Below are 72,089 nucleotides of genomic sequence, written 5' to 3' on the forward strand. Positions count from 1 at the left end.
TAAAGACAAATCATAAGTGTGGTTAGTGCAAATATGCTCTCAATTGTTAGTACTGATTGGATGTGTGGAAAGGCCTTTTTCTGGGCTGATGTCTCTGACAAATACCGTTGCATGACCCTTAGCCTCTGAGACAATTGTCGTTGTGCAGAACATTTCGAAGTTTGGAACTCAGTTAGGACAACTATTTACAAAAAAATCTTGTTCATACTGGACCGGTGAAAAAGGTTTATGTGTGCACGAATGTGTGTGCGTGTGTGTGTGCGTGTGTGTGTGTGTGTGTGTGTGTGTGTGTGTGTGTGTGTGCGCGTGTGTGTGTGTGTGTGTGTGTGTGTGTGTGTGTGTGCGTGCGTGCGTGCGTGCGTGCGTGTGTGTGTGTGCACATGTGTGTGTATATATGCGTGTGTGTGTGTGTTTGTGTGTTTGTGTGTGTGCGTGTGTGTGTGTGTGTGTGTGTGTGTGTGTGTGTGTGTGTGTGTGTGTGTGTGTGTGTGTGATAAAGAGAGAGAGAGAGAAGCGGATGCACATTAGACAATGAGAGAGAATACCTGTTGGAGAATTACTGATATGGATTGAGAGAGAGAGAGAGAGAGAAGCGGATGTACATGAGTCAAAGAGAGAGAATACCTATTGTAGAATTACTAATGGAGTTTGATAACATGGAGCGAAAGTTGGGACATGAAGATTCGTTTGCGAAATCATGGGATAACGAGAGAAGCATACAGATTCAAGGGCAAACAGATATCTAGGACAAACTGTGGGTGGAAGCTTACGCGGGAAAGACAGAGACATTGAGATAGATGAACAACAGTTGCTGAACGTACATAAATGAAGAAGACATACAGAACCATCGAACTTGCCCACTCGGATAAAAATGCCCCAATCAAAGTGATTCCAAATGCCTATATTTCGCCGACATCTTTCTAATCCTGACAACGTTCCGTCTATTCGTATTTACTATTGGAATAGCATGTACCTCAATCAACCCTGACATTAGGTCACATGATGACATTTGTTCAGGATAGCAGGCTACAATTTAGATTGGATTGGAGAATATGCTGAAATTGAGATGCCACTAAGAAAAATAATGAAAGAAACAGGACACACAGGAATGATAAATCTTTTACAATGGAATGAGGAGGCAGAAACAGCTTTAACACCATTAAGCATGAATTACAGTTATCTCCAGCCCTAGCCTTTCCTATTTCCGAGAAGAATTTTCATCTATATATATCCAATAGGCAGGAAGGCTGTGCCGCCGCAGTACTAATGCAGGAAATGTGGATAAGGAAAGCAAAACCGCAAATAGCATACTACAATAGAAAATTGGATGAGGTGGCTTAGGGATACCCGCCCTGCAACCAGGCACTGGCTACATTACACTATGTGTATGAAAAAAGCATCTGTGGCCGTGGACATCCCTTAATCCTGTGCACAAACCATAAGAAAACAGAGCTGGTGGACAAGGGAAAGTGTGTGCTGACACCAGCCAGGATAGCAGAAGTTCAAATGTATTGACATTTCCAGATATATCTATGCAGCAGGTGTAACAATGCTGATAATTTCCCGTTTGGTTATGAGGGAGAACCCCACGATTGTGTAAGAGAACAATGGTATTTGCTAAATTACGAGAGGATTTACAGTCACAACCCCTGGATGATGAAGACAAGAAGGTCTTGTTTATCGTCGGCTCTTGTTATAGGGTTCACAGTGGAAATGACTGCCGGGTTTGCAGTGGTAGATCAGGATCAGTCGGACTTTAATGTAATCAAATTAGGAGCTTTCCTGCAAGGTTGCTCAACGAAATTGGCAGAAACTAAATCTCTGACAGCAGCATGAGAAATGATGGAAGGTGGAAATGTTTGTGGCGGCCGTGTTTGTAAATGTTTGTAAATGTTTGTGGCGGCTTTGCGGGCGCACCGGGCGGCAACGCGAACTGCAGAACCAGAATACGGACACTGCATACTCCCCTAATGGACCGCACGTGAGAGATTCCGAATGGCGAGGAGCGGCATGTTGAGCTATTGAGTTTCCCGCCGGAAGGCGCGGGGCACTTAACAAGGCTAAATTTAAACCTGCCGATCCCATGGATCAGCTGCAATCTCATCGTGAGGTCTCGCCTTGTCCCGCGGAGCCCGGGACATGCAGTATATAAAAGAAGCCTGTGAACCATGAATAAACCAGTCTTCAGTTCACTAGACAGGCGTGTGTTTTTTTTTGTATTACTTTTCAGTAGCTCTATCGTAGTAGCCGCTGAAGTTTGATATTTACACAGATTAAGCACATGCCCGTTGGTTACCGTGTTTGTTGTTTGGGACAGTGCGGGTTCAAGAAAAGTAACGGAAACCACACTCAGCAGTCTCAAAAAATTTCAGATTTGATGAAAGTTTTAACGAATCTAGAGTACTGGCCGTCATTAAATGCCAAGCACATAAGAAAGGAAATGACATGATAACAAAGGGATTTCAGGCTGCAGCAAAGCAGACAGGAAAGTTCCATTTGAGTTAGCTGTTATTGCATTTCAGGTAAGCCTGGATCTAGAACCCACAAAGGAGAACACAATCGTAATTCAGGAATGATAGTGACATTTTTGACAAATGAAGTAATTCCAAGATTTGGTTAACCTACATAGATCAGATCGGACACCGCCTCCAAAAGGTAGTTAAACTGGTATTACAAACTCCGAGAATAAAACAGAGGTTTGGATATGTGTATCATCCCCAGTCACACTGCATGGTGGAAAGAATTAATGGGACTCTGACAGCTAAATTGAACAAGATCTGTGTGATCACTAGGCTCAATTGGATCGACGCATTACCACTGGCATTGATGAGTTAACGAATGCTGAATAATCATTTGACACCGCAAGAAATGCTTACTGATAGACCGAAATGGACGGTATCGTATAAAGGGCCAAGCTCGGAGCAGCTGGACATGGAACTCAAACAGTACATGCAACAGCTAATTATGATACATAAGTCTATCCATACACAGGTACATAAGTCTATCCATACACAGGTAAAAACAAAAGGAGCTGATCCTGACCAGCTGGAAGGACCTATTAAACCTGGAGGTCAGGTTTGTGTACGGGCTTTCCGCAGGAAGTGGAATGAGCCGAGAAGGGAAGGGCCATTCACGGTAATCAAGGCGTCACCTACTGCTGGCCAAGTACTTGGATGAGCTACATGTTACCATCTCAATTACGAGTGCAACTTGATACTGAGCCTGAGTTAAGTGAGACAGAAGAAGGGACGACAGAGGAAGAACAGGAGGATCTGACAAGTGATACCTCCCCGCAAGTGTTCAATTAAGTAGTTAGTGAGGTTTCAGACACATCGATGGACCTGTCGAAGTCAGTCCTTCTCATACTAGTGGGGGCGAATGTGGTTTGGGGACAACCAATGACGCACCCCACAATGAAAACATACCTCCCCATACATGTGCAGATTTGGAAACCATCAATTTGGCAGACATGGCCTGGTAATATGCCACAGAAATCGAAAGAAATAATCCGGGAGGCAAGGAGCATCGTCCCTTATTCATTGCCGTGGTCGCACGCCCGTATCAACCATTGATTTAAGTGGGCAAACTTTACCACAAAGGCAATGTCTCGACAGAACTGTTATTACTTTTCAAATGTAACACCAGTACAATATATAGTGCCCATCCCATATAATGACTCAACATGCACTGCATGCCACTTTAAAAGATTGGCACAATGTGGGGGGCGTGGGGGGATGTAGGGAAAAATCTACATGTATGATGCAGGCCTCTCCCAGGACTGTCTGCACACTCGCAACAAGGCGCAACAATAATACACCGTGTTCAACTACCCGTAAAAAATAAGATTAAGCCGCTCTAGGGCCTGCAGCTAGTCATGAATTAAAAATGTAAATGCTTCACACAGGATGGTAAAATATCAGTAAAGATTTTTAGCGGCAATTAAATAGACTTCGCGATTCGAGTAGGAGGACATTGCTGGAGCTCAGTTTTAAATGACCAAATATCACTCTTGCAGATACTTGGTAGTCGTGTGGTTTGGAGGGAGGACTGAGATTGACGCTCCCTATAAGATGGTGAGGTACCGTTCATGCATGATGATTCTCCTGGAGACAATGGTGTCCCCAGAAATGCAATTAGATACCTGACCCCAACAAACTATGACAAGGAGAAAAGGAGGATAGTATGTTATAGTCATAGGACAACCATACATATCCCAACTCATTTTAAAGCATGGAACGAGATTGCAGGTGGATTTGAGTCAATGCTTTTATGGGTAATGCCTGGTAAAATACAGAATTGATCAATCCTATATTTACTACAACCAGCAAAAGTTTATTCATTATACTAATGATGCTCTATCTGCTTTTGTAGAACAGTTGGATGCGACTAGTAAAATGACATGGCAGAATAGACAGGCCTTAGATTGATGTCAGGAGGAAAAATGGGGATTATGCGTGTTGTTTGGAGAACATTACTGCATTTATGTACCTAATGAAATGAATCCGGAGAGATAATTTACGAAGGAAATGAACAAATTAAAAAATTTAACAAAAGAAGTGAAACCAAATGCAATATTTATACATTAGTTTGTTAATTGGTTAGAAGCCTGGATATGTGGTTGGAGAGCATGGTTTACCAAGATTTTGTTGACTTCTGGCATTGTCATGCTATTCTGTGTACTTTTATAGTGTTGTTCTCTTCTCTTTTAAAAGTCCCTTCTAATGTGAGCAGCAATGTATTCACAAAGCTCCCAGAAGGGCTGAAGAAATTTTCCCAGCCTCAGACATGACGAGACAATTTTTGGGTCAGTGTCCTGGGGGTAGGGGTGGGGAGAGAGTGAGAGAGAGAGAGAGAGAGAGAGAGAGAGAGAGAGAGAGAGAGAGAGAGAGAGAGAGAGAGAGAGAGAGAGGGGGGGGAAAGAATAACTTGAAGACTGAGCATGAAACTGCAAATAAACCAGTTTTATGGATAGCTACTGTAGTTTAATCTGACCTTTTATGTGTACATTTCTTTGTGTTCTCTCTCTATGTGAGACCATTTATTTCTCTAAGTAGGGTATAGGGAATATATGGAAATATAAATGCATGGAATAATTTCTTCTGCACGTTTTATAAATTACGTTTTGCTTACTATATATACATTTACGTTTTATTACAATTTACATTTACTTTGTATTGCTTCAAGTATCTTTTTGTATAACTATACTTTTAAACTTTTACTATGTAACCTACTGCAAAGAATCTAACTGCAACCATCTGTGTCCAAATAGCAACCCTGATTTACCGATAAAATATAAGGGTGTCGAGAACAGTGGCTTTGCCACTGAACCTGACAAGACGGATGAGACGCCGATGTGCGGGGGGGGGGGGGGGGAAAGAGAGAGAATAATTATGGCATAAAATGTTGAAGCACGTGAAATTGAGGTATGATTATTTAAGTTAATAAGTAATACTAAGCAATAATGTTGGCTGATTGAGAATAAATGTGTACCAAACATACGGGATATCATGGAATGAACAAGCAAGGTCAGAATTTAATATAAAATAAAGGAAGCATGCTACATTCAGTGAGTAATCAGTAACTTGTTCTCTGATTTCTTCAGCTTTTATTTGGAAATAGAGGTTTAAACTTCTTGAAGAATTCTCCATGTTGCCTGAATCATTTTTGGACCTCAGAAAACCACGACACTTAAGATTTTATTTTCATGGTGGATTGATATAATTAATATATAATAATTCATTGAATTTAAAATTAATCTCCTTGGCTGGGATTAAGAGTGACTGCGAACGAGATTTGAACATAACATTTTCAAATGAAGATTGGTAATGTACTCTCAGCTTGATTAATGTTTCCTTTTTTTGCAACAAATTGCGTTTATTGTCACGGATTCATACATATTCGCAGTTAGCAGAAAATGCGAGAGAAAGAGGCCAAGTGAGGAGGGAGAGTGAGAAAGTAAACGAGCGAGAGAGAGAGTGATAGAGTTTGTGAGAGAGTAATAGGAGATAGGGAGTCATAGTTTGTGATACTGGTCAGCGTTTACTACCCTTATATTCGTTTATTGTCATCAAATTGACAATATGCCGGTGTGTGTGTGTGTGTGTGTGTGTGTGTGTGTGTGTGTGTGTGTGTGTGTGTGTGTGTGTGTGTGTGTGTGTGTGTGTGTGTGTGTGTGTGAGTTTGTGTGTGTGTGTGTGTGTGTGTGTGTGTGTCTGTGTCTGTGTGTGTGGTAGAGAGAGAGAGAGAGAGAGAGAGACAGAGACAGAGACAGAGACAGAGACAGAGACAGAGAAACAGAGAGAGAGAGCAGTTAAACGGGGGAATGTCCGAGTTGTCATTTGTAATCTTTCATCTATTGCAGACCAACCAATCCTGTGCTTGGATGCTTCTTTCATATCATAATTAAACGAAACACCCCTTTTCCGACCTTACACTATGTAATTAGCTGTTAAATTAGATAGTTCTGAGAGCAATCTGTTGTATACAGAAAAAGTTCAATGTCGCTCATGAATCATTTTCGCCTTCTGCAGAATAAACTTGATCAGAATGGTTTGTAGATTGTAATGGTTCTTATCTGCATATGTAAAATTGATTTGAATTGTTTGAGGATCGATTTGAAAAGATTCAATTTCACAGTCGTAAACTGAAATTACGACTGGAAGGGCGTAACTCTGAACTGAAGTCATTCGCCAGCATATTTACCGAACGGCCTTCTCTGGTCTGTCCAAAATCCGGATACATTTCGAGAAATGTTCGTCTAAGGCATTCCAATGTGAGGTAGAAAAGCGACCTGGTAATTGCACAATATTTTCTCTCGCTAACACCAACAGAATTATATCATTATTGATCAAGCTTCCGAGGTCATTGTCTTCGATTCTGTGATATATCTATGTGAGATTAAGTCTATGATGGCGCGGAGATATTGCGTGCTGTTGAAAGAAACATTCTCATATATGCAGAGAGACAAACACCGGAACATAGCAGGATCGTCCTTTTAGGTCCATTCACCCTGTAGAGTAAATTTTAGATATCTCAATTTTACCACGTAACGAAGTCAAGCATTACCCGTAGAACCTACCAGAACATACGTTTGATGACATCTTGGCAATGGGGCTTATTCTTGTTCCAGAAATCTCCAGATTCTAGCCCCCTTCACCATGCGGAAAACGCCATCTCCCGGTTTATGACCACTCAACATGTGGTTTCGTATATTCGTTATTGTCTTTGTATGAAAGATCCCGTTGGCCATGTCATCTTAGTCTTGAGAACGCAAAAATAAAGTGCATCTACTATGAAATTACACATGGTCTTCGGTTCAAAATATTCAGCGAAGGAGGATATCAAGGATTTATTCCTTCAGCCCTTGACGTATCTCCGTTTGAGGTGACGAATAATGGGAAGACTGGAGCTTTTCCTTGACCCAAAGAGCATAAGTGGGAAGTGCAGTCTATCTGAAAATGAACGCCGTCTTTTCTCCTCATAATTGGTTCACTTCAACAGGGCATTGTGTTCGCACTATTAACACCTGCAGCGATTAAAAGAACAAATATGTTCTAAGAACATTGGAAATGCGTTGCAATATATTGCATGAGAAAGAAAGCAACATTTTTATTGTCTTCAGAATGTGGCATCGGAAGATAGCCGATTTATGAATTTACTGGTGGATGGCACTGTTCCTTTGAGCAAAGAGCGAACAGTCGGTATATTTGTAAAGACTATTGATTGCTTCTAATGAAATAGCTGACTTCAAGAATATTGTTCAAATGCAGCTTCGTGCCATATCCGGAATATCAGATTATTGGATGATTCTAGCGAGAGGCCAAGGAGGACACTGCCACGGTCTCCTTTGTCACCTTGTGAATTCTCTATTATTCGACGTCAAATACAGCACCAGGTGGAATAATCTCTAAGCCTCTTTAAGGAACTGGTTGAGATTTAATCCCAATGTAGAGCAAGGAAGGGAAGGAAAATTATATACGTGTTTCTGGTTATATTCCCCATTTCTATCAATTTATACGATGTTCACGAATGTTTCTGAATTTATGGGGTTATTTGAAAGTCGCTTCATCGGCCTTGGAAGCGAAATAAAACGCAGTCTTGCAGCAAATGCAAAGTCATTTTGTTCAATATGAGGTTCTAATAAAAAAAACATAATAGAAACGGATAGTCAGGATCATGTTAAATACCAAAGACTGACATTTTGTGCCCTGCATACATGCAGTCCACGATATATATTTTAGAAAACGAATGGCCGTGAACATGAATCATATTTACCCGCATTTGAATGGTGACCTTTAATAGCATGAGTTAACAATGAGGAACTAGATAGACTTAATACATCAGCCGGCAGAGAAATGGAGACATATGATCAGTCAAGAATTCGGGCATGTAGATGCAATGAAAGCTTTCTTACGAGGTCAAATTATTAGTTATGCTTCTAAAATAAAGAAAGAGAGAATCAGAGAGATTGAAGATTTAGAGAAAAAGATAACTGCTATTGAAAAACAATTTCAAAAAAATGCTGCCGAAACGCAAAAGAATCAGTTAACTAATTTAAAATTTAAATATAATGAATTACAAACATATCGGTTTGAATGTTTAATGAATCGAACTAAACATAAGTTTTATGAATGGGGTGAGAAAGCTCATAAAGTTCTCTCATGGCAGTTAAAAAAGGAACAATTATCTAGGATTATACCAGCAATTATCAAGATATCGGGCATTACTTTTAGACAAAAAAAAATTAATGAGGAATTTTGTAATTTTTATAAAAAGTTATATACTTCAGAATGTAAAGATGTAACTGAAGATGCAATAGATTCTTTTTTGAAAAACATTAAATTGCCACAACTGAATCAAGAAGATAGACAAGAGTTGGATAAATCTTTTCCAGAAAATGAAATTGAAATGGCGATAAGAGATATACCAAATGGAAAGGCACCTGGTGAAGATGGGTTTTCTATAGAGTTTTATAAAACTTTGTATGTTGATATATCTCTTATTTATAAGGATGTAATACAGCAAATTTATAAAACTTTTCAATTTCCTGATCTTGTTCAAATGCAATAATCACAGTTATACCAAAAAAAGATAAAGTTCCTCTACAGGTTTCTTCTTATCGACCAATATCGTTGTTAAATGTGGATTATAAAATTGTAGCTAAAGTTATGGCTAATAGATTAGCTCAATATTTACCTAAAATAATACATAAAGACCAAACAGGATTTATAAAAAATAGATATGCGTCTGATAATATTTTGCATTTAATAATTTTGATAAACAAATCTAAATTTCAAATGAATAGTGGTTTCGTTCGATGCAGGAAAGGCTTTTGATAGAGTGGAATGGAAGTTTTTATTTAAAGTACTTGAGAAATTTTGTTTTGCTTCCTCGTTTATTGGATTGATAAAGGCTTTATATAATAGTCCGATGGCTAGAGTTGCTACCAATGGGCAGATTTCAGAATCTTTTGATTTAACAAGGTCTACTAGACAAGGATGTCCACTGTCACCTGCTTTATTTGCTATAGTTATTGAACCTTTGGCACAATTAATACGTCAAAATGAAAATGTTAAGGGTATGAGAGTTTTGAATGAGGAATATAAGATTAATTTATTTGCTGATGATGATGATATTTGATGGATCCTGGTATCTCTTTACCAGCAATTCAAGAATCTTTAGAAAATTATGGTGAATTATCTGGTTATAAGGTAAATTGGGCTAAAATTGAAATTTTGTCAATTTGTAGAGATGATTATTAAATATATTAAAATATTATAAATTTGAAGTGGACTAAACAAATTAAATATTTAGGAATTAATGTTAATACAGAATATCAAGATTTATATTCAATTAATTATCTTCCTTTAATAAAAAAAGATTAAATTAGACTTGCTTAGGTGGAAGGATTTACCTTTAGGTTTATTGGGGAGGATAAATACTATGAAAATGAATATTTTTCCTTGGATACAATATTTGTTTCAATCAATTCCTTATTTTTTTTTAAAAAAAAAGTTTTTTTAAGGATTTATATAAAGCAGTTAGAGACTTTTTATGGAAGGGAAAATTTCTGAGGGTAGCAATGAGAAAGTTGATGTGGGATTTTCAATTTGGAGGTTTGAGATTACCGAATTTTTATCATTATTATGAGACAGCTCAATTTAAATTTCTTAGTGCATTATTGAATATGGCGGATCCACCTAGTTGGGCAAAGATAAAAATGGCAGTTATTTTAGAAAAATTTCCACATGAGTTTTTGTTTCGATGGAATAAAAAATTATTACGAACTTATGATGTACCAATATTGAAACATTTATTGAATTTATGGACATGTAATCTTAATAAATTGGGGCTTAAAAATAAATGGTCTGGGCGATTGCCATTATATAATAATCAACTTGTTCCTTTTACAGTCTCCAATATTACTTTGAAACAATGGAAAAGGAAAGGAATAAAAAAAATTATCAGATTTTTTTAAGGATGTTTTTGTTCTTTTAAGGAGTTACAAAGGAAAATTGGTATTAGTGGAAATTTTGTATTTGTGTATTATCAGTTAAGATCATTTGTGAAACAGATATGTGGCCGACATATGATTTTATTGCCTGAAACTAGTTTTGAGAAATATGTACTTTCCATACCAAAAAAGGGGAAAAGATCTGATTTGTACTGTATTTTACAAGAAAATGAAAGAAAGACAGATTGGGATAAAGATAAGTTGAAATGGGAAAAAAGATTTAGGTTCTATAATAGCTGAAGAAGCCTGGTTGGAAATTTGTCAAAATAGTATTCGATAATTGATTAATCCTAGATTAGCGATGATTAATTATAATTTTATACATCGATTATATTTAACATCAGAGAAATTAAAAAAAATTGGTCTTAGTAAGTCAGATTGTTGTTTTCGTTGTGAGCAGACGGCCAATACTTTTTTACATACAGTTTGGTTTTGTGATCGATTGCAACAGTTTTGGAAAGGTATTCAATCTATATTTAATAGTTTATATAATATCTATTTGTATTAGATCCTGATATATTTTTATTAGGGAATATGCAATCATTAATTAACAGGCTTAAATGATTATCAGATTTCTTTTATCTATTTAGCCTTAGCAGTGGCCAAGAAATGTATAGTGCTTACTTGGAAAGACAGAAATATACTAACCTTAGATAGGTGGTAGTTAGAGATGAAGATTTGTTTAATTATGGAAAAGATATCTTTTTCAATTCAAGATAAGTGTCTTTTTATAAGCTGAAGTGGACTCCATTTGTTAAGTACATGCAATTAAGTTTGACTTAAATATGTTTTATGTGTGATATTTTAGATTTGAAAACTTCTTTTATAAGTATTTTTACTTGTTATTGTTTTTTGTTTGTGAGTGTTTTTTTAATATATAATATTATTAACTTTATTAATTATTCACTTTATTTTTGGGGAAGGGTGTTTTTTTTATATATATATATAGATTTTTTTAGTGGCTGTATATATGGGGGTGGGGGGGTTAGAATCATTTAAGTTAGGTCATTAATGCTGTGTTGTAATAATTATTTATTTTTATTTTTCTTTAAATGTAATTTTTTGTTTTATTCATGTGATAAAATCTTTAAATAAAGTTAAAAAAAAAAGAATTCTGGCATGTAAGCAGTATCGTTAATTTATCCTCCAAAAATCGTGAAACAACAATCCCGGTGCTGTTAAGTGAGTAATTTGTTGTGATGTGTGCAACTTGGGGAAAATCAATGAGATATCATAATTCTTATTTGAAAACAGTTGGAACTTATGTTCCAGATTGGAGGAGAATGTAGGTTTACTTTCCAGTCTCCCCCACAATATCCATCAGTACCGGAGCCCAACAGGACTGTGTTGTTATGTACCTTTACACCTATGACTGTGTGGCTCGGTGCGACAATAGCACCATCTACAAATTTGGTGGGTTGTATATAGGAAGGGGATGAGTCAGCATGCAGGATGAAATTGAAAACGTGGCTGAATAGTGCACCAACAACAACCTCGTAACATAACACTCGATTATGATAAATTCAATCAGGGAAACATTTAGGGATTCGTACTTTTACAACTTATTTATTTTCTTTATTCAATCTCTGAATGGCACAGCGAGTTTGTTTACATTAATTACCAGTTTAAACTTTAATTTTTATTATATTTAAATTTGAGCATACAGCAATGCAACAGGCCATTTTGGGTCACGAGTCAATGCCGAAATATTAAAATCCCTTACGTCTTGAACGGTGGGAGGAAACTGTAGCACCTAGAGAAAACACATGTAGATATGTGGAGAACCTACAAACTCTTTACAGACAGCGCGGGATTCAAACAGTGGTCCGGTCCCGATTGCTGGTACTGTAAAGACGTTGAGCTAACCACTAGAGTTACAGTATACAGATATTATGCACTATCTATTAATGGTAAATCTGGCGTGCCCATAGGAAAAGAAAACGAATCTCAGGGTTGTATGATATCTGAAACATCTGAAATTTAAAATACGATTTATTTGTGACGAATGTAAAATACAATTGCATATTTTAGATGAATTCGAAGAATGACTTTCTTGTCGACTTACAATCTGCTACACCATGTCGCATGAAAGTGGTATGTGAGGGGACAAGGAAGATTGAGAATAACTAGTCTGACCCAATTATTACTGAAATATTTTGCTTTGTGTAAAATTGACATTGCCCAATTTCCTTTGGAGTTATGAAACCGTGCACATAACGACTCAATAAGGAACGATTAAAGCAGTTTTCCACTTTTGCTTTCGATCCACATACCACCTTCAAAAATCCCTAACTAATCACAGAACTCCTATGGCATAAGGAATACTTAAGTCGTATGTGAGTGGAAATAAAAAAGGTTGAGAACCACTGAGCTAGCTGAAGAATTTGTGGAGACATTGGGATTGTTGTTCCAGGAATTTATGTAGTTCGGCATGCTTCCGGTGGACTGGAAGATAACGAATGCCAGTCCACTATTTAACAAGGGTGAGCAGCAGCAGAAAGGAAAATGATAAACCTGTGAGCCTGACTTCGGTGATTGAGATGTTGTTGGAGATGATTGACAAGGATGAGATTAAGGAGGACCTGGACATGCATGAAAAATTGTGCAAAGTTAACATGGTTTCCTTAAATGAATATAATTACTGAGAAATATATTGTAAATTTTGAAGTTATCACAAGGAGGATTGAATGGGGTATTGCAGTGGATGTTGTGCATTTGGAGGCTTAAATGGTCTCCGGCAAGGTGTCATATATAAGGCTGATAAACAAGATGAGATCCTATAGAAATCTTTCTTTTTTCTCTGGCTTGGCTTCGCGGATGAAGATTGATGGAGGGGGTAAAAGTCCACGTCAGCTGCAGGCTCGTTTGTGGCTGACAAGTCCGATGCGGGACAGGCAGACACGGTTGCAGCGGTTGCAGGGGAAAATTGGTTGGTTGGGGTTGGGTTTTGGGTTTTTCCTCCTTTGCCTTTTGTCAGTGAGGTGGGCTCTGCGGTCTTCTTCAAAGGAGGTTGCTGCCCGCCAAACTGTGAGGCGCCAAGATGCACGGTTTGAGGCGATATCAGCCCACTGGCGGTGGTCAATGTGGCAGGCACCAAGAGATTTCCTTAGGCAGTCCTTGTACATTTTCTTTGGTGCACCTCTGTCACGGTGGCCAGTGGAGAGCTCGCCATATAACACAATCTTGGGAAGGCGATGGTCCTCCATTCTGGAGACGTGACCCACCCAGCGCAGCTGGATCTTCAGCAGCGTGGACTCGATGCTGTCGACCTCTGCAAACTCGAGTACTTCGACGTTAGAGATGAAAGCGCTCCAATGGATGTTGAGGATGGAGCGGAGACAATGCTGGTGGAAGTGTTCTAGGAGCCGTAGGTGATGCCGGTAGAGGACCCATGATTCGGAGCCGAACAGGAGTGTGGGTATGACAACGGCTCTGTTTACGCTTATCTTTGTGAGGTTTTTCAGTTGGTTGTTTTTCCAGACTCTTTTGTGTAGTCCTCCAAAGGCAGTATTTGCCTTGGCGAGTCTGTTGTCTATCTCATTGTCGATCCTTGCATCTGATGAAATGCTGCAGCCGAGATAGGTAAACTGGTTGACCGTTTTGAGTTTTGTGTGCCCGATGGAGATGTAGGGGTCTGGTAGTCATGGTGGGGAGCTGGCTGATGGAGGACCTCAGTTTTCTTCAGGCTGACTTCCAGGCCAAACATTTTGGCAGTTTCCGCAAAGCAGGACATCAAGCGCTGAAGAGCTGGCTCTGAATGGGCAACTAAAGCGGCATCGTCTGCAAAGAGTAGTTCACGGACAAGTTTCTCTTGTGTCTTGGTGTGAGCTTGCAGGCACCTCAGATTGAAGAGACTGCCATCCGTGTGGTACCGGTTGTAAACAGCGTCTTCATTGTTGGGGTCTTTCATGGCTTGGTACAGCATCATGCTGAAGAAGATTGAAAAGAGGGTTGGTGCGAGAACACAGCCTTACTTCACGCCATTGTTAATGGAGAAGGGTTCAGTGAGCTCATTGCTGTATCTGACCCGACCTTGTTGGTTTTCGTGCAGTTGGATAATCATGTTGAGGAACTTTGGGGGACATCCGATGCGCTCTCGTATTTAATCGAATTAAAGACACCTTTCCTGCTCACGGTGTCGAAGACTTTGGTGAGGTCAACAAAGGTGATGTAGAGTCCTTTGGTTTGTTCTCTGCACTTTTCTTGGAGCTGTCTGAGGGCAAAGACCATGTCAGTAGTTCCTCTGTTTGCATGAAAGCCGCACTGTGATTCTGGGAGAATATTCTCGGCGACACTAGGTATTATTCTATGTAGTAGAATCCTAGCGAAGATTTTTCCTGCAATGGAGAGCAGCGTGATTCCCCTGTAGTTTGAGCAGTCTGATTTCTCGCCTTTGTTTATGTAGAGGGTGATGATGGTGGCATCACGAAGGTCCTGAGGCAGTTTTCCTTGGTCCCAACAAAGCTTGAAAAACTCATGCAGTTTGGCATGCAGAGTTTTGCCGCCAAAATACAGAAAGGATATTAGCATGGGTTGAGAATTGGCATGTCGGCAGGAAGTCCAATGTAGGCATAAGTTCTGGATGGCCACTGGCTACCAGAGGCGTTCTGCAGGGGTCAGTATTCGGTACACTTCTGTTCCATTTATATGTAAAGGATTTTGATGATGGAATATTTTGCTTTATATTTAAAGTTTCAGGTATCATAGGCTTCATCTCACATAGATGACAGTGGACGTGATGCGAGGATTTTGAAAGGCTCCAGATAGACAGACTGACTAGGAGAATGTGCACATATATGGTAAATCAAACACAATATTCGTAAAGTAGGGACATGGAGTTTGGTTGACGAAATGGATGAGCACACTATTATTTAGATGGGGAGAAAATTCACAATCTTGAGGTATAACCCAGCTGGAGGCCTCGTGCAGTATATCCCACATTTGGACTGCAGGATAAATGAATGGTGATAAATGCAAAAGCAGCTGTGACATTAATTTCCAGATGGACATCTTGCAAGAGCAGAGATGCAGGCAGATAAACACAGGATTATGGTGATCAGTACTGGGTAATTACCTGACATTGAATGGATGAATTTAAGTTTAATGCTGCCTTTTTTTATGTTAACGACGGATACTTATTGGAGTAAAAGATCCTTGCAATATTTCCTTTCGACTTAACTGAAGACACATGAGTCTCATAAAAAATCTCTTGCTGCATAAATGACCTCAGTGCACGAAATAAAACGTGTTTATTTTCACATCCTGTATTCCGTTCAGTTTTCTTTATCATTTAAGCCAAACACGAAAGTACCAGAGAAAATAGCACTTTTTTCTCCCCACCCTGTGAAACTAACCTGCCTCAGATGCATGCTATTCTATGCTAACTGTTTCCCCGCATAAACAGATTAGTAGACAATCGTTGTGTGTACTTCATATCTTCGCAGATGAATTCAATCTAAATCCATATTTTCTCAAAACTGAGACATCCTTTAAAATGAGACAGCAAGACAAACGGACTCACACTGAATAATGCGATGAACACTGATTCCATGCTCTATTTATATGATGAGAAAATGGAAACGTTACCATGATTCGTCATTTCTGCATAAAACAAATAAGAAACGAAAAACAGGCTATTCCAGTGAGGAATCGAAACAATTCAGACGCTGGTATTTTTGATGCAGAAATAGTAATGGGCGAAACTCAGCAAGTACGGCAGAATCCATAGACAGAAATGGTCATCAAACGTTTCATTTCAGAACCCTTTACCCTGACTCGATTATTGGTTCCGTCTAGAAATGTTGATTGTGCATTTCATTCCACTGAGTCCCTTCACCTGTGACTGTTAAAAAACAGAGTACACATGAATCCGTGAAGCAAAGGAGTAGAAAGGAGGAATTGAATCTGCTCCGCTATTTGTCATATCATGGTTGATCATGGATGTCATTTCCATTGTCAGCCCCAATTTGTGGATTAGAATATTTGGATGACGTCATTCTTGATTATTATAACAATGAAATATACGAAGCGGATGGACAGGGGTCATATTAACTTCTTTGAAGCTATGTTTACAAATCCAAATCCGAAAAGGTATGTATATTTCTCATCCTTCACTTGGTTCCAAGTTTAACAACAAGGTAAATACTGCCTTTGTCATTCACTCACTGGAACACAGCCACAAATTAACACACTGACGATTTTCCTGTTCTGAGGAATGTAGGTACTTCCAGCCTCAGCCCAACTGAAAATCTATGAAATAGAAAGAAACACGCTATGAGTGTATTGGTTAAATTGAGGAACAAATGAGACATACGTAGATTGGAAGAAATGCTTAACAAGAATTCATTGGGTTTGGTGTGATTGGAGAGGGAGAGAGCTTTGTGCTGAGCGGATGAGAAACTGCCAGGAATATCCTACTCACCGGACTTTACAGCATGGTGGACGTTCGGATCTGTGCTCGCGTTTCCAATGGTTTGAACTGGGCTGGAGTTATGGTGACCTTGGAAGGGACTTTCATCAGCATCCCTTGCGCTCAATGTCAGGGTGCATTCGATTAAAGACAATTTTTGAATCACGTCGATTTTCTCAAATTCACCCTCGGTGAAACGCAATTGTGTCAGCTGTCTTCTTATTTGCTTTTTATACCAGTCACTTTTTACACTGGAAATTTGATAGCATTTCCAATATTGCACGTTTTTGTCTGCTGCAGCGAAGGATATTTAATCAGTGAAGAACATGCATGAATGCAATATTTTAAAAGGAAAGACATTGAAAAAATGATCATGTATACAGCTCTTTTCCGAATGATGTTGGAAAGTCTAAGTGGCATACACAGGGTAATTTAGAACAGAATATCTGTAGTCAAGTGGAAATCGTATCACTCTATGATTATCAATAACTTCTTGAAACTTAAATTCTATAAGATGAAAAAGGAAAAAGTTCGATATTCATGGAAGTCATAAACATGAAATCGACTTTCCTCTATTCTGCCACTTTATTTTTGAGCGTCAATTAATTTATTTTTAAAAAATCTTAGACTAATATCAGGGATAGTGGCAGTTCTGACAAATTTGCGCAGTGGGATGATATTTTCAATTCATGATTTCCTCGGAATATTTCAGGACATTGTCGATGGGACGCCGTTTCTCAGACTCTGTGACCACAGTGACTGAAGGAGGCGATGCGAGGTTGAACTGTAACTATACAGTGACAAGTGAAAGTGTTCCTGGATTAATATAGTACCTATGTATCCTCGATGATCACAGGACCTTTTGCAGGTTAGAACGCAAACTGATGGCGAAGGGAAGAAAATTCCCGGAGAAAGTTTTTCAGCGGACCTAGATATTTTGAAGGGAATGATTCCACTAACCATATATGAAACGCAGCTGGGAGATGTGTCCATGTTTTATTATGCTCTCAATTCTTCATTGGAACAGAACTGAGTTGACACTATTCATAAAGTAGCAGATCATCTCGTTGTGCATCAACACATGAACGGCTCTTTTGAAAATGATTTGCTGTTCCTTTCATGTCAGAAACCGAATGGATGACTTGGGATGATTATCCAATTTTACCCGACTGAGAAAATCACCTTTATCAGATTACAGATTCAGTTTACTGCCATGTAATAAAACAGCAAAGGAATATCATTCGAAACTGTCTTTAGTCTGTCAAATGTTAAACCAACATTAGGTCATTAACATTAGCATTCCCGGCACCCTGACATTGAGCGCAAGGGATGCTAATGAAAGTCCCTTCCAAGGTCACCATAACTCCAGCCCAGTTCAAACCATTGGAAACGCGAGCACAGATCCAAACGTCCACCATGAGGAGAATGCCTTCAGCGCCCTCGACGTTTCTAGATTCCTCCTTGCCCTCAGCGTCACCTTAAATCCTCGTTCAGATACCAGGTTTCCCTAAGTCATTCTCCAGCAGCCCCCAGCACGTATGAGTCATTTCACCCCAAGTCGCCAGTAGACTTCAGTTTGTTTGTATTCATTGCCCGAAAGTCTCCATCTCCACCTGCATATTTTCTTCAGGTGCAGAGGGCATCACTGATCTGTCAACCCTGCTTCTCAATCTGAAAAGGAATATTCTCCCTCTTATTGCTTCCCTGCGCCATTCCGCTGCAATCCGTTATCTGAAAAGCTCTTGTGTTCGCTGTCGACAACAGCCGCCGTGTCCTAAGACCCCGACTCCATGGTTGCAAGATTTTAAAATATAACACAATCAAAGCATTTATCAGGCTCTTTAAACCATTCATGGAAACACCGCAGTCGATCTGGGTGGTATGACACCGTGCGCGATTGCTGTGACTTTGTACCCGCGAGTCTGCCCCAGTGGTAGCACTGTCATTACACAAACCCCGGAAGTGCCATCTGTACTTGTATATCCGCACCCATTGATACTTGAGGGGCTAATTCCAAATCTCAGAGGTGCGTTTAAATAATGGGAATGATCTCCATCATTGCTTCCCCCCTTTTCTCATCCGAAGTAATATCCTGGTTCCGAACCCTTGACATTTGGAACAATTTCATTATAATTAAACCAATTACAGTATTGGTAAAATACGACTCAATATTTTGAAAATTCATTCTACCAGTCTTGTATATGTCCGCTATTTTTTTTTGCCTTTGAAATTTACATCCCCATTTCACCTGTTGAATTGACTGAAACTGCAACCTTATCTTGCAGTGCATGACGCCGCAAAGATTTGTGACGAATGATTGCTTGTAATGGCACCGGAAGGATGTGCATTTCACTCCTTATTACATCATCATTTGACGCACACAGTGTGGACTGCGAGTGAATTTTTCAGGGAAGAGCTTTGCTTCTCCTGTCAAAGTTGCTGGAGTCCCATCCCACTTCGAAAACAAATTCCTGTTCACAAACCGTGCACTCCTTACACTCTGAATTCTAGATCTTAGATAGCATGGGGAACAACGATATGTTATGCAGTGTAAATAACAATTACTATATCCGTTCAAAATATTGTGAAATATTAAGTGTTAACAATCACTACTCTGGAGAAAAAGCCTTGGAGAACAGGTTCAGCTTTATTTCGAGTCTGCAGATTCGGGTGACCCTCGTCTGGAGACGCACCGGAGGCTCTGAATCATCACTCTTTTGTACAGTCCAGCACTCAAAATCACCACACCTTCATTTACTCTCTTCCAATCAGAATCTCAATACATTACAACCTTCTCCTTTTCCCTTTCATCACTGCAGATACCGCACAGTCCTTCCCACATCATACATCGCATGTTATGTTAATTAGTACATCCCCTTCTTTAGGGCATCTAAGTTAATATTCATGTCTTTATTAAGCAAGCACAATTGTTGCCATGGGTACCTTAGGTCACCGTGCCAGTCTGAACCAGATTCCGGCATCATTGAGACTTCTAATAAGAAGGAACCCACTAGCTAGTACGGTCTACTCTCAAGCTCTAATCTACATACTTTGCATTCCATCACTTGTCACAGAATGTGAAAGTTTAAACACTTTCAGCCATATTTCACAATATCATATTTAGAAAATATATGAAGACATAAATATGCAACGAAAATACTGGGGCCATCTTACATGAGCAATTGAGTCTCAGAATCTTGTGTGTGTTAACAGATACACTGAATGTGATATACACAGAGGTTGAACGGTGTTGCAAAGCAATGACGATCTATTTATCAATCAGGCATGGATAGGGAAATGGCATTTGAGTCTGCTAAGCGCACCTCTCTTGCGTAAGTCCACGTACACCTGCTCAAATATAAACACAAATGAATCACAGCAATAACGTAACTAACTCTAGATCCGTTGAGCCGTCATACCAGGATGTTTCACTTAACTCAGGGTCGGCCTTTTTGATATAATGCTCTTTTGTATTGGACCAGTTACGATAAGTTGAGATTAGGGGATTCCCAATTAACCCGCACTAGGATTCACTTCATGGACCACACACTGTCGCATTGGCATATACCGCTAATATCACCGTGAAGTTCGACTTTGATGGCTCATTTCATTTGGTTTCAGTAGTCAGTACCCCTTTGATTTGAGGAAAATTATTTATGAAAATTAACTAAATTCTGAATCCTCTTCGTGCCGTCTCTATTCATGCAATGTCATATTTCACGTTCTTCACAATCGACAACGTCCACACCCACCTCTATTTCGGGGAAGGGTAAACACCTGTAAAGATCAATCCAAAACCTGTCACGCTCGTTCTTCCCCCCACCACCAGGCGACAGAAGATAATCGAGATTGAAAACAGGAATACACTACTCAACTTCGTTAGTATTCTCAGGCTCTTGAATAGGCCTCTGCAATGGTCAGCTACGATGTATTGCTCTATTTTATTCTCCATTTGCCTCCAGTGTCTGCGACCTTTATATGTAAAATTGCACTCTTTTTATATTGAACAAAATGTAAAATGTAAAACTATATACAGCACCTATATTTTATTATTGCATGACATGGTATACACAATAGTTTTTATTTGTCTGGATCTAAATGAAACCAAAGCCATTCAATGTGCATCAGCATACATAGAAAAAAGAACAATTCTCAGCCAATTAAAATACGAGGAGGACAATATCCATACAATTGCACCTGGGAACTATACCTGAACATTATTGGTATATGTGGCCATCTGATTTAAAAAGAGGCTGGGCCTAATTTCACAAGGAACCATTGAATTGCAATACCTGCCTCAGAATCTTTCATTTATCCAATGCAGCAAAAATAGATTCATAACTCATATGCTGAAAATATATATTTACTTTAATTTGGCTATTCGTTGATGGAGTCGTCTTGGGCAGCAGTGTCTGATCTGACCCATGTTCTGTTCTGTGCAATGTTTTCGAATATACAATGCTTAAATCGGAACAATTTACGCCATAATTAAAAATTAACTGTGTCATTCATTGGTCCAAATGTGTTATAAGTGTTATATCATTCAAAGTATGCAACGCACGATAACCCCCGGTGAAATCAAATTGGGAAAATTTAATATAACTACTTTAATTTAATTATTCACCGATAATAACCCGTAAAATGTGTATTGCAATGAGGAGAGTGATAGTGAATATAACATGAATATTGGAAGCGTGAACGCTATATGTAAAGCGTATAACTTACATTCAAAACTGAATAATGACTGGAAATAGCGGGAAAATAAAGGCTGAAATTACTGACCAGGAGATGAAATACTACAAATGTGACTGGAATTTATGGTCGACAATCCTTTTTCAAAAGACTAAAGTATTAGTTTGTAGTGGGACATGGTATATGCAATGACTCCATCTAGCTCAAAAGCGCCAGGTAAGACAAGGCGTGATAGGGACAAATATTCAAAGATCTGTTTAATAATAAACGGAAGATTAACCGGAATAATGTACAATGTAAAAAATAATCAGGGACTAATCGATGAGCCATCGATACCTTTCATATGCTACTTTCTCATCTCCGACATCTGGACAGTAGGACATGAGCGGACAACGGAGCAGATTGAGAGAAAGTTGAGTGTGCTTGCAGATGAACATGCGACTGCTTTAGCAACTTCCGATATATTTTGCAAGCCCAATCTCATCATCTTTGGTGCTGAAACCCTCGATCATCGTCGTGACATTACGTAATATGCCTATGCCTATCACGACAGTTTTTAATAACAAATGAATAAATTTCCCCAACAGAGGTCACGAATGGAAACATTGATATTCTTTTTTATAATAGTTGGTCAATTATATACCATTTCCCAAGAGTTTTATATTTTTAAAATTTCACGCATTGAAGTGTTTCGACCCAATGATTTTCCTTTATATTCTTAGTTATTGAGTGAAAACACGCAAAAACCTTCTAAGTATGATTCACAATTCACGATCACCGATGATTAATTTATTGCTACGTTTCCACCTGCTGAAATACTGAAGAGTTGAGAGAAAGTGAGTTGAAGTCTTCTCTTCGCGTTTCTTTTCCAGAACATCGAATGATGTTAGTGAAACATCGTTTGCACTGGCTAACGATGCAGTCAGTTGAACGAGATGTTGTTCAACTGGGATTCCATTGCTATTTTGAATTAAAAGTGAGTGACCACTCAGCCGACCTCGTTTTCTTCGGAAGAAAAGGTGTTTGCAATTCCCACTATTGATATGGTATAGGAGAATGGTAGAATGGGGAGAAAATGCTCTTCGCACGTGGTAGGATGAAAGAACAAGTAAAATAGAGAGGGAATACAAGAGGACATGACTTTTAAACCAGGATCAAAAGCTCTAAGTACATGTTTACGTCTGTATTCCCGCGACAAAATGTCGTTTGTTGCCACTGTTACAGTGCTGAAAGCTCACATCTTAGTTGTAGCTCCACTGAAGATGCTTGTTCTTCCCACTGAATGAACCGGAGATGATTCGGAGTTGTAAAACACGAAGTGGATTCAGGCGCTTTTATTTCTATTAAATAAAACTATGAAATTACGGAGGACCTACTCAGTCGCAGCATTATCTTTGGTCAAGATAAAGAACCGACGTTTCGTGCTTGAGCCCATCTTGAAAGAAATAGTAAAAGGCGTCTGAATTAAATAAAAAGGCAGGTAGCAAAATATAGACTAAAAGACGAAGGATGTTACTTTTCTATGGAGAGGAGGCCAAGTGAGATGAAATACAAAAATTGATTAGGGGAGAAAGAGGTTTGGTCCTGTGAATACAGAACAGGGTTAATTGATGTTGGCAGAAAACGGGGATGAGGGGTGTGGGGGAGTGGGTATAGAGTTAGAGGAAATGAGACAAGAACAGATGTGGGATGGGGAAGTAGATGTGAATGCCATCTCGTTGGAGAGTGCGCAAACATATTATGAGGTGTTGTTCCTCCAATTTGCGGGTGGTCTCAGTCTGGCAGTGCTCGAAACCATGGCAGACATCTCGGCACGGGAATGAGGCGGTGACTGGAGGTGGGTGGCTTGTGGAAGATACCAACTATAGAGCTGGACTGTCGAAGTTTTGAATGAAGCGATAACCCAGAATGACACTGGACAGGAGACAGAGCGAGCGAGCACGGTTGGAGGAAAGAAGAGAAATAGGCAAGAGAGATAGAAATTTGAAGCTGGAGGAGGATGTTTAATGTCAGAGGCGTTACACCAAGAAATCATGGTTTGTAAATATATCCAATGCGAGACTTTATCAAATGAGCCATAAGAGAGGCACTGAAATTATCTGGCAATGAATAGAAAACTGCCCCTCTGTCTGCCTTTCCACAGACATATCTGATACAGGACATTAAAACAGAATTCACCATTTGTTTTCGGACCAAGCACAATGATGTACTTTGATATTTCCAATGCTCCCGGTGTGCCAGATAATGAAGAGATCAAATGCAGTGTAGCTAAACACATATCATCTTTTTTTATTAGTAGAAACTCAGTGGTTCAATAATGAATGATAATAGGTGGGTACACAGTTATAGTCAAGGGGACTGACCTTAAAGGTAGAGATAATCCACCTCCAATGCCAGTAGTGCAGACTAAGCAAAGTGAGTGATTGACAGCATGACACAGATTTACTACAGCTCCATTGTCAGTATCTTTTTAAATAGTTCCTTTGGATTCCCAGGTTTTGTTTCACAGTCAAATTGCTCGTTTTTGTATTTTGTAAGAGGGGGCATGTGGTTATATTTCACTGACCAAGTATCTGCCTGGGATGATAGTGGAAGTAGGACAATATTTAACGCTGATTTGCAGTTACTCTGCAATATATTATGATCTCATCGGTTTATGGTACGTTCAATATTCTGAAGATCTGGAACGAGGTTGATAAATTGTTTGAAAAAGACTAGAAGTGTTGAAGGGTCTGTTTATTTGCTGTATTCTAGGCTTCTGTAATCCATGTCAATAACTCAGTATTCCTCCAGAGAAGGCACCTGAAGAAGGACAAGCTGTAAAACTAAAGTTGATTTTCCCGTCTGCATATACCGCTGACAGCGGCTTCTGGTACATTCAGAACTTATTCACCTCGAAGAAAAAGTAGGCTAGTCACGTGAAATCTGAAAAGTGATGCAGTGGATCCAATTCTCTGGATGATTTCAAGAGTTAGATATAGCTCTTAAAGATAGCAGAGTCAAAGGATATGCGGAGAAGTCACGAACGAGTTACTGATTTTGGACGATCATTGAATGGCGATGCTGGTTCTAAGGTCATGAAGGCCTGCTACTTTATCTCGTGTCTATGGTCTATAGTTAGCACCTCTGCTTCCTAAGGAGTTTGCGAAGATTAGTATTACACCAGAAGCCCTGAAAATTTCTACATTTGTGTGGTGTAAATGTTACTGACTGGATGAATCACAGTCTTCTCAGGAAACACCAATGCCTCTGAGCATAAAGACCTCCAAAAGGTAGTGGACATATATCAGGACATTCCAGGCAATACTCATCCCACTATTGAGTACATCTATAGGGAACGCTGGCTTCGGAGAACAGCAGCAATACAAAAAAACCCCAAAATACCCAGCACACGCTATTTTCTCGCTGCCGTCTTCAGTAAAAATGTATGGGCACAAAATGACTAGCAACACCATGTTCAGGAAAAGCTACTACCCCTGCACCATCGGACCCCTCAACACCAAACCTAATCAGAAACTAATTTAAGGACTCATACTTGTGCACTTAATTGATTTTCTTTGGTTCTCTCTGTCTTCCATAGAGCTTCTACATCCGTTATCTATTTATAGTTTTTAAAATTTGTTTACATTGTGTACAGTTAATTTTTACACTAGCAATTAGTGGTAATTCTGCCGTGCCCACAGATAAAAAAGAATCTCATGTTGCATGTTATATCATGTATGCAGTTTGACAATACATCTGAAAGAGCATTCGGATTGGCCGGAAAGCAAAAATAACAGAAAGTAAAATCGAAACATCAGCTGGTCGCCACGAAAATGGCCATAATTTGCATCAAATTTCGCTGAATCATACGTCCAGGCACAAAGTTGGGACATCGTATAGGATTTATATAATCAGAGCGCCAGAGGACGCAATTCGCGCGCAACTGCCTGAAAAGAATTCAGCCAAGCTTGAGGAATTGTAATACAATTTTTAGACACCTCAATGCTTCTCATGCCATTGTCTCTATCAAGCTACGGGGCACGAAAACATTTGTGGAAAACGCAATTCACCGCTTTGTTCGAGATCTCCGAAGTTTAAAAAAAGCACCAGAGAAAGTGTTGTATCTTAGATTTAGCAAGAGTGTCTTGTTATGTATAGGGGATAAATCCACTATTGGATATATATAAAGTCCATTTTTAGAAAATGGATAATGAATAATGAGAGATGATGATGTACGGTTCAAGGTGTGTTTGATTGACATCTTCCTCACAATGATCATCCCATTAAATGCCACGGATACTGCGAATGATACATGATAGAGGGTTTCACATTGTGTGAGAAGAGAAAAGTTCAAAGATTAAAGCGGGGAGGGGGGGGGAGAGATGCAGATGCAGGGAATTGCGAAGACAGAGTGTGAGAAGGATGGCAAAACAGGGTAGCAGAGAGATTGAGATAGAGAGAGCGAGAGGGTGAGTGAAAGAGAGAGAGAGAAGAAAGAGAAAGATAGAGAAATAAAGAAGGAAGAAGGAAAGCGAGATAATGATAAGTTGGTGGAAAGCGACAGAAAGAGGGAGAAATTAGCTATTGGTACAAATGTCCGAGAAACATGGCCAGAATAGAGAGAATGTGATAGTGAGCAAAGTTGCAGAACGGGTAAGAAATGGTAATAAGTACACAGGAAGCTGAAAGTGTTACAGAGTCCAGAGGATCCCAAAACCAGCAGCATTAGATATGCAAAACAACATAGGGTTATTTAAACGAAAGTTATTTTTAATTATAATTGAACAAGAAAACAGAATTAAACTTTAACTTATTACTTAATCAACGTGACTATTTATTCCCCCCCCCCCCCAATACGAAATGCAGATGAATGTAATGTAGATTTAATATTAGAAAAGTTCTTTAGATCACAGTCCAATCTCACTGGTTGCAGGCAATTCTTGTACTGTGCACAGAGTTAGCATTAACAAAGTTCACCAGTGTTTGCTGCTTAACAGGCAAATGATTAGCAGTCAGGAGGGTTCTTGCTGGTTTTCAGAGAGATCTATTTTACAGTATATCTGCACGTGATTCCTTCTCAATCAATCTTGCAGACGAAACCCGACACCTTCAGGGTTCTGCAGATGATCCTCTTCCTTTAAGGTCACCTTTCAGACCACCTGTCTTCTCCGTTGACCAGGCAGACTTCCAAAGTTTGCCAGCTTGTCCTTCAGGAACTGATTTCTGTGTCTCTCCTCTCTGTTTTCCACCCTCCCTCTCTGAGAGCAAAACTGTTCTCCTCTGCCTGCAAAGATCACATATTCTCGCAGGCAAGCTGTTGTCGATACTTTGTTGTCTCCTGCAAAACGTCCTGCAAATATTCTGTGTTTTAAAATGTGTGTTCAAACTGCTCTAACGATTCCTCCTTCTAAATATGCTGTCACAAAATTAATGGCGGAACTGAGAGCGAGGGCGGAGAGAATCAGAGTGAAATACATGAAAGGTAATGGAGGAAAAGAAAGACAAATAGAGTTGAGAGAAATAGAGGGGGAGGCAGCAATAAAACTGACCCTGAATGTTATGTCGATGGTCACCAAAGGGCGTTCTCGCCCAGGCAACCTTCTGTCCTTACTTTCCCAGAACAACGATGCGACAGAACGACTGATTCACAGTTCATGACATGGTTACACGAAAGGTGACTCTGTAAGTCAAAAGAGTCGCTCACCCGACGTCGTGGTTAGACCTCAGAACAGGGACATCACCTCAGAAGCCAGGAAGTGAACGAGAGTGAAGGAGGAGAATAGGTAGATAGATAGATAGATAGATAGATAGATAGATAGATAGATAGATAGATAGATAGATAGATAGATAGATAGATAGATAGATAGATAGATAGATAGATAGATAGATAGATAGGAAGTGTCCGTCTCAGAGAGAGAGATAGATAGATAGATAGATAGATAGATAGAAAGTGTCCGTCTCAGAGAGAGAGAGAGAGAGAGAGAGAGCGAGAGAGAGAGAGATAGATAGATAGATAGAGAGAGAGAGAGAGAGAGATAGAGAGAGAGAGAGCGAGAGATAGATAGATAGATAGATAGAGAGAGAGAGAGAGAGAGAGAGAGAGACAGACAGAGAGAGAGAGACAGAGAGACAGAGAGACAGAGAGACAGAGAGAGAGAGAGAGAGAGAGAGAGGACGGAAGATGGGAGGGACAATGACACAGTGAAAGAAATGTATAATCAGAGAGATAAATACTTAACTGAATATATACCGACAAGAAGATACATTGAAATAACGCACATATTTATTGGTGACTTTATCAATTCAGCTCCATTTATCAGCATTCCTGCACGTGAACTACGCCCTCTGTCTGCCGCTAATCTGACTTTGCTCTCCAATATCGCTGAAGTGGTGCTAAGTTCGTCAAAGTAAACAGTCTTAAGATTGCGCCTGCCCTAATACCATGTGTCCACCGTGTTGGTTCCTGATGATATTGACCACACTGCCCGGTGAGTTTTTGTCGAAGTGTTCACCGAGTGCCCCACAGGTTCAACATGCTCGTGGATTGTTCATTCACTGTGTCATTTGTTGCTCAAATGAATGGGATATATTCCTGATCCCAAGGCCTCCTGAAATTATGACTGACGAAGGGGAGAACATCTGAATGAACTGTACTTTCACCTTAGCAAATGAATATTTTTGTTTCGTTCAATATCGCGTGAAATCTCCAAAATATGCACAACAGATGTAAGGTTTTCTTCTTTTACCTTCTGTTTGTTAACCAAATGGTGCGTGAATTGTTTCCTCTTACTTTCAGGCCGCCTGTCCTCTCAGTTTTTTCCATCTTTTTCCTGCACTCACATTATCCTCTAACTCCCTTTGTTTCTGTTCCCTATCTTTTCTTTTTTATTGTTTAGTTTTGAAAAAGATTAATGGCTTGGTGTAATCCAATGCATGCTTTAGAGTTTCAAGCAGACTATTTAACAGTGCTAATTTGCAGAAAAAGAGCAGAACAGACCGTTAAGTCAGTCACGAACGGAGAGGAACAAACTGTCTTTTTCTCTCTCTTGAGTAGGGCTGTGGGCAAGGGAATGTGCTCCCATTTTAATCGTAATTATCATATCTCTAATATGAAATGCTAATTCAGTTTCACATTCTGTAGTTGTTAGTGGTCTGTTCATTATTAAATATAATTTTTATTACACATCTTTCCTGGAGAAAAGTTTAATTTCAGCCTTATACTGTACAGTAAGGGCGGGAGATGCCAGAAATATTAACTTAACTTTGATTGCTAAGCGATATACTAGACATGTAATTGTGATCCCCATTTTTTCGTCCCCTGTGGCTCGCATTATCTCTCTAGGTCTTATTCATTTTTTCCCACTGTTCCGAATCCAGAGGACTCCAAAACACAGCAGCAATAAATATTCATCATGATAAATGGTTACTTAAACAAATGTTGCTTTTAATGATTTTTGAACGTGAAAATAGAATCAAACTTTAACTTATCTCTATTGACTTACTTAACCCTGCTCTAATTCCAGGCGCAGGTGTGTGTTATGTGGGTTTAAGATTAGAAAGGTTCATTCATTCACAGCCCAATCCAATCGGTTGCAGGCAATTCTTGTACTGTGCACGGACGTTAACATTAATAAAGTTCACCAGGCTTTGGTGCTTAACAGGTTATCACTCAGGAGATTTCTTGCTGATTTTCAGAGAGAGGGATAAAGAGAGATTTTTCTCATTCCAGGACATCCACAACTGATTCCTTTTTAATCAGCCACTCCAGTGTCTTGCTGACGAAACTGTCCCCCTTCAGTATTCTTCACCGCTTTTTTTTTCAGCTCACCTATTCCAAGGGAAACACCGGGCAGCTAGTCCTCTACTTTGATAAGATCTTCTTCTAAAGCATGAGCCCCACACTGCGAAAAAAAAGCAGCAGATCTGAACAAAAACGCACCATGGAAGATCCAGCATTTCCAACAGAGGGGGCACTCGCACCCGAGTACAGAGGTCGTCCAACTCAGAAATCACTAAACACATATTCTGCAAACATTTCTGCAAATCAAAGATGTGAAGATATGTTTAATATATTTGAAGTACTATTTCATTCTATCGACAAGATTCATTCCCTTCAGCGTTTGTGCATATATAACTGTTGAGCTAGGTATTTTTTAGAGCGCCTCGACGATCCTGTTTGATTCTTTCCTTCCAAGAAGGTAATCGATTCACCATGTACCAGTTAATTTTAGATAGTCTTACTCTTGACGCTGTTCAATAACTGAGCCAGTGCAATGGACAGACCTTCGCACAACCACTGGTCTACTGAGGGCAAGTGAAATCGCCGTTGGACTTGGTGGGGGAGGTAGAGAAGATTCTCGTCCTCCCTTTTATTCTCCAGTTTTATTTTCTCACTCGCATTTATGAGACGAGGTGGCGTTGGGGGCAGCGCGGAGCGTAATGGCGTAATGGTTGTGGATTCATGACACTCCCGGCGGAACAATGTATAAAATCCGAAATAACTGATTTAAAAAAAAAGAAAATATATTATAAACTTCCAGAACGTACCTGTATACTTTTGGATCCGAAAGCGAGAGAAAGGAAAACGGCAAGAGACAAAGAAAAAATCTGAAGAAAGATACAAAGAAAATCGAAGAAAAGCAACCTTGCTTGAAGATGCAGCCTGAATCTCAGGTTGCTAAGCCTCTCCGAGTGACGCACGTGATGACAGCCTTTTTCCATCTTAAGGCAGCGACACCTCCTGAGATATCCAGGGAGGGAAGGTTACGCCAAATCTGTCCAGAAACTTGCAGAAATTTATCCCCGTGCATGCGCAAAAGAGACGCATGACAGCGCCATTCCCAATTTTGTTCGAATTATGGAACTGCAATCTGATATAGAAGAGCTGCAGGAACACATGTTGCTTTGACAGCTGGGAATCAACGGAAAAATGAAGATCAAGAAGAATTGGATGAAGATGTATAAGATGATGAATTGGAAGTTCTGTATGCTTCGGAATTTGAATGCCGAAATACAATGGGACAATATCAAGTTATAAGTGCTTATATTAGAAATGTCAGATGTGACATGAAGGACGTTAAAGGTGAAACGTTTAAACATGCCTCACAAGTTAGAAAGATAAAGCAACACTTCAAAGAGTTGACCTGAATGCGAAGATTGTTAAATTATATGGATAGCTGCATGGCTAGAATTGACTGTCTCAAAAATTCGGATTCTCTATGGGAAAAGCAGAGGAAAACAATTATGGAAAAGATGGATATGTTGGAAAATCAAAGTAGACGAAACAAGGTTAAGTTTTTTGGTCTTCAAGAAGATTTTGAAGGAACTGAAGATCCTGTGGAACGTTTTTCAAAAGTGGTATCTGTCAGAAATAAAACTTCTCACACATGAGTCTCTTTAAAACTGATGACACGACAAGCTTTATTTACAAGTCTGCAGAGTTGGACTCAACTGGCTTCTCACCAGTTAAGCCCCGATACATACAGTGCATTGATTTTTATACCTTTATTATTTGCCCTTCCCCTTCTTATTAATACTGTTTTAATTGGTTAGTATTACAAAAACATTCTAAGTATAACTGCATTATTAATTATCACGTTCGTTACGTACGCTGTGAACTCTACATTCACTGAATTCTGTTTCTCACACTTCTTATCAATCCTTTGTCTCCTGCATGTCTCTCACTATGACCATGAAAAGATAGGTTTAAAAAAACATATTCAGCAGCTCCTTCTGTCCTTGACTGCTAGTAAACTCTCTGTCCGTTCTGGCTTCCCTGTTTATGATTAATCATCACATTTTAACTTAAGTCTTTTTAACCTAAATTCTCTATATCACAGTATCCCAGCATTAATGAAGATAATTTTCAAATTGGAATTGAATTGAAAAGCACTCATAGAGCTTTTCGGAGGAAGCCATAGTCAAATCAATCACCTAGAGCTATATTGATTAAGTGTCTGCGATACCAGGACAAAGAAAAGATCTTATTACTCGCAGTTCAAAAAGCAAGACAAAATATATGTGGAATTGTTATTGATGGAAATAAAATTAAAATAAGGCGGTGGTGGATAAAGAAAGGAATTTAATTCAGTGAAAGAGATTTTTAGGAAGAAGGATTTTTAGTTTACTTTCAGACATCCAGCTACTTTAAAGATATATTTTTGGTAATGAAATACTCAAGTTTGTTTGTAACGCGAAGCAGAATCACTTCCTACATTTAAAGAAGACCAGAAGGAATTGTTGAGTTTAAGCCCTCAACAAGAGATACAAAGAGATATGTTGAAAATACAAATCACACAGAAGACGGCTGTCATGAAACAGATTGTGCTGTCAATAAGAGTGTGTGTGTGTGTGTGTGTGTGTGTGTGTGTGTGTGTGTGTGTGTGTGTGTGTGTGTGTGTGTGTGTGTGTGTGTGTGTGTGTGTGTGTGTGCGTGTGTGTGTGTGTGTGTGTGTGCATGTGCACATGCGCACGTATGTGCGTTAAAAAAATAAAATTGTATCCCATTAAAGGGAGGGTTTGATGTTTTTCTAATTTCCTTTTCCCATTATGTGCCATATTGAGGCAGCACCCATACTGTGGAGGAAAGTAGAGCTATGGTTTATTTACTCAATACTCTTTGAGTGGGATATATTTTATCTTTTTATATAATTTATTTGTTTATGAATTATTAATTATTTTCTTTTAAAGCATCTTTATTTTGTCCTATGAGACAGAGACGAACAGGAATTGATTAGAATTGATGAAGGAGACCTTGGAGAATGGGATTGGAGGAGAATTGGTTCTAAGACGATGGATGAAAACAATATACTAAATTTTCTTAGTTTTAATGTGAATGGGTGAATAATGCAATGAAAAGGAAATGAATATGAAATCGTATGAAAAAGACGAAATAGATGTTGGATTGCTACGACTGTGAAATATGGATGAAAATGGTTAATTTTGCACCATTCTGTGAAAAGTAATGGAATGCAAAGTATGTAGATGAATGCTTGAGAGTAGTCAGTACTGGGAAATGGGCCCCTTCTTATCAGGAGCACCAAGGATGCATGGACCTCGTTCAGGCTGGTACAGTGACCTAAGGTAGATTATAGCTAGTATTGTGCTTACTTAATAGAGACATGAATATTAACAGACGCCCTTCAGTAGGGAATGAACTAATTAACATAACATGTGATGTATGAAGAGGGAGGAACAGTGTGATAACTGGATTGATGGAAGGGAGAAGGAGAATGTTGTAATGTATTGGGATTCCGATCGAAGAAAGTAAATGAAGGTGGGGTGATGTGAGCGCGGAACTGTACAAAAGAGTGGTGAATCTGAACCTCCGGTGTGTCTCCAGACCAGAGGCACCCCACTCTGCAGTCTCGAAATAAAGCTGAAACTGTTCTCCAAGACAATGTCTCCAGAGTAGTGATTGTAACACTTTATATGTCATAAGCTTGAGGACTCGTCCGGGATCCTCAACTCCCACCACTTGGCGCCTGGATATCGAAGAACGAGAAGGTTCACCCCACTGATTTCTGTGGTCTCCGATTTCCTTGCTTGCCGTCATCGGTTTAAGCAAGTGATATCCGGATAGGAGACTCTGGAGAACAGGACCTCGGAAAGCTCCAGTAGAGGGAGTGGAACTGAACGAAGGGACTCCTGTAGAAGGAGTGGTTTGGTCAGGATAACTCTCGTGCACGAGAACAGGGTAAGAACAATTGACTATTAAGTACTACTCTAGCGACCGGGACTCTGTCAGAAGTGAGTGATCTGACAGGGATATGGGTAATAAGAGTATTAAAGAGAATAGGAGACACCAGAGTGGAGGTCCTGGAATTCAAATTCCGTCTGATAGTCTCTTGGAGCGGATGATCGGAGACTGGCGTCCGTGAAGGACCCCGGGAAATATTAAGGAATCTATGGTAAATTCTGAAATTACAAATGGATTCAGACTCCGATTCTGGGGTCTTCCGTTTGGTGGCCCCGACTGGGGACAAATGAATATTTGATATGTCAGAAATGACATTTATTCGTAAATGGAAAAAGCTCTCCCGACCCGGAGAAGTCAGATCATGCAGCGTGCTGGATCCGAGTGACCGAATTGTTTGTCACTGTTGAAATGAGGAGGAAGACGTACCTCCATAGGATCATTTGAAGCACCTGCCCCCGCCTTATGATAGTCAGAGGGGAGGGGTGGATCATCAGGATGCTGGTGATATCCCTCCTGGGAATCATCGATTGGAGAGCGAACCCATTGGAAGGGTAGAGGCCAGTGCCCCTGAGCCTGAAGGAAGAAGACAGAGGAGCACGGACGGAGCAGAAAAACCAGAGGTGACGAGGTGGAAATACTACAGGATTATATAAAATCCTTTCCGTGGGAGAGAAAGGAACAGAATGATCAAGCCGATTGGCAAATGTTCCCTTTGAGGGAGGTTCCGATAGGAGAAGGGGCACTGGGATTCGTCAACGTTCCTCTTGCCAGTAGAGAAACTTTAAAAAGGAGACGAAAAGTCTCTTAGAATACCCCCTAGGCTTGGCTGAACAGTTTGATCAAATCTTGGGACCTAACGTTTATACCTGGGGTGAAATGCAATCAATATTAGGAATGTCATTCACTGCAGAAGAATGACAAATGGTCCGGCAGGCAGGAATGAGAAATTGGGAGAGAGAGCATCCCCCAACCCTGAGAACTCCAGGGAGCTGCCGCAGAAACTCAACTTCCAATTGTTCAGTCAGACTTGGCAAAGCAGCAGGAGGAGGGAAAGAGGAATATGTGGGATTTAAGAGATCTAGGAATAAAATGAATTAGAGAAGACTGGCCGCTGGGTCGTGGGGTACTTGGGATGATGAATTCATTAAAGAGCTCATTAGAAAGTGGCGCCTATTAGCAGAAGAAAGTAAAGAGATAGACTTGCAGGTTGCAAAAGTAATGCTGTAAAACTGGCAGAAGGGGGACAGTAAAATTATGGATGACCTCCAGAAAAAAATGTGCACATAGAAAGGAGCAGGACAGGAAAAATCAGGAAAGAAAAAAAAACAAAGTGTCGGCAGGAGAAGCCTCCTGTACAGCAGGATAAACAAAGACTACGTAGTCAAATAGAAGCCCTAAGGCTAATGGAGGAGAGAGAGACGAGTGTCTCCGAGTACTCATCGGGGATCCCCTAACGACCACAACTAGCATATCATCTGCCTGTATCTGTACCCCTAGCCTGCAATACCCAAAGCATTTTTGGATCCTGTTAATGTTCGAACCCAGAGCCATGATAAATCACTATAACAAAGAAGTGAAGAGTTAAAGAAAATCTGTGTTAAATTCTGCAACCTTTTGTTAAAACATGTTCGTCTGCATTTGATCAGTTTAAAATTAAGCTGTTCTCAATAAGGACAGAGAGAACTCAGCAGAAAAGCATACAGCAAGGCAAATTGGCAGGAAGCCCAGAAGAAGAGATTATGCAGCCAGTTTGTACAGAATACTACAGAGCAGAGAACGAAGACAGCCAGGAATGCTACTAAAGGGGCCACGCAAGATACCAATTTGTTTGCAGTTTAAAGTTGAGCACATACCTATGATAACGATATGATTCCTTAACTTACTGAGGCAGCAGATAAAGTCACTAAAGTATCGAAATTGTTATCAGGATTGGGACCGCAAAGATTTAGTTCAATATGTGCCCTCCTCAACGAGCCTTATACTTTCCATCAAGGAGATTATACCCCACCAGAGGAAACCCTCTGATAGAGAAATTGAGCATTGGAAATGTTCCGGTTGTTATTATGTTGATGTGCTTGAGTTTTGGGTAACACCAGAAGGTAGGGTGTTACTATTGTCGGATAGTGGGACATTTCAAACAGGAATTTCCAGAATTAAGGAGGAAAAGGGATGCTATCCCTCTGATGACTTTTGGGGAGGATTAGCGTGATCAGGTGTTTCTTCCAGGTGGGACCCAACAAAAAGGATGCCGTTTTCCTGGTGGACACAGAGGACACTAGATCATCATTAAACGTTATACCGGAGGGAGTTAGATTCACTAGTCAACAATTAAAGGTATCAGGGGTAAAAGGGGAAGAGTTTTCCGTAACTATTTTGGAGCTCATTATCAATAAAACGGATCATGAGGAAGTGATGTGGCAATTATTATACATTCTGGATATTGGAAGTAACCTCCTGGGTTACAATTGCGGTTAAAAAGAGTGTAAAATCTTTGGGATATTAACAAGTAAGGGAAAAAGAAAATTATTCCCGAAAGGATTAAGGGAATATTGGAACTGGTTCTCCCGAAAACAAAGAAGGGACTGATGGCTTATTGTCGACTGTGGATAGATTCATATGCACAAAAGACTAGAAACTTATTCTTCACGTCCGGAATACTTCAAGAAACAATGCAAAAGATAGAAATAACATTGGACTTTCATACCCATGGCATCCCCCTTCCTCAGGATGGGTAAAACGAATGAATCAGACATTGTCCAAATTGGTGCTAGAAAAAAAGTTACCCTTGACTAAATGCCTACCTGTAGCATTACTGCAAATCCCAACAGCACCTCTAAGGAATGTCGGATTGTCCCCTTTTTGGTAAGAGAAGGGGAATTACCTACTGTTGAAGCCACTGACATATTTCTAAGGAGCCATGTATTGCGCTCGGCTCTTCTCTATTTGTTCTTCGGAAAAATGGTCTGTTGGCCCAGGCACCTCGCTCGAAATTGCCATTCAAAAAGACGTGAAAGGACGCCAAGCTCCATCTAAGTTGGGAGGTCATTGTTAACCTTCCTGACCACTAAGACAGTGATAAGAACTGCAGAAGAAGATGGACACATCACACCAGAGTGCAATGACCGGTGAGGACCCCTTCTGAGCCGCCAACTTTGCTCATACATCCCACAAAAATCCCTCTCAAGATGCAGTTGAAAAGACATTGATGGTTATTAGAATAGGACTTTGAATAGTTTGTGAAACATAAGTTAAATATCTATGTACATCCCTCCACCTTGGGTAGGAAGAAACATGAGATGGGGATGGATATGCTGAATAGAGTTCTTATATGGGAACCAGGGTTGGGCTGATTGGATTCATACCACATTAAGGAGAGGAATAGAATCCATCGTCAAGCCCTCAGGGCCAGTAAAATTCACCATTACCATTCCTGAGAGTTCTAAACCGCAGGTGAAACGATTCGATGCTTGTTGTTTAATAATCGAAGAAGGATCAAAGGCCAAACCGAAAATAGTACAGATAATAGAGGTAGAGGACCTTAAACAGATGATTGAGAAGAGTGACAGGATATGGGGATACAAATGATACAAATGCCTGGGTAGAATGGGTAAATTATACGGTGAAGTGTTTGAACGAGAGCAATTGCTATACATGCGCTTCTAGACGTCCGATAGTACAGGTTGTTCTACCGCTGTTGGGATGCGGTAAAACAGATAAGAAATGAGGTGCATGATGGCTTTGAATCTGGATAGAGAGGGCTGGGGTAACCAGTCCTGTAAATCTCTGCGTTGACGTCCCCTGCTCTGAAGAGGAATGATGTCTGGGCTGTGTCAGGGAATCACACAGCCTGCATTTCAAGACAAGAAAGACAGTTCACAAAGGACCAAGGAAAGCTACAACTGTGCACAAAAGTACAAGACATGACAGAGGAGAGGGGAGAGAACCACTCAGCCTTGAATGTACCTCGAGTGGATCTATGGTGTTTCTGCGGAGGCAACATTCTTAGACCGATTCTTTCTCCCAACTGGAAGGGCACTTGTGCAGTAATTAAATTAGCCATCATGACATTTGAACGGGAGAAGGTAATAGGGATAAAGAAAAGTAAGAAGGAGTTCCTTGAGACGTTTTTCGATAACCAAATTTATATTCATTCAATTGGGGTATCAATGGGAGAACCTAATGAATTTTAGGCACACAATCAGATAGCAGCAGGATTTGATGCATTTTAATCAGAAAAACATGGTAAATAAAAAAGCGGAATTGTGAAATATGGATGAAAATGATTAAACTCGCACCATTCTGTGAAAAGTAATCGAATGCAAAGTATGTAGATAAAAGCTTGAGAGTAGACAGTAATGCCTAGTGGTCCAATTCTTATCAGGAGCACCAAGAAGGCAGGGATCCGGTTCAGGATGGTACAGTGACCTAAGGTGGTTTATAGCTAGTACTGCGCTTGCTTAATAGAGACATGAATATTAACTTAGACGCCCCTAAGGAGGGAATGAAATAATTAAAATAACATGCGATGTATGAAGAGGGCGGAACTGTATTGATACCTGGATTGATGGAAGGAAAAAGGAGAATGTTGTAATGTATTGGGATTCTGAATGGAAGAAGGTAAATGAAGGTGGGGTGATGTGAGCGCGGGACTGTACAAAAGAGCGATGATTCTGACACTCTGGTGTGTTTCCAGACCAATGGCACCGACTCTGCAGACTGTAAATAAAGCTGAACCTGTTCTCCAAGTCTTTGTCTCCAGAGAAGTGATTGTGAACACTTTATATTTGACACGAGACACCAATTTTATAGAGGAGTTTAAATTTAAAAAAAATATGCTAGTCCAATTGGTTTCTTCATCTTTTAATTCGAAGGCAAAAGGAGTAGCAATATTAATTAAAAATCATTAATGATAAAAATTGTAGATACTATAATGGATCCTGGAATAAGAAATATTTGTATACATTGTCAAATTTATTTTGAAATGTGGACACTTATGTGTATTTTGCACCAAATGTGAATTTTGAAGTATACGTTTTTTTATTTTCTGCTCAAGCACAGGAAAAGGTGATTTTTCATTGTTGACTTGTTGAATTTTTGGATAAATAAGTTAAAACAATAAGGAGAGCTAAAGTGGCTCAGGCTAATTTATGTTTAATGAAGCAATTACATTTAGTTGAAATATGGCGAAAGATAAATCCTAAAGATTATTCTTATTATTCTCATAGACATAATTATGTTTGCTAATAATATTTTTAATATTAGAAAAGTTGCGAGAATGAATTAATAATGTTGAATATAAAGCTGGAATATTATCTGATCTGTCTCCACTGTTATTGACATGTTCAATTCTTGAGGGAAAAGGTGTGCTATATAGATAAAGTTTTAATATTGCATTATTGAAAAGAGTGGATTTTTTGTTATTTTATAAGAAAAATAGCACCTTTGGAAGACTACACAAAAGAGTCTGGAAAAACAACCAACTGAAAAACCTCACAAAGATAAGCGTATACAGAGCCGTTGTCATACCCACACACCTGTTCGGCTCCGAATCATGGGTCCTCTACCGGCATCACCTACGGCTCCTAGAACGCTTCCACCAGCATTTTCTCCGCTCCATCCTCAAGATTCATTGGAGTGACTTTATCCCTAACATCGAAGTACTCGAGATGGCAGAGGCTGACAGCATCGAGTCCACGCTGCTGAAGATCCAGCTGCGCAGGATGGGTCATGTCTCCAGAATGGAGGACCATCGCCTTCCCAAGATCGTGTTATATGGCGAGCTCTCCACTGGCCGCCGTGACAGAGGTGCACCAAAGAAGAAGTACAAGGACTGCCTAAAGAAATCTCTTGGTGCCTGCCACATTGACCAGCGCCAGTGGGCTGATATCACCTCAAACCGTGCATCTTGGTGCCTCACAGTTCGGCGGGCAGCAACCTCTTTTGAAGAAGACCGCAGAGCCCACTTCACTGATAAAAGACAAAGGAGGAAAAACCCAACACCCAACCCCAACCAACCAATTTTTCCCTGCAACCGCTGCAACCGTGTCTGCCTGTCCTGCATCGGACTTGTCTGCCACAAAAGAGCCTGCAGCTGACGTGGACATTTACCCCCTCCATAAATCTTCATCCGCAAAGCCAAGCCAAAGAAAGAAAGAAAGAAGAAAGAATAACAAAATAAACTTAATTATTTTTAGAAATGAATTCTAATTCAGTAAATAATAAATGTATTATTTGGCATGCATCCAAAGTGTATTTAAGATGTCAAATAATGCTATTCGAACAAAATTAGAAAGGAATATATAAAAGAAACAAATCAATTAGAACAACATAGAGGTAGATTAGAAAAGAAATGTACAAAATAATCCTTATGAAATAAATAAAAAATAATTAATAAGTATAAAATCTCCAATATAGTATTATTCATACATACAGAACTGGAAGATTATTTTTTTTGCACCAGAGATATTACGAATTAGGTTAAAGGGTTCATAAACCTTAAACATTGCAATAGAAAGCAGATCAGACATCTAGAGTGATTAATTCAGTTAAAAAACGTCCGGACTTATGACATGTAGACTACAAGAAATACATGAAGGAATTTGACTCTGAATGATAACAATCGGGATAGTTGCATGATGAAAATAAGATTAATGGTTTTGTAAAGAAAAAAAGTTACCTGGTTTAAATAATCAAGAACAAAATGAATTGACTTTAGTATTGAGTTCATTAGAAAATAATAAATTGTCAGATGAGCTATCTCCCGTAGAATGTTATAAAAAAATTATGGATCTTTTAATGAGTCAATTTAAGAACGAGTTAAATCAGGCAATATAGGTACATTCTCTACCGGAATCTTTTTCAACTGAAATTATTACAGTAACAACAAAGGAAGATAGAGATTTAATGAGACCAATTTCATAATTAAATATTTATTATAAAATAATAGATAAAATGTTAGGAAATAGATTGGAAAAATATTTATCGAACTTAATACACATAGACCAAAATTGATGTGTTAAGGAGCAGAAATCTGCAGATAATTTGTTTTATTACTTTAATAACAAAGATTGATTTGTTTAATACATTTAGTTCAAATGATGGGAATTCTGAGTGTTGCAGTGCTTTTAAACGCTGAGAATGAATTTGATAAATTAGAATGAGATTTGCTCTTTAAAGGTTTGGAGAACTGTTAATTAGGATCAATGCCTATAGATTAGGCTAAAATGTTATATAATAAACCTTGTCTGAAGGTAGTGACTAATGGTCAAATTACAACATCTTTTGATTTAACTCAATCAAGTATGGAAATTTGTCCACTGTCACCAGCTTTATTTGTTTCAGCAATAGTATATTAGGCTGAATTAATAAGTCAGGATTCCAAGATTGTGCGTATTAAGATAGATCAGGAAGAACTTTAAAATAAATTTATTTGCAGATGATGTTTTGATTTATTTAACAGATCCTTTAAATTCTTTACAACAACCTAAATTCAGAATAAAATAAAAGCGAGAAATATCTGGTGATAAAAGTAATTGAGATAAAAGTGGAATTATGCCTTTAGTTAATGGGATTGTGCAAAATGTAACAAACTAATTGAATTTAGATGGTCAGATGTTGGAATAGAATATTTAGGTTTTCGTGCACAACCAGATTTAACAACATTACTTAATTTGTATTATTTGTCCTTATTAAATAAAATGAAAAAGTATTTGATAAGATGGAATATGTTATCTATTACATTTAAATGTAGTAAATTGTGTTAAGATGAATGTTTCTTCATCGAATGCAATACATATCTTAATCAATTCCAATTGAAATTCCTCTAAACAAATGTAAGGAATTAAACGTTTGTTTTAGATGTTTCAATGGAAAAGAAAAATAGCAACCGTTTCTTTGTTAAATGTAACATGGAAATATGATTTAGCAGGTTTACAGTTCTCCAATGTTAAGTATGCCCAGTTGATATTTATTAATGCAATGTATGGTTTCAATAAAATTCCAGCATGGGTGAATACGGAAATGAATGACATTGGGGAAATAAATCCTCAAGAATTCATTTATAAATGGAATCCAAGATTGTTAAACTTTTTCTTTTCTTTTCTTTGACTTTGCTTCGCGGACAGAGATTTAAGGAGGGGTATGCTCACTTCTGCTGCAGGCTTGTTGGTGACTGACAAGTCTGATGCGGGACAGGCCTGCACATTTGCAGCGGTTGCAAGCGAAAATTGTTTGGTTGGGGTTGGGTGTTGGGTTTTTCCTCCTTTGTCTTTTTTCAGTGAGGTGGGCTCTGTGGTCGTCTCCAAAGGAGGTTGCTGCCTGCCGAAATGTGAGGTGCCAAGATGCACGGTTTGAGGCGATATCAGGCCACTGGCAGTTTTCAATGTGGCAGGCACCAAGAGATTTCTTTAAGCAGTTCTTGTGCCTCTTCCTTGGTGCACCTTTGTCTCGGTGGCCAGTGGAGAGCTTGTCGTAGAACATGATCTTGGGAAGGGTATCGTCCTCCATTCTGGAGACGTGACCCACCCAGCGCAGGTGGGCCTTCAGCAGCATGGATTCGATGCTTGCAGACTCTGCCAGCTCGAATACTTCGATGTTGGTGATGAAGTCATTCCAATGAATGTTTGAGGATGGAGCAGAGACAGCACTGATGGGAGCGTTCTAGGAGCCGTAGGTGATGCCAGTAGAGGTCCCATGATTTGGAGCCGAACAGGAGTGTGGGTATAACAACGGCTCTGTACACGCTGATCTTTGAGTGTTTCTGCAGGTGGTTGTTATTCCAGACTCTTTTGTGTAGTCTTCCAAAGGCGCCATTTGCCTTGGTGAGTCTGTTGTCTATCTCTTTGTCGATCATTGCATCAGATGAAATGGTGCAGCCGAGGTATGTAAACTGGTTGACCGTTTTGAGTTCTGTGTGCCCGATGGAGATGTGGGGTGGGGGGGTGCATGCCGGTGGTCATGGTGGGGAGCTGGCTGATAGAGGACCTCAGTTTTCTTCAGGCTGTCTTCCAGGCCAAACATTTTGGCAGTTTCCGCAAAACAGGACGTCATGCGCTGGAGAGCTGGCTCTGAATGGGCAACTAAAGTGGCATCGTCTGCAAAGAGTAGTTCACGGACAAGTTGCTCTTGTGTCTTGGTGTGAGCTTGGAGGTGCCTCAGATTGAACAGACTGCCATCCGTGTGTTACCGGATGTAAACAGCGTCTTCATTGTTGAGGTCATTCATGGCTTGTTTCAGCATCATGCTGAAGAAGATGGTAAAGAGGGTTGGTGCGAGGACGCAGCCTTGCTTCACGCCGTTGTCAATGGAGAAGGGTTCGCAGAGCTCATTGCTGTATCTGACCCGACCTTGTTGGTTTTCGTGGAGTTGGATAACCATATTGAGGAACTTTGGGGCGCATCCGAGGTGCTCTAGTATTTGCCAAAGCCCTTTCCTGCTCACAGTGTCAAAACTTTGGTGAGGTCAACAAAGGTGATGTGGAGTCCTTTGTTTTGTTCTCTACACTTTTCCTGGAGCTGTCTGAGGGCAAAGACCATGTCAGTAGTTCATCTGTTTGCGCGAAAGCCACACTATGATTCTGGGAGGACATTTTCGGCGACACGAGGCATTAGTGTATTAAGGGGAATCCTAGCGAAAATTTTGCGTGCAATGGAGAGCAGCGTGATTCCCCTGTAGTTTGAGCAGTCTGATTTCTCGCCTTTGATTTTGTACAGGGTGGTGATGATGGCATCACGAAGGGCCTGAGGCAGCTGACCTTGGTCCCAGCAGAGCATGATAAACTCATGCAGTTTGGTTTGCCGAGCTTGACCGCCAGCCTTCTAGACCTCTGGGAGGATTCCATCCATATCTGCTGCTTTGCCACTTTTTAGTTGTTGAGTGGCCTTATATGTCTCTTCCTGGGTAAGGACCTCATCAAGCTCTAGCCTTAGGGGCTGTTGAGGGAGCTGGAGCAGGTCGGATTCTTGGACTGAGTGGTTGGCACTGAAAAGGGATTGGATATACTCTGACCATCGATTTAGGATGGAGATCTTGTCGATGAGCAGGACCTCGACATCTGAGCTGTGCAGAGGGCTTTGGACTTGGGGTGAGGGGCCGTACATCTCCTTTAGTGTCTCATAAAAACCCCTGAAGTCGCCAAAGTCAGCGCTAAGCTGGGTTCGTTTGGCGAGGCTCTTCGTCCACTCATTTTGGATCTCCCGGAGTTTGCACTGAAGGTGGCTGCGAATAGAGAAAGATCCATCCTGAAATATTTAATTAAGTTTTGGAATAAAGTTTATGAAGAGATTGGAGGAGAAGAGTTAATTTCAAGAGGAAGACCGTTATTTCAGAATAACTTTATTCCACTTTCTATGGGAAATCAATTGTCAAAGATTTGGAAACATTTTGGCATTAAGAAAATTGAAGGTTGTTTTGTAGCTGGGATATTTATTACTTTTAGTAGAATGATTGAAAATTTAAGGTATTTGAAAATACTCGATGTTGTTATTATCCAATTAAAAGATTTTTATCTGAAAGTGTTGGTCAAGATTCAATATTACAAGCAGAAAGAAGGGCAGAATATTGTTATTTCAAGTATTTTCATTTTCTCTTACATCTATTCCTACACTTTGGTTCCCACCTTCGTATCCTGTTTCAATGTACGTGTTGCTCTTTAGCAAACCTTCTTGGAAGAATATTTGTGCCCCTCCAGTTCAGATTAAAAGTGTACCGTTGGAACAGGTCCCACCTTCCCTGGAAAACAGCTCTATTATCAATTTAAAGGAAACCCTCTCTTCTGCAGCTTACATTCAGTGCTATTCTTAAAGGCACATGCACGTGGCACAGGTAGCAATCCTAAGATTGATATCCGATAGTTCGGAACCTCCTCATCCTTCCTGTCCCCACATGGACCACGACATCCCTCCCTCCAAAGTATCAGGAGAATTCGATACGATGCAGGCCAATGTGCGGAGAGCCTCGTGACGAGCATATCTTCCAAAGTGAATATGCACTGTATCTATATTCCTCTGTATTAGAATACATCTCAGATTCCGTTTCTTGACTGTGTACTTTTGGATTACGTGTCACCTCCCAAATATACACCTCATATTCTGAATTAAACTTCATTTACTTTTAAACCGCCCACCAGCCCAACCGTTCAAGACGAAATATTTGGCAAAGGTCTTCACAATCTAAAATTACAGACACTTCAGATTCATCCAGAAATTTGATAATCCTACCACGTACAGTTTCAATTTAATGATGGACGTAGACGATAAACAGATATGGTCCCTGCACATAAGCAAATATACAAATTACGTCACCTCTAAGCTATTACCCAATTACATACTGGAGAAACACTATTTCGCAGAAAGAGAACATCGCTCGGACATATCAGGGACTGGAACATATTATAAAGAATCACGTCTCTTCCATTAGATCTGGCGGTAAGCACAGTTTGAGACACTGATTCTTACTAATAATTTCAAGGCTCCACAGTGCTTTTCTCCAAAAATGCCTCCTGTGGGAACCTAAGTTTTGCTTCACTTCCAGATATGGAAATTTCTGTGCTTTGTTGCACGATGGTACGGTGTTGCACCAGAAGAATAATGAAATGTTAGAATGAACTGCAGTTACCCATCAGCAGTTATTTGCGAGACTGTTATTTGGTACATTTGGTGAACTGAAGAATAGTCAAAATACCTTCTTGAGGTATTGAGTAATTGATTTGAAGAGGATCACGATTCTCTAGTCCGGAGTTATGCTGGTTAACATAAGAGTTTCAGTTTATTCCTTAACCTTTTTCTGTGATCCTTGTATTTGATGCCAAAGTGTTTGTGTGTGTGTGATTACGCAGGGAAGCAGCGGATCAGAACATAGACCAATACCCGATAGTTCAAGCGAACAGTCACCAAAAGTGACTCTTCCTGGGCTAAAGACTAGTGATCAGACGCAGAGCAATTTTCTTCTGTTTATACGTGAATGAACATGGAATTGCATCGTTTTTCACGTCCAATTGGTTTCAAACTCAGGAGAAGATGTTCTTTGATTCAACCAATCATATTCTGTAGCTGGTAAATAATTGACAATGCAAGAGATATTTAGGAATAGGAAGGATATTGTACCTATTGTGCAATACGGAGGAGGTGCTAGTGTTGGGTGCGTGAGCTGACTGGAATGAAGAAAATATAAAAATGGAGTGAATGTCCCATCGAGATCTAAACGCGACTGATTAAATCCAGAAATCATTTTTTCAGATTAGATACAATGATTTCCCTCTTGTGCATTTGGATTATAATGCACGTTTTACGTGGTGAGTTATGTTTCGATGGCGTTATTTTGATTATCTTCCTTAGTGCTCAGAGTTTAAGATTAATTATAATACCTTTATTGTCATTCATATTGTACAATATACAAATGTGCAAATACACATATTCGTATTTGGTATAACTCAATGCCTAGCTGCTGAGTAAACAACAGTATGCGTTAAATTAATTGTAAATAGATAACAAATATGAAAGATATGACAATAATAAATATTCATAATTACCATCATGCAATAACATAAATGGGTTACAATATTTTCTGAGAAATGTTGTTGACATCTTTGGCGATCATTCAATGTATCAGTATCAATCAGTTCAGTTGAAAGCCGAAGCAGGACAAAGTGTAACATTGTATTGCCATTTTATGGTAGATTCATTATCCGGGAGAATCAACCAAACATCGACTATGGATATTCTGCAGAGCTGTCAGCTGATCTCATAGCCAGGTATGCTTTACATTATCTCCATAATTCCTTTGTCCGACTTTGCCACGCATCATTGAGTGTCTTTGAATGGCCTCTATGTTTCATTCCTTTCTTCTATTGTTAGAGCACCGGGCAATGTTAATGACGACAATTTGTTTGGCTTGCGGCAGAGAAAAGTTTTAGTATGTCACATTTTTAATGTGGTAATATTGGAAAATAAAGGGAACATTTGAAACCAATACTGTGGCAGATCAGTCGTCATTTCGACCAAATTGGAACGTCAATACAGGCCACCGAGAGACCAACACTTACTTGATAAACAGAAGTACCTGCATTTCTATGGCAAGTAATAATTTCCGTGCACTAATTAGTTGCACATTGCAGATAACAATAGACGTACTATCACTAGCTTTTATCAAATATATCTGTTCATCAACAAAAACTGTTACTTATAGTTTACATATTTTAAGCCCCTTCCACAACATGTTCAGAACTCAGTCTCTTGCGACATTTCAATCAAAGATACATAGAATTATCATGAGCAATTACCTAATTGGCATTGTTATCTGGGTAACTACGTCGTTATATATTACAGCACTTGGAATTATCTTTGTGCTGAGAAGGCGACTCTCCTTGATTCCAGCTCCCACAGACAGAATCATCACAGGGAAAGGATAAAGGTTCCTGCTCAGGTTATGTCGGTTATGATATAGCAGATTACGAATGATCCGGGAAAAGCCTTTAGCTTCCCTGGGAGAAGAGCATAGATGTTATCTTCCTTTCTTCACAGCAACATGATACGATTCATGTTTGATTCCAAATCTTGCATCAGTTTCTCCGTCTGATACATAATGTTTGTAATGTCTGTGTACACCCATAAGTATTTGTCTTAAAGTCTCCTATGCCCACCTTGAGGTGCGTCCACATCGCTCACAATTTCTGTGATTTTTTTGCAGGTTCCAATGGCTCCGATTCAAAGAACCAATATCCGCCTGAGCTGAGTGCTGAAGATTTACAAAATGTAACTGAACTACTGTTACTCGGCAGCACTATCTGATTTCATCATCTTCTGATTCCCGCAGTATCCCGGAGAAATACCTGTCCATGAACCGAAGATTTTGCCCACTGCATACAGAGACTGGTCGCCTAAATTCACAGTTAGGTGTTTTGTATCGGAATTAAACTCTGTTGATACATTTGCTTCATTGCTCCGTCTTCATCTCAGCCGAGTATGAGTTTCCTTTTAAAAACAAACTTTGTTTAATATTTTCAAAACAAAAACTTTAACAAAGTCCATGGTATAAAAATGAAAACTACAACTATCGCAGCCCGTTCCACGCAACCTCAGCAAACCCCACAAGCGAAGCATTAAGAAAATTAAAAAAAAAACATACATACAGCAGTTTAAGATATTACTAAATTCATACATTTCAAATAAGGCGACTACATCTTAACACAAAAGTCATAATTATCATGCAAATTATATGTTATTTTCTCCATATAAATACAGGACCTCAACTCGTTATGCCAACGATTCACATATATCTCAATTTCGTCTTTCCAAGAAATCACAACATATTTACATGCTATAACCAATGCTAAACATAAAAATGCTCTCTGAATCTTATCTATCCACAAATCCATAAATGGAGCAGTATAAGAAAACAATTTTTTTTGTATTTGACAAAAATTGGATTTTATACAAACTTTATGCCAAAATGATTGAATTTTATCACAAAGCCAAACGGAATGTAAAGATGTTCTAAAACACGACTCTGAATTGTTTTCAATTTCGCAGGGGGTTAGATATAACTGATGCAAAAATATAATTAATCATACTATATCTTACATTAAATCATCACACCATCAAAATACCTCCACTCCCAATCGGCCTGATTAATATCACAAGTTAAATCATTTTCCCATTTAATCCTTAATTTATCTAAATTTATTTTATCAATCGTGTCTTGTAACAACGCCTACATCAAATAAATAAAAGCCTTATTTGAAAAAATGAGAAGTCATAAACTCAAATTTCGTTAACTTCGAGTTTCATTTCTGTTCCAAAATTATCTTTCACTTACACTCAAATTTGATAATAAACAAACAAAGAATTAACTGAAATTCCAAATTTCTCTCTACTTTGATTAAATGATAACAATCCTTCAACGACTTAATTTCATTAGTCTTCAATTTTTTTATAAATCTATGATTCAGCGCCTAGAGCAACTACTATTGATAGGTTAGGTTGCTGATGTGAAGCGTTGGTCAGTGTAATCACTCTAAAAATATTGACAGAGGCACACCTATCTTTAATAAAACCAGCCTGATCAGCATGTACCAATTGTGGTAAATACTTAGCAAGTTTAATCGCCAAAAATTGCGTTATTATGTTGTAATCTACATTTAATAAAGAGATTGGCGATATGAAGCTACATTGAATGGATCTCTATGTTTTTAGGTATTGCCATTATTATTGCACTTAGACACGAGTCTCGTAAAGTTTTCTCTTGCGTAACCCAATCAAGAACATCCATAAATAAAGAAGACAAATCATCATAAAAAATTATAAAATTCACCTAGTTGCTCTAGGTGCTGAACAAGCTTTTGATAGGGTCTAATGGAATTTTCTATCTAAGGCTTTGGAAAAAAATAATTTTGGACCGTTTTTATTGGTTGGATGAAGGCATTATATAATAGTCCCGTTGCTTGGTGTCGAAATTTATAAAATATCCTGGAGATTTCCCGGCGGGCATTTTTTGAATAACATCCTTTATTTCTAAGTCTGTAAAAGTAGAATCCAGTTTCCTCACATCACCTTCCCCTAATATTGGCAAATTTAATTCTGACAAAAAAGATTCAATGGAACCATTATCTCGAACTCCCTCAGCATCATATATTAATAAAATGATGAAAATTGGTCATTGATTTCCTGAGGTTTAAAAGTAACTGGGCTATCCTTTGTCAGAGTGTTAATAGTTCTCAATGCTGTTGTTCTGTTTTCAATTGCCAGACGAAAATCTTATGGGCTCTGTCGCCAACTAATAATAACGTTGCTTAGATCTTTGAATCAAACTTGCAAATTGATATGTTTGTAGTGTATTATATCGTATCTTCAATTTAGTCAAAGCTGCCTTATTATCCTCCGTACAATTCCTCTGAAATTCCTTTTTCAAATCAACTATCTGTTTTTCCAGTGACCCAGTATTCACCAACATTTCTTCTTTTCCTTTGATGCATAGCTAATAGTTTGACCACGTAAAAACGCCTTCAAAGCATCCCATAGAGTGAAATTACTCTGAACTGTATTCGAATCAAGAAAAGAAATTTGATCCTTCATACATTTTACAAATTCCGTTTTTCTCAATAACATTGCATTAAACCTCCACCGAAAAATTGATTGAATTACTTCCGGCCCAACACAAGAAATAAATAACAATGAATGATCAGAAATTATTCAAATCTTATATTCAGCTTGAATAAAACGAGATTGCAAACGTGCTGATGCCAATAAAGAAGTTAATCCTTGAAAAGGAATCATGACACGAATAAAAAAGATGAAAAATCTTTTTCAGTAGGATTTAAACTTCGCCAAACCTCTATCAAATTTACGACTTCCGTCAAAGAAACCACTTTGACTTCTGCTTTTGAAATTTTCAAGATTTTCTGAGATTTATCCAATAATGGATCTAATACACAATTGAAATCTCACCCAATCAAAATATTTTCTTTAGCAGGACTTAGAGTTAAAAAAGCTTCAGACACGAATCGTTCATCAACAACATTAAGTGCATACACATTCAACAAGGACCATGACTCAGAAAACAATTTACAATTAATCATTGAGATTCGGCAAACTGTTCCCACCTTAGATTCAATTTCAAATGGTATTTTCTTGTGAATCAAAATCACCACTGCTCTTGCTTTCGAATTGAAAGATGATTTAATTAAATTACCAACCCAGTCGCACTTCAATTTTAAATGTTATTTTTCAGTTAAATGAGTTTCCTGCAAAAAAGCAAAATTGATTTTCATTTTTTAATATAGACTAAAACACGTTTATGCTTAATAGAGTTATTTAAACACTGTGCATATAATGTTGCAAAATTCAAACTAGACTTTGTTATCAGAATAAAATAATAAACCCTCCTTCTATTTCTTCAATGCACAACAATATCCTCTCCTTAATAAGAAAAATTAAAGCTCCTCTTGCTAAATAGCCCCTAAATCAAACAGCCACTGAACACCCCCAAACAAAATAAAGCTTACACAAAGAAAGATTTTTCTTGAAAAAACGTAGAAACTACAAAAGTAGTAACTCCCCACTGAACTGTGTGTGGAAATAAATATAATACGCCCACAGGTGGCGGATGAATTCCAAAAGCTTCAGTGACATCCACACCCCCAACCGGACTTACAAAATTAGAAGTCAAATTCAGCTCACAACTGCAATGGATTCAATCAAAGGCTTTTTCTGGATCATCAATAACAATCAAACTCTTTGACATTATTGCCTTCCATTCCCATTTCCATTCTTCGGATCAGGTGTCTCCCTTATAGGTAAAAATGCCTTTCAGTAGCCCTGTCTGGCAAAGAATTAGCAATAATTAAAGCATCATGATCACTCTCAAAAAACTTTGATTGGAAATTACCATAAAACTCTTCATAAATGCAGGTTTAGTGTATCTAAAAGAAAAAAAAATATATCCCTTCATTGAAAGCACATCTTTAGCAGAGTTAAATTCTTTACCCCTTTTAATAATTTCTAGACTTAAATCCGAGTAAAAGAAAACCTTATTTCCCTGTACCAGTAATGGAGACTGATATTTATGTGCATTGTGGTCTGTGACTCTCAAAATAGTTTCCCTATCTTAATACCATAAACAACGAATCAAAATAGCTCATGGAGATTGACCCGGATATGGTTTGATTCTTAAAGTTCTCTGTGCCCTATCTAATTCCAAACCTTCTGCAAAAAAAATCCAATCCCAATGCTTCAGGGATTAAATAAAAAAATATTGGATCTGAATCCTCAATTCCTTCCAGAATTCACACTATTGTGATATTATTCCGGCAGCTTTGGTTTTCCAAAGTGTCTATCTTCTTCAATAAGCCCTTCTTCTGAATTTTTAATCCAACAAAAGAATCTTCCACTTTTTCTTTATTATGTTCCATTTGTTCTATACAGACTTGAAATGCACCTTACATTTTCTTTAAAATGTCTTGAACTGTATCCACCATATTCAAATATCTTAACAGTAGAAACTTCTTCACAAATATTATTCATTATTTCAGACATGTTCATAAATCCATGATCAATTTGAATAGACATTTTTTAAAAAAAATTTCCCATTTGATGAGCTATAAATTCCAAAATCGTAAAAACAGCATCAAATATAGTGTCACTAGTCTCTACTTGAGGCCTATCTTCTTTCAATTCAGTTGGAATCAATGATTCTTCTTCCATTGCTTCAGTTTGAAAATAAGTTTTCCCTTGTTGTTCTTTTAATTCCATAAACGATTTTGGCACTTCTGGTCTGCGCTTCTGGTCTGCATGCCTACAGATCCAGTCCCGACATGATCAGCCCATTGCCTACCAACTTTGCTGACAGCCCAAACTCGATCAAGGAGATGGCGGAACTGGGACGCACCGTGCATGCCCAGCAGCGTCGGGACCCGTGCATGCGCGTCTTACAACATGCTTTATCGGGCCTTCTCGCCGCTGGGACCCAGAGCGGGGTCGCGCTTCCGTCACTGAGAGCGAACGTGCAGCTCCAAACCACAGAAGTAGCATCTGCTGTAGCAGCTTTATGCTGCGGTTTAGTGGCGTTAAGCAGCGGATGGTCGCTGTGGGCAAGCCTTAGGGGTGCCGCCTCAGCACCTCTTTCTTTCTTGAGGGCTTTAGCACTTTGTCGAACAGCCCTAAGCGTCTTTGCGTGTTGTAGAGCAGCATTATCGGTCAGGCCCGGGGTCTCCAGTAAACATTGCCTGATGTACCCCGAATCCAATCCGTTTATGAATGCGTCCAGCATCAAGGATTCTTGTTGGGCTTCGGCCGTGACAGCAGCGCAAGCACAGGCTCTGGATAGCCCTTTTGGTGCAAGCGTGAAAACATCTTTGCTCTATCCGGCCTGTTGTCTTTGCGTGTGAAGCTGATGGCTTGCAAAGAAAGTGTTTTGTGGCATATCATAATAGGTTCAGAGGAGATTCACTGCATTCTGGTACACAGCTATCTCCCTAACCATGGAGTAGGGCACTTCTCCGAGGAGATCCACAAGACGGCCCATCTTCACAGCCTCTTGCACAACGTTGTTCACTCGCATATATGCTTCAAAACACTGCAACTAATGATGAAAAATTTCTCTACCTTGGGTGGCACCTTGATCTAACTTGAGTCTTCCAGGTTTCAGGGAAGTATCCATGATTGAGAGTCTGTTAATAAAATTGATATGGACCAGACAAGTGTTATACTAATAGTGGGCTTTTATTAACAGACTATTACCTCTACTAAACTGGCCAGTGGGAAAACAATTATTTTTTTCTGGGGTGATGGGACGAGGCTTGCCGGTTGAAATGTCACAAAGGAGGGTCTGGTCATCGGGGCCGATGTGGACATCCACCAGCTTGAGTCCTGTTACTGCCATACTGTATGCAGGAACGTCAAGGACCCTGTGTTGGGCCTGGGACAGGGCTGTGTAATTGATCCCTTGGGACAGAGTCTGTATTGCCTGCACCTTTTTTCACTTGACCTCTTTTTGGTTTTCCTGCCATCAGCGAGAATAATGGATGCATGATGCAGGCTGCTGCCAGTATGAAGCAGTGATAGAAATTAATCATACCAGCAAACTCCTGGAAGCCTTTCACTGTATGTAGCTTGGAGAAATGCCCAATGGCCTTTAACTATTTGGGCAGAAGTGTTGCACCGTGTCTATTAATTCTGTGACCCAGGAAGTCTATTGTCTCTTGCCAAAACTGGCATTTAGCCAGGTTGATGGTCAGGCCAAACTCTCTGAGGCAGGTGCATACCTGTTTTATGTGGGGTGCGAGTTCTTGGTGATTGTGGCTGTCTATCAGAATATCATCCAAGTAAATGAATGCAAACTTGATATCCTTGTGTGTTCCCCCTCACCCCCCGCGTCCTTCAAACTCTTGAACATTTGAGCTGCATTTTTAAGCCTGAAAGGCATCCTAAGGAACTGAAACAAACTGAAGGGAGTGATGATGGTGGGTTTAGCAATGTCCTCTAGGCTGACTGAGATTTGTTGATTGCCCCTGATGAGGTCGACCTTTGGAGAATATCCATGCCCCCTGTATGTTTGCAGTAAAATCCTGTATGTGGAGAATAGGAAACCTGTATGGCATGGTGAGTCAGCAATAGTCCGCACATGGCCTCCATCCTCCTGCCATCTTCTGTACCATGTACAGGCGGGATGCCCAGGGTCTTCCAGAGCTTCTCCTTTTCAAGGTTAAATTTATCAGGATGGGGAGGGGAAGAGGTATGTGGGGGAGGGGGACTTGGTATGGATGTGGTGCTGTACCCTATGTTTTGGTTCTGTTGAGGTAAACTGTTGCACCACAATTCAAGGGAATTCTGCCAGGATGTGTGCAAACTCATTCTAGTTGGCGGTGACGAAATGTAGGTGGGGGTGGGGGATGCAGGTAGCTTTGAAAGTCTTGTCATGCACTAACCTCACCCTTTGTGGTCCAACGACATTGAGCCCTGAGAAAGCCTGGCCCCAGGAATGGTTGTTGCACTGCTGCCAGCATGAATACCCATATGAAACACCTGCTCCCAAAGCGAAGTGGAATGAGGTGGGTTCCGAAGTTTCCTGTTGTATTGAGATTCATTTGGGGGTCAGATGTAAATGAGTCCATACACAGGGAATGGATAACTAAAGGGGTTATTAACATGGAGAGGAGCAGACTGGCTTGCCCAGCAACACAGCGGCAGATCAGGAGCAATTAAGAGCTCAAAGTAGTTAGCAATGTACAAGCAGTTGGAACCTAAACACAGCAGCAGAATGCAATAATAAGTAGTTGTAGGAGAAAAGTGGGGGGGGGGGGCTGTGTCTATAGAGATACCCTGGTTAATTTAATGGGTTGCGAGTCCCTTACCTATGACCACATGGTAAATCGAAAGTAAAACTGAGAGTAAAAAGACCCTGCTCAGCAGAGGTTGTGAGGTAGAGGGCTAGACAATGGGACTGCGTGCTCTGGCTGGTGGGCTCACAACTGATTGGCAGGCTAGAGAGGCTGTGCAGTGCCTGGATGTTGATGGACAGTTGGATGTGGCTTCAGACAATGTTTCACGTAGGAAATGGTTACTGTCTATTTAGCAGTTAATATGTTAACATTGTTTATGACCCTCAGGGCTGGGCTTGGTTTGCAGTTGCAGGTGTCATGAGCTGAGGGTGGCAGGACACTGATCTCGGGCCTGGTGTCGACTAGGAACCGTTGCCCTGATAGGGAGTCCCACATGTGGAGAAGGCTGTCTCGTTGGCCGGTTGCCACAGCTATTAGTGATGGTCGGCTGTGGTGCTTCCCTGAAGCGCGCAGGGAGGGCAGTATCAACGGACCTCCAAACCCCACGAGGGGGTGGGGGGGGGTTTCCATTGGCTTGCTGGTATGCTGTGGTGATCTGCACACTAGATATTGCGACTTGGTCTTTGGTCTACCAGATGCTGGAGTTTCTCTTCACTCCCCAGCTTGTGGCCAACATGACATTCATGAGAGTGAAAGGGACCATGACCCCAACCAAAACTATCTACGTATAACAGTCAGGCTGCACACTCATGTTTCGAGATCCTGAAAGTACTCGTTGATGGCCAAATATTTGTCCTGATGTAGAAGCTGCCGGAGGAAATCAACGATCCTGCTGGAGCAAGCTGACCACGTAGCAATATATCTCGTGGCATCGACTGTGATCTGTCAAATCTGGAACTGGGCCTTGTCCTGCTCAAACAATACCAGCGGCTGTGAAGTCCAGAATCCCAGCAGTTTCAGGGAAACTGTGTGGGGTGTTGCTTGTTGCTCTGTCGTCCAGTCCAAAGTGGGTCACCAATGTTGCGGGTGATGGGCGTGAAAGCAAGACACCAACAGGAAGTGAGCACAGTCCGTACTGATTTATTGACGGTTTGCCTTGCCTTATATAGACTCGGTGAGCAGAGTAGCCCAGCCGTTTCCGGCGGCCGCCGATAGGCCGGTGTTCCCGCTGGTGCTAGTTGTTTCCCACCGTGCGGCCTGCAGCCCGAGAAGAAAGGCCATTTACTCGGCATGGCCCCTGCAGGATGGCCGCGTTCGGCCTCAATCTTGTGTGCCGGGACGCCACAACCGCACATTTTTGGTACATTCAAAATCCCTATTTGATGAAATTTCCAGCTCAGCAGGTGCAGTTCCCAGACAGAATGACGAGATCCTTGGAGAAGAATATTCTAACAATATCTCCGAAGCGCATGCAGCATTTATCTGCGCGCAGTGCTGTTTACACCGGAGACGCAAAAAAGTTGATTCTGGTAGTTTGCAATGGTCCGCTATCACTAGAGGAACTGCCAGCCCATTCTATGGAATTGAAGCGGCAGCGAGATCTGCCTGGACAGGGTCTCCTCACACTACAGTGTGAGGACACTACAGTGTCCACTGTCCTTTCTCATAGTTATTCTGAGAAAAGAGTTTGACGTGGTGGAAGTTCTGAGGTGGAGGAGAAAGGAGACCGAGTGATGCAAATTTGGTGGATTTTATGTTGTGGGAGAGAAAAAGAGAGGGGAATATGTTGGTGAAAGGGATGGAGGGAGAGGGTTGGAGAAATAGGCGGGGAATCAGACGGGACAGATGAGAGAGAGCGGGAAAACGAACGAGACAGAGATAGAGAACGCGAAATTGGGAGGGAGAGAGATGGGAAGTGGTTTGCGAAATGTTAAGCAGGTGAACGCATGAGAGAGGGTGAGGTCGAGAAATAGAAAGAAAGAAGGGAAGGCAGGGTGGACTGAGTGTAAGCGAGGGAGGAGACACAAAGAGAGAAGGAGAAAGGCGAATAGTGTACAGATAGAGGGAGAAACACGTGAAAGACGGCGAACAAGATGCAGACGGTCTTAACAACTCGGTCTAATTGGTTCACTCATGGCCACACAAACCAGTCCTGTGTGAGGAAAGCATTCTCATATCGGTCCCAAGCGTTGGTGCGCTCATCAAATCGACCCTCTCCTTGCATAGCGTTTGACTAACCCGCATACCATGTGCCTCCTGCGTTGTTTGTTGATTCAATGGTGCGGTTTGATTGGTGAGTCAGTCTGATGGTCATCCACTTCTGCCCATTATCCTTGCCCTACGTGTCTCCCATTAATGTTCGACGATTCCCCAGACTCGCACACCTTCAGACTCCCTCCGTTTACTCATTTACACTTCCACCCTGTACTTATTGATCTTCCTCGCATGTACTCTCTCTCCTCGCCGCTCTCGTGCGAAGGAACAACCCATGTCCCCAAGAGAGGTTCTTCTGCTTCCGACATGACCTTGCGTTTTTCTATTCGGCGAGCTTTTGGAAACTATCGATCCTACGAATTGAGGCCGGGCATCATGTTCATCTTGATTCTTGGGGCCGTTCTGCCTGCTGAGACTGACTGGTCAACACTTACCGCGCGGGTTCAGCGCCGACCAGCGTTGTTCACGCATCCTGCTTCGTTCCAGGGTTGAGTGGGAAAGATTCAGTGACCCAAAGGCTGCCGCAACTGGTATTCGATGAAGGGCAGATCGTACCATTGAGCTGCAGTTCCTCGAAGAGGCTGAAGGCATATATTTGGTACATACTGGAGAATCTCCCAAATATTTGATGAAAATCTACACGTCAGGAGATTATCCGGAGAGGATTATAGGGTACATTGGAGAAGAGCCAGAAATTCCACCTCAACATCTCTAAAAGCCTTGTGGAGGACTCCGCCGTGTATCTCTGCGCCGTGAGACACACACTGTTCCAGATCCGCATAAAAATCGTACATAACCAATTCAATCGGACGCTGTGAGTATGAGCGCCCCGGCCATGGAATGGAAGGGACATCGCGGCATTCCTGGAGGGTCTGCTGCAACGCGGAGTTGCTGAGATCTGCCCTCATTTGAGCATTTCTTCCGCTCTCTCTCTCTCTCTCTCTCTCTCTCTCTCTCTCTCTCTCTCTCTCTCTCTCTCTCTCTCTCTCTCTCTCTCTGCGTGCTCTGTGTCTGGGGTGTAAGGTTGGACGTCACGAAGAAATAGAAAGCTGTTTGCCGGAATATTGTACTTAAACGAAGGAGTGTTTGTCAGATAGAAGGGAGGGAGAGGTTATCACTACTTTCGAAAGTTTAAATAAGTGTAAGAGGGAGTCGCGTCGAAACAAAACGGGAGAAGCGACGAGGAGACCCAGGAAAACAAAAGAAGGTGATGGGAAGGCATTAGCGAGAGTGAAGAAGATGAAGACGTGGGGAGTGTAAATGTAGATGAAGAAACAAGAGCGAAAAAGACTGAGAATGAGAACAGCCAACATTAATAACCAGATTTCATTGCTCCAGGAATGGAGTCCTCTTGAGCCGATGTACGAGGAGGGCGCCCTCTTATGTGTTCAAGAGGATAGGCCGCTACCAAAGCGATCCCACAGTCTTATATCAGGCTGAAATGTTGAAATATTCGCTGCTTATCTTCATCCTGGCTCCCTCCTCATTTAGTTGTATGCTGATTCTGCGGGCCGTTCAACGACTGATTGGTCAGCGCGTGTCCCTCCCGTCTCAGCCCAATTCTTCGCATATCCTGCACTGCGTGCTTCGTTTCAGAAGCAATTGGGGAAATGTATGATTGACAGATGGACATGGCTGCGGGAAGGCAAACAATGGCACCCGGCTAGTGTTACCTTATATTTTGGGCCGTTAAAATTCCCTTGAAATCTTAAATAAATGCTTAAAAATAACACCTATGGCGATGAGGTTCCCTTTCACGATTATCCAGACAGGATGACGGTTACTTTGGAGAAAAGGGCCTGGATATTCCACCTCAATATTTTTAAGCTCTTGAAGTGGCATTGGCCGTGTATCTTGGGCGACGCGGCTCACACTGTTCTTTGGAAATTGCGGAGACGCACAAAAGCTGAATCTGAAATCGGATATGGCGGAAGCAAAACGGGAGAAAGACGACGGGAGACGTTAGGGATTGTGTAAAATTGAACAGGCGAAAATGTTAGATAGAATGATCTAGAGGAATAGAAAGGGAGACAGGAGATAAAAAGAGAGAAGACGGGGAGAGTGCACAGGTAGAGGGGGAAACCTTGCTGAAAGAAGGGGAATGCAATGCAGACTGTCTTCACAACGCGATCTGACTGATTAACGAATGACCACAACCAATCCTGTGTGAAGGAAACTCATCTATATCTGCCCCAGGTGTGAATCGCTCATAACATCGCCCCTCCACCTGTACAGCGGTAACACAAGGAAATCTTCACTTCTGATCTTTAATCCACAGACCATGTTCTTCCAGAAGCGTTTGGTGATTCTTTGGGACATTCTGACTGATGAGTCTGTCTGACTGGTCATCAACCTCTGCTCATTGCCCTTTATGTACGAATCTCTACCTTTACCTTCATTAAAGACAGACGATTTCCCCAAATATTCTGCTTTCCCTTACAGGTTCTCCCTCTGCTTGCTCATTTACACACTCTCTGCATTGACTGAACTTCCTCACGTTTTCACAGTCGCGCGCTCGCTCTGTCCTCGAAAACCAAGGTTCCCTCTGGTGACTTTCATCCTGACAGGAACATGCAAACACTGCACTCTCAAAATGTCGCCTTTGTAGGCCTTCCACTGACTGTACACATATTTGCCATTAAACAGATTATTCCAGTCCACTCTTCCTAGATCCTTTCTCATTTCCATAAATTGGCCTCTCACCATTTTATAATATTAACTCGCGGGCTAGACCTATCCATATCCATAATTAAATTGAAAATAATGACATTATGGTCACTCGACCCAAATGTTCGGCTACACCTGACCTGTCTGGTTCCCTTACATGAGATCAAGTATTGCATCAGCTCTCGGTAGCATCTATATATATTGATTAAGAAATCTTTCCTGAACAGATTTGATGAACGTTAAGCTACCCAGCCGTTTTATCACTTGGGGGTCCAGTCAATATATGGAAAATTAAAATCACCTACTATCCCAACTTTCTCTTTCTGACATCGGTCTGCTTACACTTCACAGATATGCACCTTCAATTCTCTCGGACATTGTATGGTCTATAATACAAGCCCTTCAGTGTGGCCGCTCCTTATCCATTGCTGACCTCCATCCATATGGCCTCTGTAGACGAGCCTTCTCTGCTATCCTGTCTAAGCACTGCTGTGATAGTTTCCCTGACTAGCAATCTTACTCCCCCCCCCTTATGTCTGAAAGAGAGAATCATGGAGGTCCTGCTGCACCTGCAACCACCTCTCAATAAAGGCGTAATTCCACGTGCCAATCCACGCCTTAAAACCGCCCGACCTTGTGGCAATACTCGTTGCATTGAAATAAATACACCTCAGAACATTTCTATCGTGTGCAAACATTTGATTTCTGTTTATACATGCAGTCCTCACATGACATCTATCCACCTCCACCTCACTATCAGCTCTCACACTCTGGATTACCTCCCCCAACAAATCAAATTTAACCCACCGGAACAGCATCAGCAAACCTGCCCGCAAGGATATAGGTCCCCTTCCAGTTCGGATACAAATCCCCTGTCGGAACAGGTCCCACCTTCCCCGGAAGAGTGCCGAATGATATATCTATCGAGAGAGATTAACGAAATATTCGACAGTTCAGCTTCATCTTGGATTCCTCTTCATTCCGATGCTTGCTGATTCTACGGGCCGTTGTGCTTGGGGACTCTATGCCTGATGGGTCAGCTCGTGTCCCTCCCGCATCAATGCAATTCCTCACATTGTTCCGTTCCAGACACAAACGTGGGAATCCAGTGACCCACGGACCTGGAACAGAAGTGTCGCCGAGCTTTAGTTACCCGACAAGGGCTCCTGTATTTTTTTTGAAACATTGAAATTCTCCTGGAATCTTGGATATATTTGTTGAAAATCCACAGCTTAGGAGTAGACGATCTGTCGCACGATTGGATAGATAGGATGAAGGGAGATCCTGAAGCGGACTTGGCCGTTTATCTCTGTTCGGTGCGGTTCTCACCCTTGCTGGGAAATTGCGGAGGTACACATAATTTCATTCTGAGATGGGATGTGGTTAGAGAGAAAAGGGGAGAAGTAAGACGATAGAGCGTGTTGAGGATTGAGAAAAGTTAAGCAGGTGAAAGAGTGAGGCAGAGTGAGGAGGAACCGTAAAATGAATGAAGGGGTGAGACGGAGGAGTGAGGGAAAGCGAGGGAGGAGATACAAAGAGGGCAGGAGCAAGACGCGGGAAGTGGACAGAGAGGGAGAAACTGAGCGAAGGACGGGGAACGAGATGGGGATTGTCTTATCAACTCAGTCTAGTTGGTTCAATCATGGCCAGACGAACTAATCCTGTGAGAGGGAAACACTCTCATATCTGGCCCAGGCGTAATTTCGCTGATAACATCGCCCCACACTTGTACAGCGGTAACACAGGGAAATCTTCGCTTTTGACCTTAATCCGTATACCATGTCCCTCCTGAGTTGTTTGCTGATTCTGTGGGCCTTTCCGACTGGTGAGACTGTCTGATTGGTCATTGACGTCTAATCATCATCTTTTCTCTATGTTTCTCCAACTTTAACCTAAAGAAAGTTGACAATTCCCCAAAATGTTACCGTCTCCCTCTACGTTCTCGCTCTGCTTGCTCATTTACATAGCCTGTGTTTATTAAACCTCCTCACGGTTCGTCTGTTTCTCTTCTCTCTCCGTCTCTCGCTCTTGGCTGTTTTCTGGCTTGGGAAACGGCGACTCAAACAGAGTTTCTGTTGCGTCCGACGTGGGATCGCGCTCTTATATGGTGGAGCATTTGTAAAATATCCTTGCTCCGAAATGAGTCTGTGCATCTGTAATGGAGGATTAAAACCATGTACTCAGATGCTTTTTGCTTATGTGGAACTGACGACACTGGGTCCACACGCAGGTCACCTTACTTTCAGAACTAGCAGATGTAATTAAACTCAGCCATGGGGACTTATCTGAAGATACACTTTGAAATGGAATTCCACCGTGAGGCCCAGGGAAAGCAGTTGTCAAATACGACACTCTGAAATTGACGTATTGGTCACAACCTGTCTTGCTCAAGAAGTTTTAATGAGTCCTTGTATCTACGAGATAAACCAGGATATCATAGCATCCTGCTCCATAATAATTAATCTTCTAAATTGTAGAATAGTATGCTCAGCTTTGATTTTGACTGACAAATGTTAGAGGGAGTAAATTGTTTTTGGGGTATAAAAGTCTGTGGTCCTGCTGCTGAAGTTTAGACTCTCCGAGGGGTGGGAACACCCCTTGTCAAGAAGGAAGAACAGCCAGAGTCCGAGCAACGTCCCGGTCGGGGGAGGTGGAGAAGCTGCTACCAGCGCCCTGACAACCTACTACAAGTGTGCAGTTGTTGCCTCGCTTCGGCAGTTGGGACCAGTCCAAGCGTTGATAAGTATAGTTGGGAAGGGCTTGCATATTGTAGTGTGAAATCAGCTTTTGAATTAGTAATAAACATTTGTATAAACTGAACTGCTCTCGGTGTGTATGTCTATTTTCTTTCGGTAGCTAAAACACTGTGACCAATCTAAAATGAACAAAATGAGAGGTATAAGTTTACCCAAGACAATTGGCGCTGCGAGCAGGGTTGGTCTCAAGATGTTTCGCCGAAAGAAAGAGGTGAGCCCTGAGCAGTTTTTGATTCCGGGATGGACTTCCAAAGATGATGGGTTTGGCATGCTGGCTAATACCCTGTCTTTGTTGGGACCACCCATCAGTTGGGATGAAAGGTTAGAACCCTTAAGTGTGCCTCTGGGAGAGCGGGTTGCCACTCTCCTCCGAGAAAGTAAATTTCCAAAAAAACGGGGGACGCTGACAGACGGTTTTTGGCTGCTGGCCACAGCCTTACGCCACTCCGTTCAGCGTGAAGTTGAATTAGTTCAGCAGCAGGTAAAGTCTGAACATAAGAGAAAACAACTAGAGGAGGAAGTAGAGACTCTGCGACAGCGCTGCTCGATGATGAGCGAAATTGTTAGCACCAGTCAGGATCGTGCCAAAGAATGGGAGGATAAGCATGTTCAAACAATTTTCCGTAATATTAAACTCCGGCAACAGCTCTGTGCGAATAAGGAAAAGCAAGGGGTAGAACCTGATCCACACCGTATTCGTGCCATGATAAGGAATGGCAATGATCCTGATGTAATTGATGATTGGGACGGGAATATCTGGTATGATGATAATGGTAATAATGCAGATACCCCCCGGCATGTGCCTGGCATACTCCCCTCTCCCTCCGCTGTTCAAGCCCGCCCCGTAAGGCAGCGGACTGTCCAAGCAGATGAAGGCGAGAGGGGGGATGATGTAAGTGCAGAAACTGAAGGGACCGGTGCTCCGATCTCCCAAGCGGACCCAGGGGAAGGCTCCCAAACCCCTGCTTATGCTAGGTGGGCTCCCCCCTCAACGGGATGGTCTCAGCAGCCTCCCATGTGCCAGAGTGGTAACAGGGGTCGGGAGCAGTCAACAACAATACGTGACTTTATAAAAGAGCTGGCCGCCATTGGAGATCGTTTTAGGCAAAAGACAGGAGAAACTTTGGCGGCCTGGCTTCTGCGGGTTTGGGAGCAAGGGGGAGGTAGCATATATCTGACCCCTGAGGAATTGTTGGGGTTAGGATCATTAACTACTGATATTCGAGTCACTGCTGAATTACGTGGCAGAAGGAGAGATGTAGACTATTTACTTGCTACTCTAGGAGAAGCCCTGTTACGGGTGTATCCGTCACCAGTAGATTGGGATCTGCATTTGCAGAACCATTGGGGCACACCAGAGGAGGGTATAGCAGTGATTCGCCAACAGGCCGTGGCCTCTGCTTTGTATGCGGGGCGCCTGAGGCTGTGGATGCATGGGGGGAGCCCTGATGAAGAATTATTCACAGCTGGAATGCATACCCGATTGGTTCGTTCAGCCCAACCTACTATACGGGGACTGGTCCTGTCTGTAACTAGTCCGCTAATTGGGCACCTCGTATCTGAGGCGGTGCACGCCCTATCTGGACTCCAAGAACTGGAGTTGGGAGGTAAAATCCACTCACGTACAACCCAGGTTAAAGCAGACAGACAGGATGAAAGGAGAGGGGCTGCTGATAATAATGGACTGACCAGAAAAGAGCTTTTTCTAACTTTGTTAAAGTTAGGCGTACCTAAAAGTGATATTGATGGGAAACCTACTGCAGTCTTGTATGCCCTTTATAAGAGGAAGGCAGGGGAACATCATCCCCAGATGCTGGGTCCTCCCGGCCCAGCTGTGCCTTCTGCTCCCACTGCTGCTTCTATCGAGTCAGCTTCTCCTGCCCCAGTTACCCGTGATGAGGTAAAACAATGGGTTAAACAGGCTCTTAAGGATAACAATAGCATGTGGTCCTGGAAACCCCCGAACCCTTCTGAAGCCTGAAGGTGTGGGCAGGATTCCCGTGTCTATTCCATCGAGACACGGCGCACACACGGGGATCCGCGGCCCTACATACCATTAACAATTCACTGGGGTGGGGGTAATGATCGCCAATACTTGGCTTTGGTTGACACCGGTGCAGAGCACTCGGTGATTCCTGGTAACCCCGACCTCTGGAACGGACCCACATTTCGAATAGAAGGAATGGGAGGGGCAATCACCCTGGCAAAGGAAATAAAAGTCCGTGCCACGGTGGGTGATGGCCCTTCCCCCATATGGTTACATGCGTTGGTAGCTGCCACTGACGAGTGTATTCTGGGTATTAATATGTTGGCCGGTACAGCCCTTAATACTAGCCAAGGGGGGTTTGCATTCGGAATTCGGACTATTACAAAAAGATTAGTGGTGGGTCAGGCCAAGTGGGATCCCGTGGTGGTGCCACCCCCCTCAAAACCTGTATGCATTCCGCAATATCGCCTCCCTGGAGGGCAGGAGGAGATTACCGCCACCATTGATGCTTTGAAAGAAGAAGGGGTAGTGAGGCCTGCAACGTCGCCCTTCAATAGCCCTGTTTGGCCGGTCCAGAAGCTGGACGGCTCCTGGAGAATGACAGTTGATTATCGTTTTTTGAACAAACATGCCCCACCACTTGCTTCAGCAGTTCCGGACATTGTCACTCTTATTGAAAACATTGCTACTGGGAACTCAGGAACATGGTATGCTGTCATTGATCTCGCTAAGGCCTTCTTCAGTATTCTTATAGCTGAGGACTCACAGGATCAGTTCGCCTTTACCTGGAAGGGGCGCCAGTATACCTTCACCCACCTTCCAGTATCGCCTTCCCTCTCAATTCACCATTATATTGATGATGTGGCCTCCTGGAGCCTCTGGCAGAAACAAGAGGGTCGCCGAGTCCCACTAGGATTCTGGTCACGTACCATGCCTGAGGCTGCCACTCGTTATTCTGTTTTTGAACAACAGTTACTAGCCTGTTACTGGGCCCTGCTAGAGACTGAAAGAATGACAGGTGATGCAGATGTTCAATTGCGACCTGCACTTCCTATAATGAATTGGGTCCTGGCTAATGATGCTAATCTAAAGATCCGGCGGGCTCAGCAGTCTTCTATTGTTAAATGGAAGTGGTATATTCAGAGTCGTGCGACCAGAGGGCCTGAAGGGGTGGGCCGCATACACGAACAGGTGGCTTACCATCCTAGGTCAGGAACTCAGTTATCGGAGGAGGGGGATGGTGGCTCCAGTCAGTATGCTGAGTTGAAGGCAGTCACTTTACCACTAGATCCCCATGATCACCCTCTTCGCCTGTTTGCTGATTCCTGGGCTTTGGCTAATGGACTTGTGGTATGGATGCCTGATTTGCAAAAGAACAACTGGATGATACATGACCGCCCAGTATGGGGCAAAGAGTTGTGGCAGCTGTTGTGGGATGCTTCCCACCATCGTGAGATAACCGTTTATCACGTTGATGCCCATACCAATATGGCGACTAACATGGCTCAACATAATGCAGTAGCAGATCAGCTTGCCACTATCAGCTGTGCTGATACCGTCCCCCTGGCTCGATGGGCACATGAACAGAGTGGTCATTTGGGGGAGAAGGGATCAGCTATGTGGTCCCATACACATGCTTTATCCATCCATAAGGATGATGTCCGCATGGTCATATGTACATGCCCAGAATGTCAGCTTGTGAAGTTCCATACCGTTCCACCTGGTCCGCATGGCCGAATAAAACGGGGTGCTCACTCAGCTGCGGTCTGGCAAATTGATTACATAGGCCCCATGCTAGACTGCATGGGTAAATATTACGTCCTAGTAATGGTTGACACCTTTTCGGGCCTGGTTTTTACTTTTCCCACCAAGACGGCTGACCAAGCTAGCACTATCCAAGGACAAAACCATTTGATTTATCGTTATGATGTTCCAGAGGAGATTCACTCTGATAATGGCTCGCACTTCTCCGGGAAAGCAATCTGTGATTGGGCAAATGACAACAGTATTTTATGGGTCCACCATATTCCTTATTACCCGCAGGCTGCCGGGTTAGTTGAACAAATGAACGGCTTACTGAAGGAACAAATTCATTTGTTAACATCACTGGGGACCCAGAAGGGATGGTGCCATGTGCTGCAGCAGGCAGTCGACAATTTGAATCATCGCCCTTTAAAAGGAGGTACACCTTTCCACCGACTTCTTCACGCTCCTGAATTACAGCCTATTCCAGAGGAATAACAGTCAATGCCCCCCATCCCCGAACTAGAGAATGTTGGACAAAAAGTATGGGTGGCACCACCAGGTAGTGGCCCTCCTGTAAAAGGGGAAATAGTGACACCTGCCCAGGGTAACACTCGGTGGGTAGCTATTGAGGGACAGGATGATTTAGTCTGTTTAAACACTGAACGCTTATGGTATCGTGAGTGACATGTGTCAGGCTTCTTTGTTCCAGGTTCTCCATTTTACACTCCTGGTGATCTGGCTTAACAGCTGCTTTGATGCCAGCAATTGGATTTGTAATGTCGAGGACGTTCCAAGGGAGTTCCCAGTGGGAAACACGGTCCGATGCATTACACCAAGGAAGTCCTCGGTCACCAGCCTCAAGTGCAGCTTATATAAATATGTTATTGTTCAGCATGTTTCAAAATCTGTTCGTGAGCTCCAGTATCTGGGTATTGTGGCCAACAAGGATAATTTGAGCCTTGGTTGGAATCCTTTCTCATGGCTAACTGCTACATTTGGGGGAGTGGGCCACAATATCCTCCGTTGGTTGCTCGCGTCATTGCTTATCTTTGTAATTGTTGTTTTGATTTCTCTTTTTTCGCTCCCTCTGTACTCAAATACTGGTTAGGCCTCGCAAATGACAGATTGTGACCAAGGGGTGGAATGTAATGGAGGATTAAAACCATGTACTCAGATGCTTTTTGCTTATGTGGAACTGACGACACTGGGTCCACACGCAGGTCACCTTACTTTCAGAACTAGCAGATGTAATTAAACTCAGCCATGGGGACTTATCTGAAGATACACTTTGAAATGGAATTCCACCGTGAGGCCCAGGGAAAGCAGTTGTCAAATACGACACTCTGAAATTGACGTATTGGTCACAACCTGTCTTGCTCAAGAAGTTTTAATGAGTCCTTGTATCTACGAGATAAACCAGGATATCATAGCATCCTGCTCCATAATAATTAATCTTCTAAATTGTAGAATAGTATGCTCAGCTTTGATTTTGACTGACAAATGTTAGAGGGAGTGGGTGCATGATTAATTGTTTTTGGGGTATAAAAGTCTGTGGTCCTGCTGCTGAAGTTTAGACTCTCCGAGGGGTGGGAACACCCCTTGTCAAGAAGGAAGAACAGCCAGAGTCCGAGCAACGTCCCGGTCGGGGGAGGTGGAGAAGCTGCTACCAGCGCCCTGACAACCTACTACAAGTGTGCAGTTGTTGCCTCGCTTCGGCAGTTGGGACCAGTCCAAGCGTTGATAAGTATAGTTGGGAAGGGCTTGCATATTGTAGTGTGAAATCAGCTTTTGAATTAGTAATAAACATTTGTATAAACTGAACTGCTCTCGGTGTGTATGTCTATTTTCTTTCGGTAGCTAAAACACTGTGACCAATCTAAAATGAACAAAATGAGAGGTATAAGTTTACCCAAGACAGCATCATGTTCCTACTGAGTTGTTGACTGATTCTATGCACAGTTCCTCGTGGTGAGAGAGATTGGCCAGCACGTATCCAACGAGATCCGCTCGGACCCTATCCATTCCCATATTCTGTTTTATTTCAGGGACGATTGGGAACGATTCATTGATTCAGGAACCCCGGGAATTGGCAGTCGATGAAGAGCAGATCGTATCACTGAGCTGCAATTACTCGATGGTTGCTAACGCATATGTTTGGTACATTCAACGACCTGGAGAATCTCCCCAATATTTGCTTGAAATCTACACCTCAGGAAACGTGGTTCCGTCTCCCGAATGTCCGCAGAGAATATCGGATTAATTGGAGAAAAAGAGTCAGACATTCCACCTCAACATCTCTAAAAGTCTTGTGGAGGATTCCGCGTGTGTCTCTCCGCCGTGAGACACACACTGTTCCTGAGTTCAATCGGACGCTGGGGATCGGGGTCCCCCTCGACCACGGAATGGAAGGGACAGCGCGATCTTCCTGAAGGGCCTGATGAAAAGTGGAGTTGCGGGAGATTTGCCCTCCTCTGAGCGTTTCTCTTTCACTGAGTGCTCTTGGTCCGTGTTGTAGGTTGGAAGTCAGGGGCAGAGGGAGAAATAGGTAGGTATTTGTCAGTATATTGTAGGAAAATGAAGGAATGTTGGTTAGATGGAAGCTGAGAATTTTTTAAAAATCTTAGCCGCGCGGGTGGTTGGGACTAACGATCCCTCAAACCTGTTATTGCTAAAATGAAGAACTATCTCCTTGGTCTTTGTGATATTGAGAACATAATTTTTGTTCTCGAACCATGCAAACTGGTTCTCGAACACTATCCTACATTCTGACTCATCGTTTCCAATTATTTGGGCAGCCGTGGTGGCGCCTTCAGCTAATTTGTAGATTGAGCTTGGAGTGAACTTGACTGAACATCTATGAGTGAACAGTGCTAAGTTTGAAGCGAGGGAGAAATTGGTACTGCTCTCGAAAGATTAACTAAGTGTAAACGGATTCGCCTTAAGGAAGGAAGCGAAAGAGAACACGAGAAGCGGCGAGAGGGTGCAGGAAAACAAATGAAGATGAAAGAAAGGGATGAGCGAGATTGAAGAAGAGAGAGACGTCTGGTGTATGAATGTAGACAGGTAACACTTGGGGAAAAGAGTGAGAATGAGAACGGCCAACATTAATAACCAGGTTTCATTGGTTCTGTCACTAATGAGCCGATGTGTGAGGATGGCGCCCTCTTGTGCCGCTGCTGACGCGACCCCACTGTCTTATATCGGGCGAAGACATTGAAATACGCTCCTGTTTATATTCATCCTGGTTTTCTTCCACTTTAGTTATTTTCAGATTCTGTGGGCCGGATGACTTGGCGAGGCTTTGTTAATTGGTCATTCCGTGTCCCTCTCTGCTCAGGTTATTTCCTCGCACCTATGCACTGCAGACTTCTTTCCCGAAACAAATGGCGAAATGCTCTGACACACGGACATGGCCGTGGGAAGGCAAGAAGTGGCACTGACACTAGTTATCCGACAAGTGTAACCTTATATTTTTGAGTCATTACAATTCCCGTGGACCGTGACATCTTGGATATAATATACTATTCGATACGCTTCCATCTCATTATCGTCCGTACAGGATGACGGTTACTTTGGAGAAAGGGGCCTGGATATTCCACCTCAATGTTTCGAGAGCTCTTGAAGCGGACTTGGCCGTGTATCTCTGCGTGGTGCGGCTGAAAGTGTTCTTTGGAAATTGGGCAGATGCACAAAAGCTGATTCTGAAATCGGTTGTGGGTGGAAACAAAACCGGAGACAAGGGACGCGAGGCTCAGAGTGAGGCAGTCATATGGCAACTCGATCACACTCCCGCCACTCTCTGAGTGGAGGTTCCCCCTCAACCTTTCCTCTTTCACCATAAAGCTATGTCCAGTTGCAGTCATCTATCCAAATCTAATTGGAAAGAGCCTACTTAATTTTACAGTGTCTAAAACTCTCTTAAATTAGTAAATCTCAATCCAGCATCCCCTTATTCCTCAACGCTACAAGTCCTAACGTGTGTAATATTTCCCTGTTATTCAACTCTTGAAGACTCACAACATCCAAGTAAGTCTCTTTGCACTCTTCCAATCTTAAATAAACCCGTTGTATAGTTTGGCGACCGGAAGTGCACACAGAACTCCAAATGTTCTCATATTTTCTATACTCTTCTCGTTGCTCATTTTCTCTTTGTTCCCAATACACACTTTAGACCTTCTTCACCAGATCGTAAATGTCCTCGAAAACCAAGGTTCCCTCTGCCTGTTATCTGTGCCTTTAATCGTGATAGGAACGGGCAAAATCTGCTCTCTCAAAATGTCGCATTTGAAGGCCTTCCATTGACTGAACATATATTTGCCATTAAACAGATTATTCCAGTCCACTACCTCGATCCTTTCACATTTCCATAAATTGGCCTCTCACTAATTTATAATATTAACTCGAGGGCTTGACTTATCCATATTAATATTTAATTTGAAAATAATGACATTATTGTCACTCGACCCAAATGTTCACCTACACGTGCTTCTGTCACCTGAACTGTATGGTTCCCTTACATGAGATCAAGTATTGCATCAGCTCTCGTTATGTTGAATAAGAAATCTTTCCTGAACAGATTTGACAAACGTTAAGCCACCCAGCCGTTTTACCACATGGGGGTCCAGTCAAGATATGGAAAATGAAAATCACCTTCTATCCCAACTTTCTGTTTCTTACATCGGTCTGCTTACTTTTTTCAGATTTGCACCGTCAATTATCTCGGACTATTGTACGGTCTATAATACAACCCTTTCAGAGTGGCTGCACCTTATCCGTTGCTTAGCTACATCCATATGGCCTCTGAGGCCTGTCCTGTCTAATCTCACTCCTCCCCCTTTCACCATCCCACATCATGTCTGAAAGAGAGAATCATGCAGCAATGTGCTGCCAGTCCTACTGCTCCTGCAACCACCTCTCACCAAAGGCAATAAAGACGCAATTCCACGCCTTAAAACCGCCCGCCTTTGTGGCAATACTCGTCGCTTTGAAATAAATAGAATATTTCTATCGTGTGCAAACCTTTGATTTCTGTATATACATGCAGTCCTCACATGGCATTCATCCACATCCACCTCACTATCAGCTCTCACACTCTGGTTTCTCTCCCCCTACAAATCAAACTTAACCCTCCGCAACAGCATAAGCAATCCTGCCCGCAAGGCAGGATACAAACCCCCTGTCGGATATATTTGCTGGAAAATCCGCAGCTCAGGACTAAAGGTTCTGTCTCACTATTGGACGGACAGGATGAAGGGTTCCTTGGAGAAAAGTGAGATCCTGAAGCGGACTTGGTCGTTTATCTCTGTTCAGTGCGATTCACACCCTTCCTGGGATTTTGCGGAGGTACACAACGGCTCATTCTGATATGGGATATGGTTAGAGAGAAAAGGGGAGAAAGAAATGGATAGAGCGTGTTGAGGATTGAGAAAGGTTAAGCAGGTGAACGAATGAGACAGAGTGAGGTAGAACCGTAGAATGAATGAAGGTGTGAGACGGATGAGTGAGGAAAAACGAGGGAGGAGATTCAAAGAGGGCAGGCGAATGACGCGGGAGTGGACATAGAGGGAGAAACTGAGCGAAGGACAGGGAACGAGATTGGGATTGTCTTATCAACTCAGTTTGGTTGGTTCAACCATGGCCACACGAACCAATCCTGTGTGAGGGTAACACTCTAATATCTGGCGCAGGCGTCATTTCGCTTACAACATCGCCGCACCCTTTTACAGTGTTAACACAGGGAAATCTTCAATTTAGTCCTTAATCCGCGTACCATGTCCCTCCTGAGTTGTGTGCTGATTCTGTGGGCCTTTCTGACTGGTGAGAAGGTCTGATTGGTCAGCGACGTCTATCCATCGTCTTTTCCCGTTGTATCTCCAGCTTTAACCTAATCAAAATTGAGAAATCCCCCAAAATGTTGTTTCCGACTTGGTATCGCGCTCTTATATAGTCGAGCATTTGTAAAATATTCTTCCTCCGAATTGAGTCCGGGCATTATTTTTCTACTGTGCTGTTGGCTGGTTGTTTGCGGCACTCTACCTGGTGAGAGTGATTGGTAAACAAGTCTAGTGGCATCAGCGTCATCCCGTGCGATTAACATCTTCTATTTTGTTCCAGGGGCGAGTGGGAACGATTCAGTTAATCAAGACCCCACGGAATTGGTGGTCTATGAAGGGCAGATCGTATCACTGAGCTGCAGTTACTTGAAGAGCCTGACGGCATATATTTGGTATATTCATCATCCTGGCGAATCTCCCAAATATCTGCTGAAAATCTACACGTCAGGAGAGGCGTTTCCGTCTCGAGATTTTCCGGAGAGGATATCGGGTACATTGGAGAAAAAGAGTCAGAAATCCCACCTTAACATCTCTAAAAGCCTTGTGGAGGATTCCGCCGTGTATCTCTGCGCAGTGAAGCACACGTTGTTCCCGGGCAGTGGCAGATCCGTACAAAAAACTTAGCACACGAAATTCAATCGGACGCAGTGGGTCGGGGGCGCCCTCGATCACGGAATTGAAGCGGCCGCGCGACCGTCCTCGAGAGTCTGCAGGAACGGGGAGCGTGTGGAGTTCTGCCCTCCTCTGATCGTTTCTCTCTCTCTGCGTGCTCTATGTCTGAGGTGGGAGGTTGGAAGTCTTGAAGAAATAGACAGCTGTTTGCTGGAATATTGTTCTTAAACGATGGAGTGTTGTTAAGACAGAAGGGAGGGAGAGGTTAT

The sequence above is a fragment of the Narcine bancroftii genome, chromosome 5 (assembly GCF_036971445.1).
Source record: "Narcine bancroftii isolate sNarBan1 chromosome 5, sNarBan1.hap1, whole genome shotgun sequence".
Lineage (NCBI taxonomy): Eukaryota > Metazoa > Chordata > Chondrichthyes > Torpediniformes > Narcinidae > Narcine > Narcine bancroftii.